Source organism: Silene latifolia, chromosome X (genome assembly GCF_048544455.1).
Source record: "Silene latifolia isolate original U9 population chromosome X, ASM4854445v1, whole genome shotgun sequence".
Classification (NCBI taxonomy): Eukaryota; Viridiplantae; Streptophyta; class Magnoliopsida; order Caryophyllales; family Caryophyllaceae; genus Silene; species Silene latifolia.
Window position 1 is genome coordinate 113,839,580 of NC_133537.1, and position 72,089 is coordinate 113,911,668.

At 38.2% G+C, this 72,089-nt stretch overlaps 1 protein-coding gene and 1 non-coding gene across 2 annotated transcripts; one reads left to right on the plus strand and one right to left on the minus strand.

Moving 5' to 3' along the window:
• Window positions 1-21,359: 21,359 nt before the first annotated feature.
• LOC141624163 (small nucleolar RNA R71) lies at window positions 21,360-21,466 on the minus strand. Its single transcript, XR_012533973.1, has one exon. It is a non-coding gene; the product is annotated as a small nucleolar RNA R71 (small nucleolar RNA).
• Window positions 21,467-42,588: 21,122 nt separating this feature from the next.
• On the plus strand, window positions 42,589-57,993 carry LOC141618137 (uncharacterized). The gene is made up of 5 exons (XM_074435246.1): window positions 42,589-43,106; window positions 55,497-55,671; window positions 55,792-55,869; window positions 55,963-57,511; window positions 57,560-57,993. Exons 1-5 carry the CDS (start codon window positions 42,589-42,591, stop codon window positions 57,991-57,993), a joined length of 2,754 nt encoding a protein of 917 aa, XP_074291347.1.
• The last annotated feature ends 14,096 nt before the right edge of the window (window positions 57,994-72,089 follow it).

Here is a 72,089-nt window from a genome sequence, read left to right on the forward strand (position 1 = left end):
AGGATTTGAACTGAACTGGACTTATAAGATCTGAACTGAACTTAAATTAAATAACTTTAAATCCAAAAAAACAGGGCCTAAATGCATCAATACGAACCGCATCGTAAAACTCACCATCATGTTCAAGCCATCACAATCATTATTACACGTAAAACTCCTCTAACCTTTCATCATTACCAAAGAGTCAACATGTACTCATCTCTGATATCACAAATTGTCATTATAGACGGACACTATCCGTCTATACGTATAGACGGATACCATTTCCCCTCACAAAATACCCATTTACCATAAAGTGGAAAGCACATGGGGGTGCCCCCACCTTGTCTCCCCTACCCATTTTATTAGAGGTCTTTACCCGTTTATACGCCCCACCCGTCTATACCAAGACCTATTGCTCTGATATATGACAACCCATCCTTCGACTGTGTACTAACCAAATCCATAATTGATTATTAAATCCCCTAATCCCATCTCACACATAAAATTAGATAACATTAAATTACAGTATACTAGTTTGAATGCCCGTGCGTTGCAACGGGGTAATTAACTTATTTATAATGCAAAAAAAACATAAAGGTTTAATGTTTACATTCTATGTCTAATGATTTGTTTACATATTATTAAAATATCTCTTTAAAAAAAAATAAAAGATTAATATATACGTGTGTTAACTCTTATTTATAATCATATAATCATCCCACCTTATACTAATCTTTCGATGTGGTACAATTCTACTATTTATAAGTAATATATTCACCAGACTTGGATTATTTTTCTGATGTGGGACAATTCTACTATTTATACGTAGTATATTAACAAACCTGCATTGTTTTTTTAATGTGGGATAAATAACATACTCAGAATTACACCATCTTTTTTGCACTTAGTTCGACATTAAACCAGATCCCGAATACCGAATACGGTTAATTGTTACTCATTATATTTAATAGTTATATTTAAATTTAATAATATGATCAAGTACTCTCCATTAATATTTGTTGTTGTTTTCTTCTTTTTTTATCATAATTGAGATACGGAAATTTCTCGTGGTACCCCTTAATTTTGTCAGATTTTTCATGTTACCCCTACTTTTAAGAATCTGCCTATGGTATCCTTGAAGTTCCATTTTTTTGCCGATGGTACCCCCTAATGTAAAGGCTGTTAAATAGACGTTAAGTTTAATGGCGTGGCAATAAAATAACAATTAAAAAAATAATACCCCCTTTATTGTTTTATTGGTACGGATATCTCTCTCTTTTAAATGAAAATTTAATTAAGTATATCATTATAATATTGGAAATTTCTCATGGTAACCTTGAACTTTGATAGATTATACATGGTACCCCTAATTTTAAGTTTCTACAAATGGTACCCCTGTGTTCACCTTTTTCTTTCCCAGAATACCATTTGACAACTTCCGTCATAACGTCATTGCTCCTATGACTTTTGACCCCTTTTTCTTTTGTTATCTAGTACACAAACACTTCATCATCTAATTCTTAAATCCAAATTTTATTTAATAAACTAACATTTAATACCTAAATAACAAAACACAAATAGCATGGCATGCTCAATTACTCAAGTTACTCATAGGAGTAACGACGTTATGAAAAAAGTAAACACGAGGGTATTATATGTACAAACTTAAAATTAGGGGTATTATGTGTAATCTAACAAAATTCGAGGGTACCATGAAAAATTTTCGTTATAATATTGACCATTTTATCGATCTTTCTCCCACCTAAAAAATGTTACAACTTTAAAAATTTAACATTTAATTCAAGATTATGTTTAAAGTCTCTTATATAATAAGTATACTTTGAGAGATTCAATATATTTGGGATGATACCTAAGTTCCAAGGATAAGTCCTATTTATAATCATGGGATCACCCCACCTTATGATAATTTTATGATGTGGGACAATTCAACTATTTATACGTAGTATATATTTATCACACCTACATTATTTTTCAATGTAAGACGAATAATATATTTAAAAGTACACCATATTTTTTGAACATAATTCGAAATCCAACCCGATTTAATAATAAGCAAATACTACATTATCTATTAATATTCATATGTTTGTTTTTTATTTATTTTTATCATAATTAAAATATGTGCAAATGATATGAACCTATACTCTAATGATAGAATTTTTTTTAACACAATTCTAATTATATTATTTAAACGTAGTACATTTACCACACCTATATTATTTTTCAATGTGGGACATATAAAATCTATAGGTAGAAAATATAATGATATAAACTTTTAAGAGCTCTCCAAGACAATACTTAAGAGACTCAAAAGATTTTGGGTTGATGCCTAAGTTCCAAGTATGCCTCCTATTTATAATTATAGAATCAGCCACCTTATACTAATCTTTCGATATGGGACAATTCTACTATTTATATGTAGTATGTTCACCACACCTACTTATTTTTCAATATGGGACAAAACATACTAAAAAGTACACAATTTTTCATATTAAAAAGTACACCATCTTTAATATGTGCAAATAATATGAAATTTATACTCTAATGATAGCATTTTTTTTACCACAAAGCTAATTATATTATTTTCATAATTTTTTTAGCGATATTTTTTTTGACAGATGAAATGTAAAAGTTTAATATTGACCGTTTTATCGATCTTTCTCCCACCTAAAAAAATGTTACAACTTTAAAAATTTAACATTTAATTCAAGATTATGTTTTAAAGTCTCTTATATAATAAGTATACTTTGAGAGATTCAATATATTTGGGGTGATACCTAAGTTCCAAGGATAAATCCTATTTATAATCATGGGATCACCTCACCTTATGATATTCTTATGATGTGGGACAATTCAACTATTTATACGTAGTATATATTTATCACACCTACATTATTTTTCAATGTGAGACGAATAACATATTTAAAAGTACACCATATTTTTTGAACCTAATTCGAAATCCAACCCGATTTAATAATGAGAAAATACTATATTATCTATTAATATTCATATGTTTGTTTTTTATTTATTTTTATCATAATTAAAATATGTGCAAATGATATGAACCTATACTTTAATAATAGAATATTTTTTAACACAATTCTAATTATATTATTTAAACGTAGTACATTTACCAGACCTATATTATTTTTCAATGTGAGACATATAAAATCTATAGGTAGAAAATATAATGATATAAACTTTTAAGAGCTCTCCAAGACAATACTTAAGAGACTCAAAAGATTTTGGGTTGATCTTTTAAGTTAAAGTATCTCCTATTTATAATTATAAAATCACCACCTTATACTAATCTTTCGATGCGACAATTTTCTATTTATATGTAGTATGTTCACTACACCTACTTATTTTTCAACGCGACAAAACATACTAAAAAGACACAATTTTTCATATTAAGACATCGCCTTTAACATGTGTAAATAATATGAAATTTATACTCTAATGATAGCATTTTTTACCACAAAGCTAATTATATTATTTTCATAATTTTTTTAACGATATTTTTTTTGACAAATGAAATGTAAAAGTTTGATATAAAAATTGGAAATATCACTTGAGTATAATTTAGGAAATATGCATATTATAATAATTAAAAGATTCTCTACTTTATTTTTTACATCAAAAATTATACTTTCCTAAATTAATTTTTGATGATGTGGACACTCTCAGATCGCTCGAAAAAACTCTCTTTTATATATATATATATATAGATTATAATAGTAATATAAATAATCGCATCGGTTGAGTAATCAAATACAATACAGAAAATAATCACATAACACTCAATCAAACAACCCCGGACAATAGTAAAAATATTAAGATCGGTAAAATCGTGTTACCTTTTATTAAGAATTTGCCCCAAGTAATAACTCCCGTCCAAGAAATACCAACTCGAAAATCTGAATTTAAAATAGAAGACAGTGGTGGGCTCACATGCCAAACTAAGGTATGTAAGATGGAAATCAAATTTTTGAAGCTTCGAAGATTGATTTGACGGGATATGATAGGATTAGAGGAGGAACAATGAAGTGCGCAAAACAGAGTGAAGCTAAAGGATAGAAAAGACGGAGGATTTGTGATTGAGATGTGCATATTTATGGGTAGACAAACAAGAAGATGCAAAGATGAAAGTGACGATTGCTTTTTAACAAAATAAGGCTAGTTTATAGATTAGGTGTATATCTATGTTGGACTAGGAGAATTAAGAGCATCCGTAAAGGTGAGGCTCCTCATATCTTCTCTTTCCTTTTCTTATTCGTCCACCTCATTTTTCACTAAACTTTTCCATTTACCCTCCCCATTTCATAATTACATTTATGCAACAATGGGGTTCCCCAATTCACACACAAAAATTTGGGAACCTTCCCAAAAGAATAATAAATCGCTTTTTTTTTTTTGGGGAGCTCCTCTAAAAACAGTGGAACCCCAAATGTTGGGGAGCTGTGTGCAACAATGAAGAGCCCCATATGAGGAGAGAGAGGACATATGGGGAGGCACCTCCCCACCTTTGCGGATGCTCTAATGGCCCAAGTATACTAGAGTGAAAGAATAAAAATATGTGACATAAAATCTCTTCGACCAAATAATAAAATAGAATAATTTCCTTTTTCTTTTTTTTTTCAATTAGACCATGAGAAATAATAATATATTCTTAAAAAAATATTTGGGTTATTACATAGATGCTCACACTTGAAGTTGGTGATAAAACAATCACCTTTAATCTTGATAAGCCTATGAGAGCTTCCAACTTGTTTGAGCCATGCTTTATGGTTGATCACTATAGCTGGAAAGCTGATAAAAAGAAAGTTGAATCCTCATTCAAAAGTCAAGCCAAAGATGGAAATCCTAACAAGGAGGGCAAAGAAACACCGGCCAATTGGAAGAAAGATGTGAATGATATTAAAGTTGCTCTATTCGGAAAGCATGGAATTTTTCATAACAAGAATGAGAGCTTGCAAAGCTCACCCATCATGACAAGAATTAATGAAGGCCTCATTGGCCATGACAAAGAAGAGTTGCTCTTGTCAACTCATGATCCTCCCTACATAGGGGAAGAAGCAAAGGAAGCATATGGTCTATGGTATGACGAGTTTGAAGGAATTGTTAACCCTTACATTGGGAATGCTATGACCCTAGACCAAGGCTTTGTAGATCTTGTCACCACAACATTGACTCGGACTACTATATGAATGAAGACAACAATGTGCCGAGGTATACACAAGACCTCTATCATGAGAATGAACAAGCCTTTGATTACTTCTACAAGGCGTTGAGCAACATCAACAACGCGTCAACGCCCTTGCTTTACCATCTGGCATCTCTCAAATGGAAGAGAGTTTGGTGGAGTCCTCCCTAAACCACCCTTTGTAAATATTCTAACCTCTTAACTTGTATTTAATTTGTACATTACTCAATTTTTTTGCATTGCATCTTATATGCTTTGTTTTAAGAATTTGTGTGACATGAGAGCAAGTGAGGGAGGGATTTTAATGTGTTTGAAATGTGTAGCGTTTGATGATCAAGTGTAGGGAAGCAATTGCCTAGACTAACCAAGCCTTTTTAGTGTAACCCCATGACGAAAGAATAGGAATGGAGAAGCAAAGTCGCGGGAATGGGATCCCACGAGCAGACCTGGGCTCGTGGGGGCTGGAGCAAAGCAAAGAAAAAAAAGGGAGATGAAAGGGAATCCGCCTGAGCTGATATCGAGACGAGCGTCCCAGAAGTCAGCCCGAGCGCCCTCTTCCCAGGACGGGCGTCCCCAAGAAGTAAACAAAAAATCTGAAGCAAAATCCGGGCGTCCCCAGAACAGCTCGAGCGTCGCCTCCCTGCTATTAGACATAAACACCGGATTTTCACCTTCAAATCCTCATTTCTATTCTTCCTCAAACACAAACACAACACATTTCCTCACTAGAACAATCAAACCCATCATCCAAAATCACAAAATACTCAACCAAATTCATCAAAAATCGTTGCAAACTTGATCAATTTCAATTTAAATCACTCCTTTCTCAACTTTTAGACCATTAAACTTCAAAGTCTTCCCAAAATCAATCAAAAATTTCTAGGGTTGAGGCAAAATCGAAAAACCCCAAATTGATTGAGAAATTGATTGAAGTTGGAAGAAGAGAAGAACATTCAAGCATATTCCAGGTTTGTTGACATCAAATTATGGCAAGAACGAAAGGTAACACCAAAGCATCAAAATCCCAATCTCTATCAAAAAGGCAAAAGGTTCTAGCATCAAATGCTTTAGTGGTAGTGCAACAAGCTAGGGAGCAAGAAAGGGAATTCATTGAGGCCATTGAGGAAGTTACTACTACTTTACCGGGGATTGAGCAACTTAAGGATTATCCGGAGGTAACTTTTATTTCTAATGAGCATAGAATTTCATTTGAATCCCTTGCTAAGAAGAAAATCATTGCCACTAAGATTGTATGCCAAGATACTTTGGATAAATTGGGAGTGCTTGACCAAACCAAGGTATTTTTCGGGTCCATGGGGTTATCTACCCTATTTGAGATGAATGAATTGACTTATCCCTCCTTAACCTTGGAATTCATTAGTTCTTTGAGGGAGTTTAAGATTGAGACTAGAAAATATGTTGAATTTCGGCTTGAAAACCAAAGTGGGAGAATGATTAAGGACGATTTCGGAAAGGTTTTTGGAATTGGTGACCTTTGGGATTTCAACAAGAAACCCCACAACTTTGATGCCAAGCCCCTTTGGAAGGCAATTGCAGGAAGGGAGTTGACTACATTTAGAGAATGCAATGCCTTGTATATCCACCATTCGGGTATACGGTATTTGCATAGGTCCGTTTCCAACACCTTGATTGCTAGAAAAGAAGCTACCCACGTGACTGAACTCGACCTCACCTACTTGGATTCCAAAATGAATGCCCATAGGAAATCAAAGAATGAATATAATATCCTCCAATTGTTAATTGAGAGGTTGGATATCAAAGTGTGTAAAGAAAAGGCGGCTTTCATTGGGAATGGAGGCTTGATAACAAGATTGGCCAAGCACTTTAACCCAACATTCAATGAAAACAACACCTCCGAACCGGTTAAAGGTGGAAACCTCCTTGACATGAGTACTTTGATCCACAAATACCATTGGGTGAGGCACAACAACTCCGCCCAAGGATATGAGTGGATGATCAAGGATGCCAATTTGATTATCTTGTCGGGAAAATATGTCGAATTTCAAATTGCCGATACAACTATCTTATCCCCGTCTCCAAATGTACCAAGAACATCATCAACCAACAACAAAAACCGATTGAAGTGCCCTCCTCCATTGTTGTACCGACCTATCCCTTTGCCTTTCAAGAGTTTAGAACAAATGACCCAAATGTTGTGGAAGGCAATGATTATTTGACCAAGTTAATGAAGCATATCCATAGAGAAGCTTACAAGGATCGGGTGAACGCCTATTACGCCCAATATCCACCACTTTATCATCTTGCAAGGCAAGGACTGTTGGAAATCTATATCTCATTCTTAACATATTCTTATATGTTTCAAATTTATTTAGTCATAAAATAAATTACAAATCTTATGCATGCAAACTAAAATAATTAAATGAAGAAATCATATTCTCACCATATAAATTTCGGTCATCATATGGGCACCAACAAGATCTCCTTCTTGTTAGTTCTTGAGCTTTCCAATAATGGATGAACATACAAAATCCTAAAGTAGAGATTCTCCAATTAGTAGCACCCAAGACAATCCCTTAATCCCACAAACTAACATGTACTAGATGTTTATATTGTAGTTTACCTTATATTTGATTACTAATACTCATATATTACTTTGATAATTTTAGTAATCTTACATGAACAATTTCAATTAAAATCTCATCTTTTTTATGAAGATAAAAGAGAGAGAAGAGAGGAAAATACATGAACAACTTGCATGTGATTTATTAGAATGAATGATGAGTGAATTAATTCCATTTCCCCATCTCATTTTCACGGTTGGAATAAAGACAAATAGGGCATCTATTTTCACTTTTTGTCTTTACAAGAAATAGATGTGTAAGAGTAGGTGTAAGGCTAGTTGTAGGTAGGCATCATCATGCCATTTTATTAAATAAAATAAAACAACCTAAACCCACTAACTCTTTCCATATTTCGGTCCATATATGCATAAAATGGACTACCATTTTATTTTGTCAATTTGTCATTTGTCACACAAAATGTCACATGTAGTATGATACATGTTACTAATTAATTAAATGCATAGTTATCACATAAATATCATTTTATAAATTAATTAAATTACATTCAACAAATTGACTAGTGATACTTGATCACATAAATAAAATGGGTCATATAATTATAATTCACAATATCTTGTAATTATAATCAACCATTCATTCTTATCTTTATTGTTTCTCAAACAATAAACAATTTTAGCAATAAAGCATTTTATTTACTAAAATAAATCTTATTTAATCCCATTACAATAAGATATCAATATTCTCTCTCACAAAATGAATTGTTCAATTTTAAGGAATTAATTAATCTGTATCGGTATACAATTAATTAACCTTTTCAATTAAGGGAATCGTCCTTTAGGTGTGACCTCAAGGGATCAACTGATCACCACCGTCGCACGACAGTAATGTCAAACTCTAGCCAGCCAATCATTACCGATATGTGTGGACCAGTTGACTATATATATTATGTATCATCCCTTCCGTATTCTTGTAATGAGATTTAATAATGATATTTAAATCATGTGATCGCACTATTGTTGAGGACACATTTCCCAACAAGGACTCCTTGATCCTAAGAGTCCTTTGCCGGATTGGGTGGAAAAGAAGGTGTTCTTTTCTCAAGCTTCTCAAGATGAAGAAAGGGATGTCCGGGGAGCTAGGAGAGAGGACGATATTGATGATGTGGATGGGGAAGGTATGAATCAAGCCATGATGATGATGAGCAAAGTTCAAGTGGAGAAGATGATGATGAAGCCTCCGGGTCCATGGTGGAAGATGATGATGATGATGAAGAAATGAGTGAAAGTTGATTGTTGACAAAGCATGAAGGAGGACGACCAACTAGGCGGTTGATGGCTTATATTAGCATCTCAACCAACCATTGTGAGTCTCCTACCCCTCCTTTTGCTTTGTTTTTATCTCATGTTTACATAAATTCCATAACTTCTATAACATTTAGTTTATAGCATTTAGAGAGTCATTTTGGACTCTTTGATGGCTAAGAGTTTTTGAGTCCTAGCACCATCAAAGGACTCACGCCTCGGAAACATTGAGGTGACTATCTTTTTTAGCTCCCACCATAAAGAATCAAATGCGATTAAGTGACTTTTCATGCATTGCATTGCATGCCTTGTGAATAAACTTCCCTATTTTTGCACTAGAAATAGTGTTTTGTTTGGTTTGGGGAAGTTCATTCATAGGCAACCCGAGTTAATTAAAATTAGCTCTCCGACCAATCAAAAGCATGCATCATACAGCTTAGTTTAGTTTGCATCATATGTAAATATATTGGTCGGACTCACTTGGAGCTTAATTTTCGGTTACTTGTCGTTAGGAGCACCTAGACCAAAACAATATTTATAACTTCACAAACAACTCTACTATTAGTAAAGAGGCAAGTAAAGGTCGGATCCCAAGGGACGGGTATTGATGTATGATTTTCGATTGCAAGTAGCGGTGTCTAGGGGTGTCACGATTTGTGTTTGAATGAGAAGATCACAAAACTAAATGGCAATAAAAGTAAAAAAGCAAGATGATTAAAATGGGATGTAAACAATTGATAAAACGCACTAGGGTGTCATGGGGTCATAGGGGATTCATGGGAACTGATCATACAAACATATTCTCAAATTATAAGCATGCAATTATTGTTGTGATGGATCGAGTTGGTTTATATCTTACAATCCTAGGAAGGTTTGGGTCCCGGAGCCGAATCGATTAGATTGTACAACATCTACAAGTCGACTTAATCCTCCCTACTCAACTATATGCATGGTCTAATGAGACTCGAGTTGGTTTATGTCTTACAAGTCTCATTGAAAAGGTAAGTGATGGGTAAAAAATGCAAGGATTCATAGGCTCGCATTTCATCAAACATAACATGTGCATAAGTTGAGATCACAACAAGCAAGCAAATAAGTTATGAAAACATATTAATTTATGCATGAATCATCCCCCATGTTGGTTTCCCCTAATTACCCATTAACCCTAGTTAAGGAAACTACTCACTCATTATCAAGTTTAACATGTTAACAAGGTTGTCAATCATATTAACAAAGCAAAACATGATGAACAAATGAAGCTGATTAACAATAATTAAAAAGGGATTAAGAGAATTATACCTACTAATGATTCCAAAATAAAGCTAAGAATAATAGAAGTACTTGATGAATGATTGGAAGGTTGTCAATCTCCCAATAATAACCCAAATAATCTTCAATTTCCCAAAATAAAAGATGAACAAAAGAGAAATTAAGGAAATGAGATTTGTATTAATATTTGATTAGAAGTTGATTACAAGATTAAGAAGAGATTAGAATGATATAAACTACATTAAAGATTGATAAGAAGAACATGGTTAATCTAATTAGACTAATGGGGTATTTATAGTGGGGATTAGGTACACAAATCAGGGTTTACTAAGGGCTTAAATGACGATTACGTCCTTGAGGAATCGCTCCTCTCAGAAAAGATCCGAGTCTCCATTTTGCCGGTCTTTCGTAAATATGCACATCTTTCATGGAGGGAAGAAGAGGACGTGTGGGCCTGTAAGAGAATCCGGGCGTCCAAGGGGTCGGGACTGGCGGATTTCGTGGTGGCTGGACGGGCGGATTGGTACGCTGGACGAGCGGATTGGGGCGTGGTTGGACGGGCGTCTCTATGGCAAAGACGCTCGGATTTCTGAAGTGATGGACGGGCGTCTTTCCTGGTTGGACGGGCGGATTGTGTTCCAGCCTTCTTTTCTTCTTTTCTTCCAGCCTTCTTTTCTTCCTCTCTTCTTCCAATAATACTCCGGGATTTAGTCGGAGCTGCAAGGATTTCTTCATCATTGCTCATCTACTATAATATGTATAAAGGCCTTCTAGTCTTGTCTTCTCTTTGATGCTTGGTCATTAGATTCGATCAATTTAGCTCTATTTTGCCATGAAAATGCAAGGTTTGCACTCCTCTCCTACCAAGGAAACAAAACCTCAAAGAATATGCAAAACAAAGGACTAAAGATAGTAAATGACCCAAATATGCACTAAAAAGCATAGGAACGAGGCTAATTCAGGGACTAAATGAGCTCAAATAATGGTCACATCAAATATCCCCAAACCGAACCTTTGCTCGTCCCGGGTAAAGAGGTGACAAAACTAGGACCCTTATTTAAACTATCCTACTAATATAGACGACATGAGACAATTAGCGGGTCTCACTCCGCCCCTTCAACTCACAACAAGACAACCATGAGGTAGGATATCTTCTTGCAAGGCAAGGTGGGTCTTGCCAAAATGGCGACACATCCAATCATTAAAGCACACAAAATCAAGTAATGGATGCATCTACAAAAGAATAGCCACTTTCCCCATCTAAGTGACGGAAATTATCTAAAGGGGAAGCAATTCAAGGGTACACACTCCTTCATAGATGCAATTTCTTCAAACTACTAAGCCTAGAAGGATACCAATAAATCACCTCCAAGTTGTGTCAAGGTAGGTTACCTTTGTCCTCAATCGTTAAATGCTTTTGTCAAGAATAGACTCCCTATTGTGTTAGAAACACTGGAGGATCGCGGAATTCCCCCTCTTGCCTAGACAAGAAGAAGGGTCGTCCACTCTCTACCATGCATAAAAATGGATACGATGGATAAAGGGATCGATAGTATTTGAGTTTAATTTGGGAGTTTGATTTTCTTGTTGTTTTTCCCCCCAATTGCTTGTGGCATATAACATTTGAGAACACTTTATTTTTGCCATTTCTTTTGATGTTTGGCATTTCAATACTTGACAACTTTCAACTTTTGCATTTTCTTTTGAACATTTTCAAAGTCACCCCAATTAGTAACGAGGGTGCCTTATTTTGAAGCATAGAAGTTTTCATTTTTGTTACTCCTCTTTTCTTTTGAACATTTTGCAAACTTTTTCTTTTCTTTTCTTTTCATTTCTTGAACTCAAATTTTGAACAATTTCTTTTTGTGCCCATTCCATTTGATGACAAAAATGTGGTAGAACATGGATGAATGATGGTTGCATGGTTTCAAGGGTCACCTTGGAATAAACGGTAGCCAAGGAGTTATCACACCACAAGGTACTCTTGACTAGGCCTTAATCCATGGGTCAAAGGATACTATCATGACACATCCTAGGGTGTTTTACAAGCATTCTAACAAGCAAAGTCTTAAGAAGAAAAAGCATCTACTAGGGCCTATATACACTTTCCAAGCTTCCCAAGTAGACGGTTTCACAAAAATTTTCTAACATGCAAACTACATGCCATGATGCAACTAACATTTATACATCCTAATGCATATGATTCTACCAACTAGTATGCCAAATAATCTAAATGCAATCCTAGATTCACATTGTTTTTATCGCATCAATAAAAATAAAGCCACATAGTCATTAACATAAAGAGGAAAAAGGAGATTGGAAAGATCATACCATGCGGTCTTCAATATCCTCATGTCTCGGATGTGGCGTAGTCAATCAATGTGAAAAAGGATAAACAAACACAATATATACAAAACAATATATACAAGACTACACTACAAAGGAAATGAACATGTTTTTGAAATTTTTTCAATTTTTTAATTTTTTTGGGTTTTTTGAATAAAAGTTAAGTTAGAATTTCCCATCCCCGCACTAGTATGGGCATTGTCCTCAATGACCAATACGATAAGAAATTATGCAAGCATGATGCATGATTTCTAAACTAAATGCAAACTATACTAAGCTACACTACATGATGCATGGGTTTTTGTTATGGCGGAGAGCGTAATTTAAATTACCTCCCGATGCATATGCATGGACTTCCCCAAACCAAAATAGACATTATTTCTAATGTCTTGAATTTCGGGGTAGTTCATGCACATGGAATGCAATTTATGAAACTACAAATTGTCATTTTGGATTTTACAAGTGGGAACAATAAAAAGAACACCTCAATGGAGCCAAGGTGTTAGTCCTCCATGTTGCTAGGACTCCACAAACAAATGATCAAAATACAATAAAGAAAATTAAAGAAGTAGACAAACCATAAGAGGGGTGAAAGAATGTAGGAGCCTCCAAGGTTTGCTAATCCTCCATCATATCATCATTATCATCATCTTCCTCCATAGATGTGGAATCATCTTCACTCCCACTTTCACTTCCTTTCTCTTCCTCACTTTCTTCTTCCTCTTCTTGAGCTTCTTCTTCTTGAACATTCTCTTGAACCTCTTGATCTTCACCTTCTTAATCAACACCCCCATCAACATTCTCCTCTCCACCCGGTCTTCCACCACTAGAGGTGCTAGGAAAGAAAACTTCCCTATCCGCCCAACTAGGTAAAGGACATGATAGATCAAGAAGTCCTTGCCTAGCTAGATGTACAAGGGGCGGATATTGGGCCTTGTAAGCATCCACTCTATCATTGTAAGCTTGCTTGTGCATTTCCCTCATGAGTAGAGTCATGTAATCATTTCCTACCTCGACATCCTTGGGTTTGAACTCGTGATACTCAAATGGGTAGGGTGGTGTGACAATGGAGGAGGAGGGCTCGTCAATCTCATCTCTTTGTTGTCGAATAATATACTCGGTCTCCTTGGAGAGTGGAAGAAGGTAGTTTGGTCGGTGAACACTCAATCGGCAAATCTTTGAAGGCAAAGTGAAGGATCTAGCTTCATTGGTTAACCACCCATATTTGGTGTCAAGAGGATCATGCTTGTCCCACTTAAACTTGTGAATCATGGTGTCCATATCCATGAGATGACCTCCTTTAACCGCCACATAAGTGTTGTCTTTGTTGAAATTTGGGTTAAAGTGCTTGGCCAAAAAGGTAACTAGTCCTCCATTCACAATGAAAGCGGTGCCTTCTTTACCACAATCGACATTAAGCCATCGTTCAACCAAAAGCCTTAGAGCATTATATGGCTTAGTATATTCCCTTCCTATGTTCAAGGCCGACTCAAGAAGAACAAAATTGAGCTTGGTAAGATGATTAGTGTCATTTCTTGCTATCAAAGTATTCCCAATGACCTTATGCCACACTCTAATGCCCGGGTGGTGGACTAATAAAGCACGACAATCATGAAAGCGCACAAATTCTTTCCGGAAATTGCCTCCCAAAGAGGAGCGGGGTCATACTTGTCGGGGATCTTTTCATAGTACGAGGTATCACTAAGGCCTAAAATCTTACTCAATTCACCAAAAGTGATGCGTCTATTAACATTTGCAAGACGAAACTCGATGTGGGTTCTAGTTTTCACCCTTGTGACTTTCAAGGAACTCAAAAATTCCAAGGTGAGGGAGGGGTATGTCAATTCTTTCATGGTAAACAATTTACCCAATCCCATAGCCTCAAAGAAGGTTTTGGTTTGTTCAAGAACACCCAACTTTGTCAAAGCATCTTCACAAATAAATTTTGTAGGCATAATGGTCTTCTTAGCAAAGAGAACAAATTTATCCCTATGAGAGTCGGAAGTGAAAATTACCTCCGGATAATTGGATAATTGCTCAATGACCGGAGTTGTGGATGTTGTAGCTTCCATAGGGGGGCCTTGTTGAATCTCCAACCTTGCCTCATGGACTACCAATGCCTTTGACAATTGTTTTGCTTGAAGAGTTTGTTGCCTTTTCGAAAGTGTCTTCTTTGGGGGTGCTTTGTTACCTCATTTAGTTCTTGCCATTGTTGATTACACCAAAGAAAGATTGTAATCTTCAATTTTTAGTTATGCCCAAATCGATTTAAGATGAAAGAATGTTGCTTTGTATCTTAAAAATCGACTCAAAGGTTGAAGATTTTGGTGTTTGAATCAATTATTGTTGCAAAAGGAGTGATTAATTTTTGTTGTGAGGAAGTTTGGATTTGATTTTGTTGAATTTGGTTGAGGAAATTTGGTTTTGTTGATGTAGAGGATGAAGGTTTTTGGGTTTTGGGTAGTGTTTGAATGTAGAAGAAATGAAAATGAATGAGAGAAAGGGGTTTTAAAAGACCCGTTAATTTTAAAATAGCAGCAGGGGACGAGCGGATTGCATTCTAGGATGCTCGGATTCTTTGTTTTTACCTCAGGAAATGACGCCACAGGACGAGCGTCTTTCTGGAAAGACGAGCGGATTCCTCAATGTGAGACGAGCAGATTCTTTGGAAGACGCTCAGATTCTGTTACAGGGTGATTCTTTAAAATTCAAGAGCAGAAAGACGAGCGTCTTCTCTGTAAGACGACCGTCTTGTATCAGATGAGCGGATTCTCAATTGGGACGCTCGGATTCTGTGACAGACCATTTTTTGAATTTTACAGCTCTGCCAGACGGGTGTCTGGTGACATTGGACGCTCGGATTCCTCAGGACAAGCGGATTCTCTTCTTGGCCGCTCGGATTCCTCCTTGTCCACACGGATTCATGTCCATCCGCGGGTACTGCATAACCCGTAACATTTTCATTCTTCAATTCTCGTGTTCTTCATTGTGGGGGCACTACAAAGGCATGAATAGCCTAGGCAATTGCTATCCCCACACTAAGCCAAAGCACTACACATCAATAAAATCATAAGTCCCTCCCTCACTTCTCTAAAAAATGATAAATATCTTGATCAAGGCACAAAAATATAAATTCAAAAATGACAAAAATGCAATGTAAAAATTGAAATTCAAGTTAGGGAGTTAGAATATTTACAAATGGTGGTTTAGGGAGGACTTCACCAAACTCTCATCCAATGTCAGATGTCAAGGGGGCATTTTCAAGGTTTTGTTGATGTTACTCAACACCTTGAAGAAGTAGTCGAAAGCCTGTTCATTGTCATGATAAAGATCCTCAATATATCTTTGCACTTGTTGTTCTCCGTGATGGTCTTGGTTCATAGCATTACCAATGTAGGGATTGAATATCCCTTCGAACTCATCATCTCAAAGACCGCAAACTTTGTCTACTTGATCATTAAAAATTTCTTGAGTTGATAGAGACAACTCTCCTTCTTTCTTGTTTTGGCCAATGAGGCCATCTTCTTCACTTGTCATGGGTGAGCTTTTCAAGCTCTCTTTGTTGCTATTCTCTTGCTCTTTTGATGGACCATTATCAACTTTATTTTTCCATTGGAATTCCGACTTCTTCCTATCATCCTTCCGGCTATAGTGATCAACCATGAAGCATGGTTCATGCAAACGGGGAGCTCTCATGGTCATGTCAAGATTGAAAGTTATGGTCTCGTCTCCCACTTCTAGAGTAAGCTCTCCGTGCTTCACATCTATCACCGCACCCGCGGTGTGCAAGAAAGGTCTACCGGGGATGATCGGAATATTGGAGTCTTCTTCCATGTCAACAATGACAAAGTCCACCGGGATGAAGAATTTGCCGATTCTCACCGGAACATATTCCCATATCCCTAATGGTGTCTTTGTCGATCTATCGGCCATTTGGAGTGTGATGTTGTTACATTTGAGCTCTCCCATCCCTAGCCTTTTACTAACCGAATACGGCATAACACTCACGCTTGCTCCTAGATCACACAAAGCCTTGTTGATCATGATATCGCCAATGGTACACGGTATTGAGAAGCTTCCCGGATCTTTTAGTTTCGGAGGTGAACTCCCTTGAAGGATTGCACTACTCACCTTAGTGAAGGCGATAGTTTCAAGCTTCCGGATCGACTTCTTTTTCGTAAAGATGTCCTTCATGTACTTTGCATAGGCCGGCACGTGATTGATTAATTCCGTGAAAGGAATCGAGACTTTCAAATTCTTCACAATTTCCATAAATTTTTCAAGTTGGTCATCTAACTTAGGTTTAGCTTGACGACTTGGGAATGGAAGTCTAATCACAATGGGCTCTTTCTCCTTGGCCTTCTCTTCACTTTTCTTTGAAACTTCTTCTTTTGTTGGTTCTCCTTCCTTAGAGTTTTGCACAACTTCTTCTTTGTCACTAGCTTCCACAACTTCATCCTCAACTTGCTTCTCTGGTCCTTTATACCTCGTACCACTCCTCAAGTGAATGGCACTAACCTTTTCATATATTGTGGGATACCTTGAGGTGGTAATTGCCCCTTTTGTCTTTGAGAGTTTGAAGATGCTAGTTGAGTCAATTGGGTTTCCAACATTTTTGTGTGGGCTAGGATGTTGTTGATGGTGATGTCCTTTGCTTGGCTATCCTTTTGCATTTGAGTGAAAAACTCTTGTTGATTCTTTTGCATTTCGAGGACCGCTTTTTGAACATCAAAACCTTTGTCATTTTGTTGATTGTATGGAGTTTGATTTTGGTAACCTTGGTTTTGGTTGAAAGCGGGTTGGCTCCTCAATGATCTTCACAGATCATGAGGCAGCCAAATAAAGAAGAAGCCAAAATGATCTTTGAGACGAGCGTCCCAAGCACGGCCCTTGAGCGTCCCAAGACTCAGCCCGAGCGTCCCTTAATCCTAGTGTAGATCTTTACTTAATAAGTTCATATGAATGCTTGCTTGTTGTAGTTTCAACTTATGCACATGTTATGCTTGATGAAATGCTTGATTGACAACCTAGCATGATTCTCTTATCCTTTCAACAAGACTTGTAAGACATAAACTAACTCAAGGTTTGTTACACCATGCATATAGTTGAATGGGAATAATTAAGTCGACTTGTAGGTGTTGTAAAGTCTTGACCGACTCGGCTCCGAGACCCAAAACTTCCTAGGAATTGTAAGATATAAACTAACTCGATTCCACTACAACAGTAAATTGCTTGCATCTATGAAACTTGTTTATGTGATCTCACCATGATTCCCCTATGAACCCATGACACCCTAGTGCTTTAATCAATTGTTTACAAACCCCATTTGCTTGCTTTGCTTTACTTTTATTTGTTTACATTTCCTTTGTTAAGTAGTTTATATTGCAAACCTCAAACTCAACCCAAATTGTGACACAAAAGACATAGCTTTCTACAACCGATAAATCAATACAATTGTAACAACCCGGATTATAAAACAAAGGTAAAACTTATATAAAATGAATTATCAGATTATAACAATGATAAAAGGGGTCAAGGTAGCGGAAGCACCTGACCAATCCGGTTCGCTATTAAATCCAAAACCAAACTATTACATTATTTTAGGTTCTTAAAACATGAAAACAAACTCCTAATTTATTATTCGTCTCGCCCTCGATGCATCCCAAACAACATCAACCAGTCAGCAATAATCTGAACAACCTAACCTGAGAATGGGGGGTCAACAATCAGTCGGGAGTAACTAGATGCTCTCCCAGTCATGTTTACAATAATTGAATATAACCAACAATCAATAACAATTGAAATGCAAAACCAGTAAACATGTGAGACCATCTATACTCATGGAAACTTAACACAACTTATCATAACCTTACCAACCTTAACCTTACCAACCTTAGGCGGAAGCCATAATGCAAACCTAGACCATATGCAACCAGTAGACCATGTACACTTACAACAAAAGTAGCACACAACACATAATAACTTAAGGCAAAATGCTAGCAACAAAGCATAACGAACATGGTGATCCACAATAACAGAAGGCACAAAGCTAGCAACAAAGCATAACGAATAGAGCGAATGCCGGTTAGAGCGTATAACCACTGCCTCTAACTTGCTAGAGCGTATAATCACTACCTCTAGCTAATGGAGCGTATAACCATTGCCTCCATCGTTATGGAGCGTATAACCACTACCTCCATGGTACTATTGATGTGACCATAATTAGCGCATATTTAGCCCCCGAATTAGCCTTGTTCCCATGCTTTTTAGTGCATATTTGGGTCATTTCTTATCTTTAGTTCTTTGTTTTGCATATTCTTTGAGATTTTGATCCCTTGGTAGGAAAGGAGTAAGAATCTTGCATTTTCATGGCAAAACGAGACTAAATTGATCGAATCCAATGACCAAGCATCAAGGAGAGACAAGATTAGAAGGCCTTTGTATATATGATAGTAGATGAGCAATGTTGAGAAAGGATCCTTGAGTCCCCAAGTAAATCCCCAAGGAATTTATGAAGAAAAGGGAAGAAAAGAAGAAGAAGTCTTGCTGAGACACAATCCGTGCGGATTGTCTACAATCCGGCCGTCCTCCACCTGCACAATCCGTGCGGTTTTCCACCAAGACGCTCGGGTTTAGCCACCACAATCCGCCCTGATTCTCTTGAATCCGCTCGAGTTCCATCGCCAGAATCCGCCCGTCCCGACCCTAATCCGCTCGGATTCCTCTACAGCGCGATTTCCTCTTCTCCAAGCTACAAAGAAAGAAGCCCTTCCTTCGGAAAATACCGGCTCCTCCCTGCTCAATCTAAAAAGTTTAATTACTAGTTTAGCCCTTAGTTAACCCTAATGCATCCCCCTAATTTCCACTATAAATACCCCATTAGTCTAATTAGAAGAGTATGTTCTTCTTATCAATAATTAGAGTAGTTAATATCAATCAAATCTCTCTTTAGTTTTGTAATCAACAATTAATCAAGGTCTAATACAAGTTTTATTTTCTTAATCTCTCTTTTGTTCATCCTTTATTTTGGGTAATTGAAGATTATTTGGGTTATTATTGGGAGATTGACAACCTCTCAATCAAGCATCAAGTACTTCTTTTATCTTTGCTTTATTATTGGAATCATTAGTAGGTATAATTCTCTTAATCCCTTTTTAATTATTGTTAATTACTTTCATTTATTCATCATGTTTCATTTTGTTGGTATGATTGACAACCTTGCTAGCATGATCAACATGATAATGAGTGAGTAGTCTCTTAGCTAGGTTTAATGGGTGATTAGGGGAAACTAACATGGGGAATGATTCATGCTTAAATTAATATGCTTTCATGTTTTATTTGCTTGCTTGTTTTGATCTCAACTCATGCACATGTTATATTTGATGAAATGCCAAGCCTATGAATCCTTGCATTTACCACCATCTCCTATCTTTTCAATGAGACTTGTAAGACATAACCCAACTCGAGTCTCATTAGACCATGCATGTTGTTGAGTAGGGAAGATTAAGTCGACTTGTAGGTGTTGTACAATCTAATCGATTCGGCTCCGGGACCCAAACTTTCCTAGGATTGTAAGATATAACCCAACTCAATCCATCACAACAATAATTGCTTGCTTATAATTTGAGAACATGTTTGTATGATCAATTCCCATGATTCCCCTATGATCCCATGACACCCTTGTGCTTTTTAATCAATTGTTTACACCCCTTTTAATTCATCTTGCTTGTTTATTTTCATTGCTATTTTAGTTAGTGACCTTCTACATCAACCCAAATTGTGACACCCCTAAGACACCACTAGTTGCAATAGAAATCTCATTTCAATACCCGTCCCTTGGGATCCGACCTTTACTTGCCTCTTTACTAATTGTAGAGTTGTTTGTGAAGCTATAAATTGTGTTTTGATTCGGACGTGACCCAACGACCACACCTTTAATTGTGAACACGAAACGGACCGATCAAAAATGGCGCCGTTGCCGGGGACGGTGTTTACTTGATTTAGATTTCCTTTTATTGTTATTAGTTGTGTCTTTCTTCGCCTTGGGGAAGTAAAACTCCTCAAGGTTTGTTCTAATTGTTTTCGAGTTGTTTGATATTTTGCATGTCTAGAAGGTCAAAAGGTGATTTGTTACCTTTTGACCGTGAAATCGAAAGAACCTTGACGAACAATAGGAGATTTGCTAGGAGGAATTTGAGAGGTATTAGTGAGATTGTTCAACCCACTATTGAGTTCATCAACCCTTTCGCAATAGAAGGAGAGGAGAACCCATTACACAATACCCCACAAAATCAACCTACAATGCCTAAATTCTCGTCACACTCCGTACCCACCGAGGAGAACCTACCCAATGGTACTCCTACACCACAACATCTAACCGGAAATTTTATTGCCAAATCCGCCTTTATCCAATTAGTCGAAAGGAGCCAATTTGGGGGGATGCCTAGTGAAGACCCTCATTCTCATATGGAAACCTTTTGCGACTATTGTGATGCAATCTCTCAAACCAGTGTAACTCAAGACCAAATTAGATGGGTCTTATTTCCTTTTTCTCTAATCGGCACCGCAAAACAATGGTTGAAGGGCCTTGACAAGGCCATTCTCGGAATAGATTCTTGGAAGAAGTTGGCTCTAGCTTTCTACAAAAAATTCTACCCACCGGAAAAGACTAACATGCTAAGAGCTCAAATTACGGGTTTTAAGCAAAGGGATGAAGAATCTTTGTATGAAGCTTGGGAGAGGTTCAAGGAAATTTGTCGCTCATGTCCTCACCATGGACTTAGCGAATGGTTCTTGGTACAACAATTTTGGAACGGTTTATATGAGGATTCAAGGAACATTCTCAACATGGGATCAAATGGAATGTTCACCGAAGTTGATGACAATCAAACATGGAACAAGATTGAGGAAATGGCGGTCCATAACTCACAATATAGTAGACCTCGCAAGGCTACTAGAGGAGGAAAGCATGAAGTGGACTCCGTTACTCAATTGGGTGCTCAACTTAGTGCTCATATTGACACAATCAATTTGAAGTTTGAAAAAGCTATGGCTAGACTTGAAGAAGTCTCAAAATAACCAAAGCATCATGTTAATGCCATGACGGCATCTTCATCAATCCCAAGTGGGATATGTGAGAATTGTGGAACTTTGGGACATGACCAAAGTGAATGTAGGGGAACAAATGAACAAGTGAATGCTTTCCAAGCATACAAGAGTGATACCCCTTATTCCAACTATTACAATGAAAACACCAAATTCCATCCAAATCTCTCATACAAAAGCCAAAATGTTCAAAACACTCAAACAACATACACTCCACCACCCATGAGAAACCAAAATCAAAGACCCTTTTACAATCAAAACCAAGGTTACCAAAATCAAAATCCATACAATCACCAAAATGACCAAGGTTTTGATGTCCAAAAAGCGGTCCTCCAAATGCAAAAGAATCAACAAGAATTTTTCACTCAAATGCAAAAAGATAGTCAAGCAAAGGAAACCACCATCAACAACATTCTAGCTCACACCAAGATGCTGGAAACACAATTGACTCAACTAGCATCTTCAAGCTCACAAAGACAAAAGGGGCAATTACCACCTCAAAGTAATCCCCCTAGACATGAAACGGTTAGTGCCATTCACTTGAGAAGTGGTACAAGGTATGAAGCACCGAAGAAGCAAGTTGAGGATGAAGTTGTGGAAGCTAGTGATAAGGAAGAAATTGTGCAAAACTCCAAAGATGGAGAATCATCAAAAGAAGAAAGTTCAAAGAAAAATGAAGACAAGGTCAAGGAGAAGGAGCCCATTGTGATTAGACTCCCTTTTCTAAGTCGTCAAGCCAAGCCCAAATTTGATGATCAACTTGGAAAGTTCATGGAAATTGTGAAGAATTTGGAAGTCTCAATTCCTTTCACGGAATTAATAAATTACGTGCCGGCCTATGCGAAATACATGAAAGATATACTCACAAAGAAGAAGTCGATCCGGAAACTTGAGATTATCGCCTTCACTAAGGTGAGTAGTGCAATACTTCAAGGGAGTTCACCTCCAAAACTAAAGGCTCCGGGAAGCTTCTCAATACCGTGTACCATTGGCGACACAACGATCAACAAAGCCTTATGTGATCTAGGGGCTAGTGTGAGTGTCATGCCGTACTCGGTAAGTAAAAGGTTGGGGATGGGAGAGCTTAAATGCACCAACATCACACTCCAAATGGCCGATAGATCTACGAAGACACCATTAGGGATATGGGAAGATGTCCCCGTGCGAATTGGGAAGTTTTTCATCCCGGTGGACTTTGTCATTGTTGATATGGAGGAAGATTCCAACATTCCAATCATTCTAGGAAGACCTTTCCTACACACCGCGGGTGCGGTGATTGATGTAAAACATGGTGAGCTCACTCTAGAAGTGGGAGATGAAAGCATAACCTTTAATCTTGACAAGACTATGAGAGCTCCTCGTTTGCATGAACCATGTTTCATGATTGATCATTATAGCCGAAAGGATGAGAGGAAGAAATCAGAACTCCAATGGAAGAAGAAAATTGAAGATGCTCTATTCAAAGAGCAAGTGAATTATGACAAGGAGAGCTTGCAAAGCTCATCAAAATCAATCAAAGAAGAAGAGAATGGCCTCATTGGCCAAGAGAAGAAATTGGGAGAGTTGTCTCCATTAAATCAAGAGATTTTCAATGATCAACTTAATGAAGTTTGTGGTCTTTGGGACGACGAATTTGAAGGGATTTTTAATCCCTACATTGGTAATGCCATCGATCAAGACCGACAACAAGGGCCAAGGTCTATTGAAGACCTCTATAACAATAATGAACAAGCTTTTGATTACTTTTTCAAGGTGTTGTGCAACATCAACAACACCTTGAACATGCCCCCTTGACATCTCATCAAGAATGAGAGTTTGGTGGAGTCCTCCCTAAACCAGCATTTGTAAATATTTCTAACTCCCTAACTCGCATTTCAATTCTTGTATTGCAATTTTTGTCATCTTTGGATTTTTATTTACTTTGATCAAGATAATTGTCATGTTTGAGAGAGAAGTGAGTGAGGGACTAATAATTTCAATTGATGTGTAGTGCTCTAACTTAGTGTGGGGATGGCAATTGCCTAGGCTATCCATGCCTTAGTAGTGCCCCCACAATGAAGAACACAAGATTTAAAGAAGAATGGAAGAATGATAAGGGATATGCATTGTGCACGGATGGAACTGAATCCGGGTACAAAGGGGTAGAATCCGAGCGGATTCAGGAGAATCCGCCCGTCTTCATGCAATCCGAGCGTACTGGTTTGAAGACGCACATCTCTATAAGCTGAAATTTTGAAAGATTTTTGACTGTAAGAGAATCCGGGCGTCCTGAACAGCAATCCACCCGTCTATGAAAATCCGTCCGTCTTGGAAAGAAGACGCCCGTCTTCTCTGCTGAGGAAAACAAGAAAAATTCCTGGACTGAAATCCGTCCGTCTTCTGAAGAATCCGCCCGTCCCGTATCAAGCAAATCCGAGCGTCTTCTCTAAAGACGCCCGTCTTTAGGCGAGTTTTATCAAACCCAGAAAGTGCAGAATCCGCCCGTATTGGGCAGAAACCGCACGGATTGCCCCTGCAGTTCGAATTTTTCGGTCTTTATAAAATCCCTCCCACCTTCATTCATTCATTCATTCATTCATAACACTACTTCAAAACATCAAAACCCTCATCCTCTCCATCACAAAAACAAAATTCTTCAACTACATTCACCAAAATCAAATCAAATCATCCTTTCAACAACAAATCAATCACTCCTTTTTCAATAAAAATCAAAACCAAGCACAAAATCTTCAACCTTTGAGTCGATTTTTGAATTCATAAAGGCAAAGCCTTTCACCTTTAAATCGATTTGGGTACACTACAAATTGAAGATTTTTCATTCTTTTCTTGGTTAGTTCATCAATGGCAAGGACTAAGGGAGCAACAAATGCAACAAAGGCACCAAAGACACTTTCACAAAGGCAAAAGGCTCTTCAAGCAAAGAAAGCATTGGCTATGGTGGTAGCAACCCCAAACTTGGAAGTGCAATAACAACAACAACCTTCTATGGGAGCAACAACATCTTCTAATCCGGAAATCGATCAACTTTTGCATTATCCGGAGGTAACTTTAATTCCAAAACCCATAGAGATACTTTTGCCAAGTTTGCTAGAAAATCACTTCAATCCACCAAATTTATTTGTGAAGACACCTTGGGTAAGTTGGGTGTCCTTGAGCAAACTAGAGCCTTTTTCAAAGCCATGGGGTTAGAGAAATTGTTTGAATCAAAAGAATTGACATACCCCTCCCTTACCTTGGAATTTTTGAGTTCTTTGAAAGTCACCAAAGTTGAGAGTAGGGAGAACCTCGAGTTTCGTCTAGCTAATGTTAGTAGATGCATTTCCTTTAGGGAATTGGATGAAATCTTGGGTCTTAGTGATGAACCGAGTTATTTTAAGGATTATGGAAAGTATGACCCTGACCCTCTTTGGGAGGCAATTTCCGGAAGGAAATTTGAGGATTTTCATGCGAGTCGTGCTCTTTTAGTCCACCATCCGGGCATAAGAGTATGGCACAAGGTCATAGGAAACACCATTATTGCAAGGAAAGATACCAACCATTTCACTAAACTTGATTTTATTCTTCTTGAATCGGCTTTGAACATTGGAAGAGTACACACCAAGCCTTTCAACTCTTTGAGGCTTTTGGTAGATAGATGGCTCAACATTGATTGTGGGAAGAAGGGCACTACCGTTATTGTCAATGGCGGCCTAGTCACTATCCTAGCTAAGTACTTTGATCCTAACTTCAACAAGGATAACAAGTATAAAGCAAAGGAGGGTGGTCATCTTGTTGATTTGCATACTATGATACACAAGTACAAGTGGGTTGCCCATAACCCTCTTGACACCAAGTATGGATGGCTCACTAGTGAAGCTAGATCGTTCACCTTGCCTTCAAAGATTTGTCGTCTAAGCGTCCACCGGACCAATTATCTACTTCCCCTTTCTAAAGAGGCCGAGTATATTATCCAACAACAAAAGGGTGAACTTGAAATGCCCTCCTCTTCCATTGTCATACCACCTTACCCCTTTGAGTATCAAGAGTTCAAGCCGGAAGGAGTTGAAGCTAGAAATGATTATTTGACTCTTCTCATTCAAGCAATGCACAAGCAAGCCTTTGAGGATCGGAAAAATGCTTACTTGGCTCAATATCCACCCCTCCTACACTTAGCTAGGCAAGGACTACTTGATCCATCATGTCCTTTGCCTAGTTGGGCGGATAGAGAAGTCCTATTTCCGGGTGCATCTAGGGTCGTTTCGGGTGACAATGAGGTCGTTGGTAATGAAGAAGTAGATGATAACATTGATGAGGAAGCAAGTGAAGAAGGAGAAAAGGATGGTGAGTAAGATGATGAGCAAGGTGAAGAAGCAAATGAAGAGGGAAGTGGCAATGAGACCACTTCTAATGAGGAAAGTGATGATGGTGATGATATGATGGAAGATTAGCAAGCCTTGGAGGCTCCTACCCTCTCATGGTTTCTCTATTTCTCTCTTTGTTTTAATTATTTTCTTGATCATTTTTGGAGTAGTCCTAGCACCATAGAGGACTCACACCTCGGTACCATTGAGGTGTTCTCATTTTATTGTTCCCATTTTCAAAATCCAAAATGACAAATTCGTTTCATGCATTGCATAGTGTGTGCATGAACTACACCCATCCTTGGACATTAGTAATAGTGTCTAACTCGATTTGGGGAAGTTAATGCATACACAACGGGAGGTAATCTAAATTATCCTCTCCGTCATAACAAAAAAACCATGCATCATGTAGTGTAGCTTAGTGTAGATTGCATTTAGTGTAGAAATCATGCATCATCTTTGCATAATTTCCATCATTTTGGCCATTGAGGACAATGCCCATATTAGTGTGGGGATGGGAATTCTAACATTTAACTCTTATTCAAAAAATCCAAAAAAATTGAAAAAGTTCGAAAATCATAAAAATTTGAAAATTAAAAACCCAAAAACATGTTTATTTCCTTTTGTAGTCTTGTGTATATATTGTTTTGTATATATTGTGTTTGTTCTATCCTTGTTCACATTTGATTGACTACGCCACATCCGAGACATGAGGATAATGAAGACCGCATGGTATGATCTTGTGGACAAGGCCCTCGGGAACTGCGTCCGCGGGATCCACACCAGGCATAATCGACTCGAGGTTCTTTCGAATCGAATTAAGACATATTAGAGTCGCCACCAAGTTTTTTGGGAACTTGGAACCGTTCAAGTCAACTTTACACCTTTCATCGAAAAGCATAAAGCCAATCGACTACGAGTGATTAAAGATAAAGACTTGTACCCTATATCACTCGATTTGAATGACTCTCGTAATCCAATGGTATTTAGACGGATCCACAAACCATAGATCTTGAGTAAGGGGTGAGGGTACGTGTTAGGAAGCCCATAAGGACACCCAACCCCGCCCGTCAATAACGGCCTCTACTAAGTCAAGTATCGGATTTCAAACAAGGTCATAGCTACTACGATGTATGATATGCAAACGTTGTTTTAACCCTATCATGTGACAACAATTTCTATGTCGTTTTAGATGCAACTAAACTAACTTTGTCAAAATTGTAATTTAGCATGTGGGTTGATTAATCTAACAACATACAAAACAAAGCAAACAAGGCTTAAGGGGGAATGGGGGAGCCGTTGGGATCTACCTATTACAAACCAGGCATTTCATGCCGACGCAACGATAAATTAAAGATACAACTCGATCTAAATACAACGCTATACACACGACGCAATACACGGCCATTCGGCCTAGAAAACCGTGCACAAAGGGGTGACTCACGGCCTACATGACACACGGCCTTGGGTCACTCCTCGTAATGCGTGCTTTCACTTAATCTTATCGAATTAGACATTGGGCTACGCATCAAAGCATGCATTAGCATAAATCGGGCCATGTTGCTTTAAACAACATGCGATTTACTACGCTCTCACATGCATTGGGACACAACCGTCTAACCAAACAAGACTAAGGTTTTTTGAAGAGGCTTTGACTCAATAAAAGTAAAACAAGCTCGAAAATTACAACTCGATAAACAAATTACAAATTACAAGCAACAAAACAACGAAGAACAAAAGGTATAAAAAACGAAGCAAGAGAGACAAAGAAAACGGCCAAGCTCACGGCCCAAAACCACGACCACCCTCACGGCCAAGACAAGGCCACCCTAGTTCCTAGGTTAGGTTCATTGGTTAGATCGAATGATTGCGAAACGGATTAGAAAAAGAGTTAGAAAACAAGTTATAAACGACGTTGATCGATTGAAAAGAGGTCTTGCAAATGGGTATTCTACACGGCTCAAAAGGGGTCAAATTAGGTCAAGTTCGCTAATTAATTTAACTCATCGAGTGTTAATAAGAAGGTGCTAATCACGCACTCTTATACTAGCGAGAAATTAGGTGAGAAGAAAGATGTATTCAATTAGGTTATAGAATTGTTAATCGATTTTTAAAGCTATGTCGATGCCACCTAACATGTCTAATTAGGTTATTAAATTAATCTAATGTCGTCTAAATATGTCATATGTTAACAATCAGAGGTTAAACTAACATACAACGGATCCTAGGGTGTGTCGAATTGGCCGAAATAACAAAGGGGTCAAAAGTGAAAAGCGAAGTTAGAAATTCGTTTTATTTATGCCCTACCTTGAACACGAGGATATGTAAATGAGACGGGGGTGTACGACCGACTGATGTAGCGGTTTCTTTTCCCATCTCAAGTCAACGCGGGTGTTCATGGTGGTACTTTAACTCATACTCGGACTAAACTAGTTTCATAGTTAATTAAACAATCGATAAACAAACGATAAACGAATAAAAACAAACTATAAAAAAACAAACATAAAAAAACGAAATAAAAGAGAGAAAGAAGAGGATTTGATGCACCCTCAACCTACATGTATCGTTGACACCGTCTTGGGTCGTAATCGATGGTAGATTTTATCTCGAGAGGCCGTCGTCGACGAAGAATAAAGCAAACACGCGTTTTGGAAACTTTCTGGACAACGATTTTAAAACAGTGATATCTCCCTCGTTTCACGACGAAAATTCGATTTAAAAGATGTTTTGGAAACTAGAAAGAGAGGAGAACAAGGATATTAAAGCAACCCCTGCTCGTTTTGGGTTATTGGGCACGAAAAACGAGCACAAACAGAACTGGACAGACAAGAAGAAACCGCGAAAACAGAGTGTTATTTCACTCTGTTTTTCGAGGGATTTCGTGTACTCTCAAGGGCAATTTGGCTCGTAATTCTTTGTCTAATGTGTAGATGGATGTTATGTGGTTAATTAGGAACAAGAAACTCGAATTTTTACGGAGGTTTGATGGAGGAACGAAAGGGTTTTCGAAGAGGACACACAAACAGTTTCAGTTTGGATGTCGGTTTTGTGGAGGGTTTTTGAGAGGCAATTAGGGTTTGTTTCTGAGGTTTAAAGCTTGTGAGTGAAGGTAGGATGTATATAGCACTTAGAGGAATGAATGTATGGTGAAGGGTGGGTATTTATAAGGAGTTAAAGTAGGGTAAAAGGGAGGAGAGGCAGACGGGCTCGGCTGAGCATAGCTGCTGTCCAGCAGCTTTTGGGGGGTTTTCTAGGGTTCGTATGGGGGTTTTCTTGGTGATTAAGGTAAGGTAATATGGGTAGGATATTAGGGTATGGGTTAGGGTTAATGGGCACGGGTTTTGGTGGTATTTGGAGCGGGTTTTGGGCTCGGGATTGAGCTGCAAAACAGGGGGCTGTTCGGTGTATTTGCGGGCTGTTTGGGGGGTGTTTGGGACGAGAATTTGGGCCGTGGATAGGGGGTTCGAACTGGGGTGGATGGGTAGAGGCTTAGGTTGGTTAGTGTACTCGAGATTCGTGCCAATTCGTAAAGAAAACGGGCTCAAAAACCGAGCTAAAATCGAGCTCAAAAACACATGTTCAAAACGAGTTCTTTTCAATTTTCAAATCGATTTTTCAAATCAATTAACACATTAAAATAAATGATTTTTCAAACCAAATATACTCATAAAATGATTTTTCAAATCAAATATTTATTTTATTTTCAATAAAATAAACTTGGGAAAATAAATTCAAAATAAAATAAAATAAATTGAAATCACCTTAAAAAAGGCTTTAATTTAAATATCATTTAAATTAAAATACTCCGTCGACAATGCTCATTCTACATCGTAAAACGAACCCAAATAATGACAATGACAACTAAATAAATACATGTGTCCTATCATCATCGGGTGTTTGTCGGGTTCTCTATAAATTCCAATATCGACGGATACGGGTATCTACAGAGCCCCCACTTTGACTGAGGCTTGGACAAGGCGAAAGTCAAAGTATACCCCAAGTCCCTCTCGACCTTAGGATTCTTCGGGTCGTTTATAGTCCATTAGACTTGCGTATATAAGCTCGCCAGCCATAAGAAGAGATCATACCTGAAACTTCGTTGGGGATTGACTCTTGCTTCTGTTGTGTCATAAATTGCATATATGGTGGATTGAGCCTTATCCTTAGGCGCCTACGTATCCGTTTCTGACGGAATCAAACCCGCGTCGTAGTTCGGCCACTGCTGACACTTGCCCAAACTTTATCATCTGCTGGCGTTGGTCCAAAATTCATCATCTGTTGACACTTGCCCAAAGCTTATCATCTGCTGGCAGGTGCTCAAATGGGACGGGCCTTTCCAAGAAGGTTGCCGCCGCTTTCATCATTTGCTTTCAGCTACGGAATTCTTCCATTTCATACTCTTGTATTGAATTGAATTCTGAGTGGATGTCATCCTTTTCATCTTGATAATGGTCCCTGAAGCCAACGGCCGTAACCCCTGATTTGTGATGGCTCTAAAGTCGAAGACTTTAGAGCCCCCAGTTGAAGCATATCCTGCTACATTTGAAACACAAAAACGTACTAGCAATAATCATCACATAAGCACATTTGGATCATCGATCCTAAAATTAGATCATTTGAAAGATTGGGTCATCGACCCGAAAATTGAATTTGAAAATTTTGAATAATTGGGTTATCGACCCGAATTTTGAATTTGACATCACTTGGAATGTTGGGTCATTGACCCGAAATTTGAGTTTGAAAGACTGGGTCATCGACCCGAAATTTGAACATGTTGAAAATTTTGAATAATTAGGCTATCGACCCAAATTTTGAATTTGAAATGAATCACTTGGATGTTGGGTCGCCGACCCAAAATTTGATTTTGAACTTTGAGATTTGAACCTTGACTTGAAATGTACCACTACTTGGATCATCTATCCATAATTCGCAAAAAGTTTTTGGAATTTTGAAATTTTGAATTTTTTTTTGAAATCGAACCTTGATGGGCGAGCATGAAATACGACTCAGACACTCCGTATGACCCGTAAACAACGTGGGCGTAGCCCGCTACCGTAAAACAAAAAAAGAAAATAAAACCGTAAGTGTGCACGGGTTTTAATTCAATTATTGACTTATTGGGGGTAGAAATGTAAATTGGCCGTTCCGGCGCCAAAGATGGCAAATGGGAATCACAAGGCCATCGGACTTGGGACGAAGATTTCGTATGGTAAGGGCGTGCTCCCGAGGGCACATGGGAATCAAGATCACTGGGCATTGACAAGGTGGATTAAACTCACGGAGCAACAACGTTGGCTTCGCCCAGACACTAAACACGGACTGATTTTATGAGAACACTTAGACATCACACATGACTTTTGAGGGGAACATTCTGCCACTCTTCTCCTCGCCTCCTTTCTTTTCAGCGAGTTTCATCATTTTTTGCCACCGCCTTCTTTCTTTTCAGCGGGCTTTTACTATTATTTCTTCCACGCCTTCTTTCTTTTCAGCGGGTTTTTCATATTTTCTGTTCCCAACAAAAACCCACATCTATCTGACTGAGCATCTTTGCCTAAACCGTTAGATAAAGCTCATTCCGAGACTTGACACTACTCATCTGAACCCACATCCTTATCCTAGCCTACATCGAGTGCTAAGACCGACTCAAACAAAGGTGGCTTCATTTGGACTTGGTAAAGACCCGTAAGAAACCGACAAGACGACAACTTGGATGATGGGTGGATTGAATCCCTTATTCTGAAGGACTGCCTACGTATTCGCGTGGAGCGAAATCAAATCCGACGTAGTTCGATCAAGGTGCATAAACTTGGCATTTTAATTGTGTGTACACACTCGAAGGTTTCACCTAAGATATCATGTCGTATCCCATTCTAGTCTGTAAGGTACCGTTAAATCCCGTGTTTGGGGTTAGGTGTAAAAGGCTTGGATCTTTTGGGATGTGGAGCTTGGTAATAACAAGTTGGAATGGTTAACCATCATTCCGAAGGTTTGTTTTGTGGTGCTAAGGCCAAGGGCTATGGCTGCTGATGTGGTTGGAATGGGTGTCTCGGGTTTGATGAACCACGAGTGCAAATGGGTTGAAAAATGATGTGGGTTCAAATTTCCATGTCTGGACCCTAAAGGTTGGGTGTAACAACACAAGCGGAATGATTCTCAAAATTCCTGACTATCCCCTTGTAACTGTCTCAGGAAGGACTTAGGGGTAAAGAAGTTACTACTTAATCTTTTGGGCTTCGCCCATTGAACTTCAACTATGGGTACTTGACTTGAATTCTGGCTTCCGTAACTTCGACCTTCAACCAAAAAGCATTCCGCAATAACTTCAACATCTTTTTTTCTTTTTTCTTTTTCTTTCATCTTTTCTTTCATTTTTCTTTTTTTTTTCATTTTTTCCATTTTTTTTTTCATTTTCCTCTTTTTCTCATTTTTTCAATTCTTTTTCATCTTTTTTTCTCTCTTTGAAAATGATCTTCTATTCATTCTCTTAGTCATAAATGGATACAGCTTGAAAACTGGGCTTCGCCAACTAATTTGGGTAAGAACTAACAATTCCTTGTTAGAACGGGTTGATATCTTCTCTCTTCGAGATGGGATGATTTTATGAGGAAAAGGCTTGCCTTCCATCATCGATAGGGGAAACAAGGAGCTAGTCCGGGTTTGTCATAGAATCATCTAAAAACTTGTCACAAACACTGGTTTTGATGGAGGTTTTCTACCGCCAGACATGGAATAGGTAAAGGAATCAAACACGAGATCCTAGTGTACCTTACATTATGAAACGGGACATATTTCTACCCCAGGAATTCCTTTGAGTGTGTTGTGCGTTTTATCATGTTTTGGAATGATTGAGGATTGAAAACAAGAGATATTTGGAATTGAAACTGCAACTTTTTATTGGAATGAGAAATGCTTAACAGACTCGAAGAAACGATTCCTAGGACACATCCTAGGTCATCGCGGAACAAACGACTCAACTTCAGGAAAAGAAAGTCCTAGACTCGACTTGACTAAGATAAGAAAATAGATCCCGACTCATAATTTCAAATCTGGTCATGAGCTTTCCCTTGTTCAGCTATCAACTTAGATGCTCGGCTCTTGTCCTTGATCCCTGTGATGGCTTGCCTCCATCCCGAGGTAGTCTTCTGAGGATCTACGCTAGTGATGGAGGTTGGTGAATCGAATTGTCTTTTATTAACTTCGTTAATGAGAGGAGTACATTCTAGATCAAGACTCCCGACTTGAATTTCATTCTTCGGGTTTGGCAAGAATTCAAAGCAATCCACAAATATTTTCCCGATAAATACCCCTTTCAAGTGACATGGGCAGATAAGATGGGAATAATCGACATTGTCTTCGACAGAAACAAAGTTAGCGTGATCGGCAAATGGATTGGTGATATTATTGGGTTTAACAGCTGGGATTGGGAGCGTTCCGTTCTCAATCATGTCTTGGATTTCGTGCTTCAGTCGATAGCACCTTTCAGTATCATGGCCTTTCCCTTGATGAAAGGCACAGTAGGCATTTGGTTTATACCATTTACCTTGTTGATCAGCGGGAGGGTCCGGAGTTGGACCAATAGGCTTCAGCTTTCCTTGGGCTATGAGTCTTTGGAGAGCGTAGGCGTAAGTGCACCCGATATCGGTGAATACCCTCGGAGCTTGGCGCGGAGGCCTTTTTGACTGTCCATCTAAGAGATTGACAGTTTCAACGAAGTGGGCCGCTGCTGGTGCTTTTGCTTTAGATGACGAAGCCCCTTGGTATCCCTTTGGCTTCTCAGCTTCGGCAATTCGGACATCGTCCTCTACCTTTATCCCGATCCTTATCAATTCTTTGAAAGAACCAAAATTTTGGTATTTCAGAGCATTACGGTAAACAGGTCGTAAATTCTTCACGAACTTATCTACCATTTCGACTTCATCAGGCTTCTTAGCTAGTTTTACGCTTTCAGCGCGCCATCTTGCGAGGAATTCAGTAAATCCCTCTTTTTCCTTCTGTGTCATCACTTCCAAAGTCCTTATGTTGGTTTGAATCTCAACATTGTCAGCATAGTGCTTGCAGAACTCCACCGTAATATCTTCGAAAGTGGGGAAGTTCTTGAGGTCAAGATTATAGAATCATGCCTTTGGGTGTTCACCCAGAGATTGGGCGAAAATTTTAGAGAGCATATCAGCAGGTACTCCCTTCAGTGCTAAGTACCCTTTATAGGCCTTAACATGGTGGACTGGATCTTCGGTGCCCTTGAACTTTGGGATGTCAGTGAGTACCATGTTCGTGGGCAACTTATCCTGAACCGGGGCATAGGCCCTAGCATTCTCATAGTGAATGTTCTTCCCCTGGGAGAGTTTCAAACGGTCTTCGATGAACTTGAACCGTTTCTCCAGATCAGTCAGAGGTGGGGTAGATGGAGGGGAATCTTCACTCAGCTTAGATTCGATTGCATCCATTCGGGTCATCATGAGGTTCACGGCCTCAGTGAGCTTGTTAACAGCATCTTCCATTGCTTGACGTCGGGTTTTTGGCGGCCTTTCTACAAGAAAACCCCGTACTGAGTCAATATTTAAAGTAAGAGCCCCTGCATACTTAAGGACACGACCCCTACTTGACTCAAACAAAGACTCGACTTGGGACTGACTAACCAAAGGTTCGACTCACGGTTGGATTTAGACCTCGATTTTAGACTCGACAAGACGACATGACTCAAGTTGTCATAGCTCGATTCTAAACTGGACTCGGTGTGACTAAACCCGTGATTGGACTAACATAGCCCATAGGTTCGAGTGAAACGCCCTAAAAGGCCTAGCTTGGGCGTTTCTGTGGACTATCCTAGACCAATTGGTCGACCAACATGACTCAAAGCCCAAGAGGTGAGCTTGGGTGACCCAACAAGGTCGTGTTCTAGACTCTTAGAACGAAACAGGCCTAGCCAAACACGGCCAGGACCCGGACACGACTCGACGCATTTCATGCTTGGTTGAGGTTCGAGAGGCATTTTGGATTGATTTTGAAAAACGAATGATCGATTTGAAAAATGAGATTTGAAATGGGCAGCATGCCGGCTATAAAAGCTTGTTTTGGGCCGAAAATCCTAGTCCTATTTGGGCAGCATTCCGCGTTTTTGAAAGTAAGTTGTTCAAAAGTTCGGTTTTGAAAGGGACATGGGAATTTTCGAAAAACAAGACTCGGGAAAACACATTGCACATTGTCATTCTCATGTTATAAGGATGTATGCTCCTAGACATCTCTAGGTCTCGGCAAGTCTTCTATAAGAAGGTCTATGCCCTCCATCCTTTTGCGGTCTAATAGAGCGAGGTGTCTTAAGGTAAAGTACCTAGAAGATCGTCCCCACCCTCAAGAACCACGCGAGGCGAAGTGGAAGCGAGCAATGTGCAGCTTCCCGGCATAGTGGGACGTCGCCCCCCACGCATCACGAAGAAACGCTGGGACGGCCCGGGCAAGTCCTTAAGGGTTTATGCATGAATCGTAGCACTATGAGTAATGTTTTACTTTCCAACACTTTCTTTTCAAGTTTCACCTCGGAGGAAAAGACCCTAGAAACACAGTGTAACTAGTCCTCTTTTCCCCAGCGGAGTCGCCAAACTGTGGACAAGGCCCTCGGGAACTGCGTCCGCGGGATCCTTACCAGGCATAATCGACTCGAGGTTCTTTCGAATCGAATTAAGACATATTAGAGTCGCCACCAAGTTTTTTGGGAACTTGGAACCGTTCAAGTCAACTTTACACCTTTCATCGAAAAGCATAAAGCCAATCGACTACGAGTGATTAAAGATAAAGACTTGTACCCTATATCACTCGATTTGAATGACTCTCGTAATCCAATGGTATTTAGACGGATCCACAAACCATAGATCTTGAGTAAGGGGTGAGGGTACGTGTTAGGAAGCCCATAAGGACACCCAACCCCGCCCGTCAATAACGGCCTCTACTAAGTCAAGTATCGGATTTCAAACAAGGTCATAGCTACTACGATGTATGATATGCAAACGTTGTTTTAACCCTATCATGTGACAACAATTTCTATGTCGTTTTAGATGCAACTAAACTAACTTTGTCAAAATTGTAATTTAGCATGTGGGTTGATTAATCTAACAACATACAAAACAAAGCAAACAAGGCTTAAGGGGGAATGGGGAGCCGTTGGGATCTACCTATTACAAACCAGGCATTTCATGCCGACGCAACGATAAATTAAAGATACAACTCGATCTAAATACAACGCTATACACACGACGCAATACACGGCCATTCGGCCTAGAAAACCGTGCACAAAGGGGTGACTCACGGCCTACATGACACACGGCCTTGGGTCACTCCTCGTAATGCGTGCTTTCACTTAATCTTATCGAATTAGACATTGGGCTACGCATCAAAGCATGCATTAGCATAAATCGGGCCATGTTGCTTTAAACAACATGCGATTTACTACGCTCTCACATGCATTGGGACACAACCGTCTAACCAAACAAGACTAAGGTTTTTTGAAGAGGCTTTGACTCAATAAAAGTAAAACAAGCTCGAAAATTACAACTCGATAAACAAATTACAAATTACAAGCAACAAAACAACGAAGAACAAAAAGGTATAAAAACGAAGCAAGAGAGACAAAGAAAACGGCCAAGCTCACGGCCCAAAACCACGACCACCCTCACGGCCAAGACAAGGCCACCCTAGTTCCTAGGTTAGGTTCATTGGTTAGATCGAATGATTGCGAAACGGATTAGAAAAAGAGTTAGAAAACAAGTTATAAACGACGTTGATCGATTGAAAAGAGGTCTTGCAATTGGGTATTCTACACGGCTCAAAAGGGGTCAAATTAGGTCAAGTTCGCTAATTAATTTAACTCATCGAGTGTTAATAAGAAGGTGCTAATCACGCACTCTTATACTAGCGAGAAATTAGGTGAGAAGAAAGATGTATTCAATTAGGTTATAGAATTGTTAATCGATTTTTAAAGCTATGTCGATGCCACCTAACATGTCTAATTAGGTTATTAAATTAATCTAATGTCGTCTAAATATGTCATATGTTAACAATCAGAGGTTAAACTAACATACAACGGATCCTAGGGTGTGTCGAATTGGCCGAAATAACAAAGGGGTCAAAAGTGAAAAGCGAAGTTAGAAATTCGTTTTATTTATGCCCTACCTTGAACACGAGGATATGTAAATGAGACGGGGTGTACGACCGACTGATGTAGCGGTTTCTTTTCCCATCTCAAGTCAACGCGGGTGTTCATGGTGGTACTTTAACTCATACTCGGACTAAACTAGTTTCATAGTTAATTAAACAATCGATAAACAAACGATAAACGAATAAAAACAAACTATAAAAAAACAAACATAAAAAAACGAAATAAAAGGGAGAAAGAAGAGGATTTGATGCACCCTCAACCTACATGTATCGTTGACACCGTCTTGGGTCGTAATCGATGGTAGATTTTATCTCGAGAGGCCGTCGTCGACGAAGAATAAAGCAAACACGCGTTTTGGAAACTTTCTGGACAACGATTTTAAAACAGTGATATCTCCCTCGTTTCACGACGAAAATTCGATTTAAAAGATGTTTTGGAAACTAGAAAGAGAGGAGAACAAGGATATTAAAGCAACCCCTGCTCGTTTTGGGTTATTGGGCACGAAAAACGAGCACAAACAGAACTGGACAGACAAGAAGAAACCGCGAAAACAGAGTGTTATTTCACTCTGTTTTTCGAGGGATTTCGTGTACTCTCAAGGGCAATTTGGCTCGTAATTCTTTGTCTAATGTGTAGATGGATGTTATGTGGTTAATTAGGAACAAGAAACTCGAATTTTTACGGAGGTTTGATGGAGGAACGAAAGGGTTTTCGAAGAGGACACACAAACAGTTTCAGTTTGGATGTCGGTTTTGTGGAGGGTTTTTGAGAGGCAATTAGGGTTTGTTTCTGAGGTTTAAAGCTTGTGAGTGAAGGTAGGATGTATATAGCACTTAGAGGAATGAATGTATGGTGAAGGGTGGGTATTTATAAGGAGTTAAAGTAGGGTAAAAGGGAGGAGAGGCAGACGGGCTCGGCTGAGCATAGCTGCTGTCCAGCAGCTTTTGGGGGGTTTTCTAGGGTTCGTATGGGGGGTTTTCTTGGTGATTAAGGTAAGGTAATATGGGTAGGATATTAGGGTATGGGTTAGGGTTAATGGGCACGGGTTTTGGTGGTATTTGGAGCGGGTTTTGGGCTCGGGATTGAGCTGCAAAACAGGGGGCTGTTCGGTGTATTTGCGGGCTGTTTGGGGGGTGTTTGGGACGAGAATTTGGGCCGTGGATAGGGGGTTCGAACTGGGGTGGATGGGTAGAGGCTTAGGTTGGTTAGTGTACTCGAGATTCGTGCCAATTCGTAAAGAAAACGGGCTCAAAAACCGAGCTAAAATCGAGCTCAAAAACACATGTTCAAAACGAGTTCTTTTCAATTTTCAAATCGATTTTTCAAATCAATTAACACATTAAAATAAATGATTTTTCAAACCAAATATACTCATAAAATGATTTTTCAAATCAAATATTTATTTTATTTTCAATAAAATAAACTTGGGAAAATAAATTCAAAATAAAATAAAATAAATTGAAATCACCTTAAAAAAGGCTTTAATTTAAATATCATTTAAATTAAAATACTCCGTCGACAATGCTCATTCTACATCGTAAAACGAACCCAAATAATGACAATGACAACTAAATAAATACATGTGTCCTATCATCATCGGGTGTTTGTCGGGTTCTCTATAAATTCCAATATCGACGGATACGGGTATCTACAGATCTTTCCAATCTCCTTTCTCCTCGATATGTTAATGACTATGTGGCTTTATTTTGATTGATGCGGTATAACAATGTGAACTTAGGACTTGCATTTAGTTTATATGTCATATTAGTTGATAGAATCACTTGCATTAGGATGTTTATATTAGTTGCATCATGGCATGTAGTTGCATGTTAGAAAAGTTTTGAAAAATGCCTAATTAGGAACTTTGACAAGAGCAACTAAGCCATTACAAATACTTGTTCAACTTAAGACTTTGCCTACTAGAATGGTTGTAAAACACCCTAGATAGTGTCATACTAGTATCTTTTGACCCATTACCCAAGGCCTAGTCAAGGGTTTGCATGTGAGTCACCTATCCAACCCCGTGATGCGATGTGGACTTGGTTAACTTGTCTAGGTGACCTTGATTGACCTTGTGGTAAGGCAACCCAAAAATATTTTCTATCAATAAGCTTGAAGTGCTCATTTCAAGGAATTTTGTCATGTGGAAGTAATTTAATGCCAAGGAAACCTCAAAAGTTATGAATTGTTGAATGTTGAGAAATTAAATTGTTTTGATGGAGGCGTACCACTTCGATGTGCGTTGGTGCGGGATCCATTGAATTGGGCCCCCACACGGTTGTGAATTCGGCCACCCAGAGACAGAGTGACTATCACCCCGAAAAGCTATTGTCTAGAGGTTAACCGGTTGCCTAATAAGCGATTGGCGAAAGCAAAGGACACTAGCCCGGAAGGGACAAACCCCATCTTAAATTTTTGAAATGTGAAAGTGAAATGAGGACAATTTTGAATACTAGTCATATCCACCCGTTGTGTATAAAGATTTGAGCATTTCATTCCTAAAAAAACCTTTTTGTCAAGCCACTTTGTCGAGCTTGGGACGATCCATGACCTTTACTTTTGTAGAGAATTCGAGACTTGTCATGTCATATGCTACTAGCATCATAGGGATCATCATTCCACCACCATCCGATCGCTCTTGACGAAAGCATTTGGAAATTGAGGACGAAAGTAGTCTAGTTTAACACCATTTGGAGGTGATTTAATGCCATCCTCTTAGCCTTAGTCATTTGTTGAACTAGTATTTGTGAAGGATTACATGCTCTTAAATTTGTTCCTCTTTAGTGCCTCCGCCACTTGATGAGGAAGTGGCTATTCTTTTGTAGATGCATCCATTATGTGATTTTGTGTGCTTAATGTTTGGATGTGTCGCCATTTTGGCAAGACCCACCTTGCCCTGCAAGAAGGCATCCTACCTCATGGTTGTCTTGTTGTGAGTTGAAGGGGGCGGAGTGAGACCCGCTAATTGTCTCATATCGGCTATGTTATTAGGTTAGTTTAAATAATGGTCCTAGTCTTTGTCACCTCTTTACTCGGGACGAGAAAAGGTTCGGTTTGGGGATATTTGATGTGACCATAATTAGCGCATATTTAGCCCCCGAATTAGCCTTGTTCCCATGCTTTTTAGTGCATATTTGGGTCATTTCTTATCTTTAGTTCTTTGTTTTGCATATTCTTTGAGATTTTGATCCCTTGGTAGTAAAGGAGTAAGAATCTTGCATTTTCATGGCAAAACGAGACTAAATTGATCGAATCTAATGACCAAGCATCAGGGAGAGACAAGATTAGAAGGCCTTTGTATATATGATAGTAGATGAGCAATGTTGAGAAAGGATCCTTGAGTCCCCATGGAAATCCCCAAGGAATTTATGAAGAAAAGGGAAGAAAAGAAGAAGAAGTCTTGCTGAGAAACAATCCGTGCGGATTGTCTACAATCCGGCCGTCCTCCACCTGCACAATCCGTGCGGTTTTCCACCAAGACGCTCGGGTTTAGCCACCACAATCCGCCCGGATTCTCTTGAATCCGCTCGAGTTCCATCGCCAGAATCCGCCCGTCCCGACCCTAATCCGCTCGGATTCCTCTACAGCTCGATTTCCTCTTCTCCAAGCTACAAAGAAAGAAGCCTTTCCTTCGGAAAATACCGACTCCTCCCTGCTCAATCTAAAAAGTGTAATTACTAGTTTAGCCCTTAGTTAACCCTAATGCATCCCCCTAATTTCCACTATAAATACCCCATTAGTCTAATTAGAAGAGTATGTTCTTCTTATCAATAATTAGAGTAGTTAATATCAATCAAATCTCTCTTTAGTTTTGTAATCAACAATTAATCAAGGTCTAATACAAGTTTTATTTCCTTAATCTCTCTTTTGTTCATCCTTTATTTTGAGTAATTGAAGATTATTTGGGTTATTATTGGGAGATTGACAACCTCTCAATCAAGCATCAAGTACTTCTTTTATCTTTGCTTTATTATTGGAATCATTAGTAGGTATAATTCTCTTAATCCCTTTTTAATTATTGTTAATTACTTTCATTTATTCATCATGTTTCATTTTGTTGGTATGATTGACAACCTTGCTAGCATGATCAACATGATAATGAGTGAGTAGTCTCTTAGCTAGGGTTAATGGGTGATTAGGGGAAACCAACATGGGGAATAATTCATGCTTAAATTAATATGCTTTCATGTTTTATTTGCTTGCTTGTTTTGATCTCAACTCATGCACATGTTATATTTGATGAAATGCCAAGCCTATGAATCCTTGCATTTACCACCATCTCCTATCTTTTTAATGAGACTTGTAAGACATAACCTAACTCGAGTCTCATTAGACCATGCATGTTGTTGAGTAGGGAAGATTAAGTCGACTTGTAGGTGTTGTACAATCTAATCGATTCGGTTCCGGGACCCAAACTTTCCTAGGATTGTAAGATATAACCCAACTCAATCCATCACAACAATAATTGCTTGCTTATAATTTGAGAACATGTTTGTATGATCAATTCCCATGATTCCCCTATGATCCCATGACACCCTAGTGCTTTTTAATCAATTGTTTACACCCCTTTTAATTCATCTTGCTTGTTTATTTTCATTTCTATTTTAGTTAGTGACCTTCTACATCAACCCAAATTGTGACACCCCTAAGACACCACTAGTTGCAATAGAAATCTCATTTCAATACCCGTCCCTTGGGATCCGACCTTTACTTGCCTAGCTCTTTACTAATTGTAGAGTTTTTTGTGAAGCTATAAATTGTGTTTTGATTCGGACGTGACCCAACGACCACACCTTTAATTGTGAACACGAAACGGACCGATCAACTATGTATAGCGTATAACCACTGCCTATATGTTTAAGCCCTGGCCAGACTCTCGGTGCAATAACTGTACACCGAACGACACTCGGGAACAAGAGTGTATAACCACTGCCTCTGGCTAGTTCCGAACACAGACCAAAATAAATCTCTCATCAACGGGTGGCGTTGGTTCATTCCAATAGTATATAACTGATACTGCCGTCATCTATTCAAACTAGCAAACAAACCAATGCACAGTTTATTGGAATATGTGTCCTCAACAATAGTGCGATCACATGATTTGATTATAAATCTCATAACAAGAATACACAAGGGATGATCCTTCATTTAAAATCAACTGATCAACATTTATCGGTAAATGTTGATCAACAAATGTTGATCACAAGGGAGGATTTGGACAATCTGGCTTCCTCAGTTTTTTCATGTCATTTTCTTGGATAGCTCTGATCAACAAATCACTGTAGAGGTCACTGATATTCACTATGGTATGAAGTTTTGGTTTACTGTGGTTTATGGTTCAAATTCTGATACCGATAGACTATATTTATGGCAGCAACTTACTAGTATCAAGGACATATGTATTGGTGCTTGGTGTGTTGGAGGGGATTTCAACAATATTTTACACTTCAATGAACGTTTGGGGAGTACTGTTCTTTGGAGGGAATTGGTGGATTTTAGGAACTGTGTTGACTATTGTGAGCTACTGGATATAAAAGCTCAAGGTTCCTTCTATACTTGGAACAATAAGCAAGGACCCCATACTAGAGTTTTTTCCAGAATAGATCGTTTTCTTCTCAATCAAGATTGGATGGATCTTCATCCTGATAGTTATGCTTATTTCTTGAATGAGGGGTGTTTTGATCATAATCCCTGTATTTTTTACAGGAGGCCTGGTAATGCTATCAGAAAATCTCATTTTAGATATTTTAATATGTGGGGACAAGCTCCTAACTTCCTTAATATTATTCAATCTGAGTGGCAAAAGGAAGTCAAGGGTGTTAAAATGTATCAGGTTGTGTGCAAGCTAAAATATCTCAAGAACCCTTTGAAATTACTTAATAGTGTGGACAAGGCCCTCGGGAACTGCGTCCGCGGGATCCACACTAGGCATAATCGACTCGAGGTTCTTTCGAATCGAATTAAGACAAATTAGAGTCGCCACCAAGTTTTTTGGGAACTTGGAACCGTTCAAGTCAACTTTACACCTTTCATCGAAAAGCATAAAGCCAATCGACTATGAGTGATTAAAGATAAAGACTTATACCCTATATCACTCGATTTGAATGACTCTCGTAATCCAATGGTATTTAGACGGATCCACAAACCATAGATCTTGAGTAAGGGGTGAGGGTACGTGTTAGGAAGCCCGTAAGGACACCTAACCCCGCCCGTCAATAACGGCCTCTACTAAGTCAAGTGTCGGATTTCAAACAAGGTCATAGCTACTACGATATATGATATGCAAACATCGTTTTCAAAACCCTAACATGTGAAGTTTCTATGTCGATTTAGATGCAACTAAACTAACTTTGTCAAAGTTGTAATTTAGCATGTGGGTTGATTGATCTAACAACATATAAACGAAACAAACAAGGCTTGATGGGAGTGGGGGAGCCGTGGGGATCTACCCTATTACAACCCAGGCAATTCATGCCGACACAACGAGAAATTAAAGATACAACTCGATCTAAATACAATGCTATACGCAAAACCATACACGACACACTACACGGCCAATTCGGCCTAGGGAAACGTGCACAAGGGGGGTGGCCCACGGCTTACATGACTCACGGCCTTGGGTCACTCCTCGTAATGCGTGCTTTCACTTAATCTTATCGAATTAGACATAGGGCCACACACCAAAGCATGCATTAGCATAAATCGGGCCATGTCGCTTTAGACAACATGCGATTTACTACGCTCTTACATGAATTGGAGCACAACCATCTAACCAAACAAGACTAAGGGTTTTTGAAGAAGTTTTGACTCGATAAAAGTAAAACAAACTTGAAAGTTACAACTCGATGGACAAATTATAAATTACAAGCAATGAAACAACAAAGAACAATTGGTACAAAAAAACGAAGCAAGAAGGACAAAGAAATCGTCCACCCTCACGGCCAAACCACGGCCACCCTAGTTCCTAGGTCAAGTTCATTAGTTAGATCAAATGATTGCGAAACGAGTTAGGAAACAAGTTAGAAAACAAGTTAAAAACTACGTTGATTGATCAAGAAAATATCGTGCGAGCGTGCATTCTACATGGCCTAAAGGGGTCGAATTAGGTCACGAAGCTACAAGATTAACTCTACTCATCGAGTGTTAATAGTAAGGTGCTAATCACGCACTCCTATGCTAGCGAGAAATCAAGTGAAAAGAGAGATGCGTTCAATTAGGTTATAGATTTGTTAATCGATTTTTAAAGCTATGTCGATGCACCCTAACATGTCTAATTAGGTTATTTAATCGATCTAAAGTCGTCTAAGTGAATCATATGTTAACAAACAGGGGTCAAACTAACATGCGACGGGTCCTAGGGTAGGTCGAATTGGTCGGAAAAAACGAGGGATCAAAAGCGAGGAACGAAGTTAGAAATCGTTTTATTAATGCCCTACCTTGAACACGAGGATATGTAAATGAGACGGGGTGTACGACCGACCGATGTGGCGGATTTCTTTCCCATCTCAAGTCAACGCGGGTGTTCGTGGTGGTACTTTAACTCATACTCGGACTAAACTAGTTTCATAGTTAACGATATTAAACGATAAAAAAAGATAAACAAAATAAAACGAAACGATAAAAACAAACATAAAAAGAACGAAATAAAAGAGAGAAGAGGAGGATTTGATGCACCCTCAACCTACATGTATCGTTGACACCGTCTTGGGTCGTAATCGATCGTAGATTTTATCTCGAGAGGCCGTCGTCGACGAAGGAACAAAGCAATAACACGTTTTTTTGCAAATCTGGACAGCAACTTTCAAACTGCAATTTCTCACTCATTTCACGGTGAAAATTAGATTTAAAAGATGTTTTAAAAACTAGAAAGAGAGGAGAACAAAGCTCTTAAAACAATCCCTGCTCGTTTTGAATTATTGGGCACGAAAAACGAGCAGAAACAGAACTGGACAGACAGGAAAAGCCGCGAAAACAGAGCGTATGTCACTCTGTTTTTCGAGGGGATTCGTGTACTCTCAAGGGCAATTTGGCTCGTGAATCTTTGTCTAAGATGTAGATGGATGTTGTGTGGTTAATTAGGAACAAGAAACTCGAATTTTGATGGAGGTTTGAGGGTTGAACGAAGGGTTCCAAAGAGGACACACAAACTGATTCTCAGTTTTGTATGTCAGTTTTGTCGACGGTTTTTGAGAGGCAATTAGGGTTTTTTTCTGGAGTTTAAAGCTTGTAAGTGACGGTAGTATGTATGGAGAACTTAGAGGAATGAATGTATGGTGAAGGGTGGGTATTTATAGGGAGTTAAAGTAGGGTTTGATAGGGCAACAAATAGTCGGGCTCGGTTTGCATAGCTGCTGCCCATCAGCTATTTGTGAGGTTTTTAGGGTTTGTATGGGGGGGGGGGTTTCTTAGTGGTTAAGCTAAGGTAATATGGGTAGGATACTAGGGTATGGGTTAGGGTTAATGGGCACGGGTTTTGGTGGTATTTGGAGCGGGTTTTGGGCTCGGGATTTAGCACGCAAAACAGGGGGGGCTGCTTGTTATGCGGGCTGTTTGGGGAGTATTTGGGACGGGATTTGGATGGGTTTTGTGGTGGTCTAGGTGCTGGGTTATTGTGGGTAATGTGGAGCACGGATTGGTGGTGAAGGGTTGCGGGTTCGGACCAAGTTTGAGTCGATTTAGAAAGGCTTTCGACGGGCTATGCAAACACGGGTAGAGGAAAGAAATTGGGCTGTGTTGGGGGGATGTTTGGGACGAGATTTGGGTGTGGATATGGGGGTTCGAACTGGGGTTGGATGGGTAGAGGCCTAGGTTGGTTAATGTACTCGAGATTCGTGCCAACTCGTATAGAAAACGGGCTCAAAAACCGAGCTATAATCGAGCTCCAAAACGTGTGGTTAAAACGAGTTTTCGATTTTCAAATTCGATTTTTCAAATCAAATTAACACATTAAAATCAATGATTTTTCAAATCAAATACACTCATAAAATGATTTTTCAAATCAAATATTTATTTTATTTTCAATAAAATAACTTGAGCCTCAAAATAAAGTAAAATGAATTCACCTTAAAAAAAGCTTTAATTTAAATATCATTTAAATTAAAATACTCCGTCGCCAACGCTCACTCTACATCGTAAAACGAACCCAAATAATGACAATGACAACTAAAGAATACATGTGTCCTATCATCATCGGGTGTTTGTCGGGTTCTCTATAAATTCCAATATCGACGGATACGGGTATCTACAGAGCCCCCACTTTGACTGAGGCTTGGACAAGGCGAAAGTCAAAGTATACCCCAGGTCCCTTTCGACCTGAGGATTCTGCGGGTCGTTTATAGTCCATTAGACTTGCGTATATAAGCTCTTGACCATAAGAAGAGATCATACCCGAAACTTCGTTGGGATTGACTCTTGCTTCGTTGTGTCAAGTTGTCATCGTTGGTCATCGACCCATAAAATTGCATATATGGTGGATTGAGCCTTATCCTTAGGCGCCTACGTATCCGTTTCTGACGGAATCAAACCGCGTCGTAGTTCGGCAATCCGACACATGCCCAAAGTTTATCATCTGCTGGCGTATGTCCAAAATTCATCATCTGCTGACATTTGCCCAAAATTTATCATCTGCTGGCGCTTGTCCGAATGGGACGGGACTTTCCAAGGAGGTTGCCGCCGCTTTCATCATTTGCTTTCAGCTACGGAATTCTTCCATTTCATACTCTTGTATTGAATTGAATTATTGGTGGATGTCATCCTTTACATCCTGATAATGGTCTCGAAGCCAACGGCCGAGCCCCTGCTTTGTAATGGCTGGCTCTAAAGTCGAAGACTTTAGAGCCCCGATTGAAGCATATCCTGCTATATTTGAAACACAAAAACGCACTAGCAATAATCATCACATAAGCACATTTGGATCATCGATCTTAAAATTAGATTATTTGAAAGATTGGGTCATCGACCCGAAAATTGAATTTGAAAATTTTGAATAATTGGGGCATCGACCCGAAGTTTAAATTTGACATCACTTGGTATGTTGGGCCATCGACCCTTCAAGAATTGAGTTTGAAATTTTGAATTTCGAAAGATTGGGGTCATCGACCCGAAAAGATTCCACTACTTGGATCATCTATCCATAATTCGCAAAAAGTTTTTTGGAATTTTGAAATTTTGAAATTGAAATTATGAATTTTTTTTTTGAAATCGAACCTTGATGGGTGAGCATGAAATACGACATCAGACACCCCGTATGACCCGTAAACAACGTAGGCGTAGCCCGCTACCGTAAAACAAAAAAGGAAAATAAAACCGTAAGTGTGCATGGGTTTTAATTCAAATATTGACTTGCTGGGGGTAGAAATGTGAATTGGCCAATCCGGCGCACCCAAAAGATGACAAATGGGAATCACAAGGTTGTCGGACTTGGGACGGAGATATCGTATGGCATAGGCGTGCTCCCGAGGGCACATGAGAATCAAGATCACTTGACATTGACAAGGTGGATTAAAATCACAGAGCAACAACGTTAGCCTCGCCTAGACACTAAACACAGACTGATTTTATGAGAACAGTTGGACATCACACATCACTCTTGTTGGGAACATTCTGCCACTCTTTTCCTCAACTCCTTTCTTTTCAGCGAGTATTCATCATTTCTTGCCACCGCCTTCTGTCTTTTCAGCGGGCTTTTACTATTTTTTGTTCCACGCCTTCTTTCTTTTCAGCGGGTTTTACTATTTTTTCTTCCATGCCTTCTTTCTTTTCAGCGGGTTTTTCATATTTTCTGTTCCCAATACAAACCCACATCTATGTGACTCAGCATCTTTGCCTAAACCATTAGATAAAGCTCATTCTGAGACTCGATACTATTCATCCGAACCTATATCCTCATCCTAGCCTACATCGAGTGCTAAGACTGACTCAAACAAAAGGTGGCTTCATTTGGACTTGGTTAAGACCCGTAAGAAACCGCCAAGATGACAACTTGGATGGTGGGTGGATTGAATCCCTTATTCTGAAGGACTTCCTACGTATTCGCGTGGAGCGAAATCAAATCCGACGTAGTTCGATCTTGGTGCATAAACATGGCATTTTGATTGTGTGTACACACTCAAAGGTTTCGCCTAAGGTATCATGTCGTATCCCATTCTAGCCTGTAAGGTACCGTTGTATCCCGTGTCTAGGGTTGGTACAAAAGGCTTTGATTCTTTGGGATGTGGAGCTTGGTAAAAACAAGTTGGAATGGTTAACCATCATTCTGAAGGTTTGTTTTGTGGTGCTAAGGCCAAGGGCTATGGCTGCTGATGTGGTTGGAATGGGTGTCTCGGGTTTGATGAACCACGAGTGCAAATGGGTTGAAAAATGATGTGGGTTCAAATTTCCATGTCTGGACCCTAAAGGTTGGGTGTAACAGCACAAGTGGAATAATTCTCAAAATTCCCGACTATCCCTTTGTTACTGTCTCTAGAAGGACTTAGAGGGTAAAGAGGTTACTACTTAAGCTTTTGGGCTTCGCCCATTGAACTTCAACTATGGGTACTTGACTTGACTTCTGGCTTCCGTAACTTCGACATTCAACCAAAAAGCATTCCGCAATAACTTCAACATCTTTTTTCTTTTTTTTTCTTTTTCTTTCATCTTTTTTTCATTTTTCATTTTTCATTTCTTTTCATTTTTTCATTCTTTTTCATCTTTTTTTCTTTGAAAATGATCTTCTATTCATTCTCTTAGTCATAAATGGATACACCTTGAAAACTGGGCTTCGCCAACTAATTTGGGTCAGAACGAACAATTCCTTGTTAGAACGGGTTGATATCTTCTCTCTTCGAGATGGGATGATTTTGTTGGAAAAAGGCTTGCCTTTCGTCATCGATATGGAAAACAAGGAGCTAGTCCGGATTCGTCCTAGAATCATCTAAAAGCTTGTCAAAAGCACTGGTTCTGATGGAGGTTTTCTACCGCCAGACATGGAATAGGTAAAGGAATCAAACACGGAATCCTATTGTACCTTACATTTTGAAACGGGACATATTTCTACCCCAGGGATGCCTTTGAGTGTGTTGTGCGTTTTATCATGTTTCGGAATGATTGAGGATTGGAAACAAGACATATTTGGAAACGAAACTGGAACTTTTTATTGGAAAGACAAATCCTTAACAGACTCGATGGAACGATTCCTAGGACACACCCTAGGTCATCGCGGAACAAACGACTCAACTTCAGGAAAAGAAAGTCCTAGACTCGACTCGACTAAAATAAGAAAACAGATCCTGACTCATAATTTCAAATTTGGTCATGAGCTTTCTCTTGTTCAGCTGTCAGCTTAGATGCTCGGCTCTGCTCCTTGATCCCTTTGATGGTCTGCCTCCATCCCGAGGTAGTCCTCTGAGGATCTACGCCAGTGATGAAGGTTGGTGAATCGAATTGTCTTTTATTAACTTCGTTAATGAGAGGAGTACATTCTGGAGCAAGACTCCCGACTTGAATTTCATTCTTCGGGTTTGGCAAGAATTCAAAGCAATCCACAAATATTTTCCCGATAAACACCCCTTTTAAGTGACATGGGCGGATAAGATGGGAATAATCGACATTGTCTTCGACAGAAACAAAGTTGGCGTGATCGCCAAATGGATTGGTGATGTTATTGGGTTTAACAGTTGGGATCGGGAGTGTTCCACTCTCAATCATGTCTTGAAGTTCGTGCTTCAGTCGATAGCACATTTCAGTATCATGGCCTTTCCCTTGATGAAAGGCATAATAGGCATTTGGTTTATACCATTTACCTTGTTGTTCAGTGGGAGGGTCCGGAGTTGGACCAATAGGCTTCAGCTTTCCTGGGGCTATGAGCCTTTGGAGAGCGTATGTATAAGTGCATCCGATATCGGTGAATGCCCTAGGTGTTTGGCGCTGCGACTTCTTCGATTGCCCTTCTAAGAGATTGATGGCTTCATCAATATGGGGTCTTTCGAGGCCTTGTCCTTAGACGATGAGGCCCCTTGGTACCCTTTCGGCTTTTCAGCCTCTGCCCTTATGACATCATCTTCTACCTTTATCCCGATTCTTATCAATTCTTTGAAAGAGCCAAAATTTTGGTATTTCAGAGCATTGCGGTAAATAGGTCGTAGATTCTTTACGAACTTATCTACCATTTCAACTTCGTCAGGCTTCTTGGCTAATTTCACGCTTTCAGCGCGCCATCTTGCAAGGAATTCAGTAAAGCCTTCTTTTTCTTTCTGTGTCATCACCTCCAATGTTCTTATGTTGGTTTGGATCTCGACATTGTCAGCATAGTGCTTACAGAACTCCACCGTAATATCTTCGAAAGTGGGGAAGTTCTTAAGGTCCAGATTGTAGAACCACGCCTTCAGGTGTTCATCCAGAGACTGAGCGAAAATTTCAGAGAGCATGTCAGCAGGTACTCCCTTCAGTGCTAAGTACCCCTTATAGGCCTTAACATGGTGGACTGGATCTTCTGTGCCCTTAAACTTTGGGATATCAGTGAGTACCATGTTTCTAGGCAACTTATTCTGAACTGGGGCATAGGCCCTAGCATTTTCGTAGTGGATGTTCTTCCCCTGGGAGAGTTTCAGACGGTCTTCAATGAATTTGAACCGTTTCTCCAGATCAGTCAGAGGTGGGGTAGATGGAGGGAATCTTCACCCAGCTTAGATTCGATTGCATCCATTCGGGTCATCATGAGGTTCACGGCCTCAGTGAGTTTGTTAACAGCATCTTCCATTGCTTGAAGTCGGGTTTTTGGCAGCCTTTCTACAAGAAAACCCCGAACTGAGTCAATATTCAAATGTAAGAGCCCCTGCACACTTAAGGACACGACACCAACTTGACTCAAGCAAAGACTCGACTTAAGACTGACTAACCAAAAGGTTCGACTCACGGTTGGATTTAGACCTCGATTCATTTTAGACTCGACAAAACGACATGACTCAAGCTGTCATAGCTCGATTCTAAACTGGACTCGGTGTGACTAAACCCGTGATTGGACCAACATAGCCCATAGATTTAAGTGAAACGCCCTAAATGGCCTAGCTTGGACGTTTGTGTGGACTATCCTAGACCAAAAGGTAGACCAACACGACTCGAATCCCAAGAAGTGGGCTTGGGCGACCCAACAAGGTCGTGTTCTAGACACTTGAGACGAGACACGCCTAGCCAAACACGGCCAGGACCCGGACACGACTCGACGCATTTCATGCCTGGTTAAGGTTCGAGAAATATTTTGGATTGAATTTAAAAAACGAATGATCGATTTGAAAATGAGATTTAAAATGGACAGCATGCCGGCTATAAAAGCTCATTTTTGGCCGAAAATTCTGGTCCTACTTGGGCAGCATTCCGCATTTTGAAAATCATGCTATTTTGACAGTAAGTTGTTCAAAAGTTCGGTTTTTAAATCGATACGGAAAGTTTTGAAAAGACTCGGGAAATTCATTTCGCACATTGTCATTCTCATGTTATAAGGATGTATGCTCCTAGACATGTCTAAGTCTCGGCAAGTCTTCTACAAGAAGGTCTATGCCCTCCATCCTTTTTGGGTCTTATAGAGCAAAGACCTTTAGGTAGAGTACCTAGAAGAGCATCCCCACCATCAAGAACCACGACGAGGCGGAGCGGAAGCAAGCAATGTGCGAGTTCCTGGCATAGTGGGACGTCGCCCCCCACGCATCACAAAGAAACGCTGGGACGGCCCGGGAAAGTCCTTAAGGGTTTATGCATGAATCGTAGCACTATGAGTAATGTTTTACTTTCCAATACTTTCTTTTCAAGTTTCACCTCGGAGGAAAAGACCCTAGAAACAAAGTGTAACTACTCCTCTTTTCCCCAGCGGAGTCGCCAAACTGTGGACAACGCCCGCGGGAACTGCGTCCGCGGGATCCACACTAGGCATAATCGACTCGAGGTTCTTTCGAATCGAATTAAGACAAATTAGAGTCGCCACCAAGTTTTTTGGGAACTTGGAACCGTTCAAGTCAACTTTACACCTTTCATCGAAAAGCATAAAGCCAATCGACTACGAGTGATTAAAGATAAAGACTTGTACCCTATATCACTCGATTTGAATGACTCTCGTAATCCAATGGTATTTAGATGGATCCACAAACCATAGATCTTGAGTAAGGGGTGAGGGTACGTGTTAGGAAGCCCGTAAGGACACCTAACCCCGCCCGTCAATAACGGCCTCTACTAAGTCAAGTGTCGGATTTCAAACAAGGTCATAGCTACTACGATATATGATATGCAAACATCGTTTTCAAAACCCTAACATGTGAAGTTTCTATGTCGATTTAGATGCAACTAAACTAACTTTGTCAAAGTTGTAATTTAGCATGTGGGTTGATTGATCTAACAACATATAAACGAAACAAACAAGGCTTGATGGGAGTGGGGGAGCCGTGGGGATCTACCCTATTACAACCCAAGCAATTCATGCCGATACAACGAGAAATTAAAGATACAACTCGATCTAAATACAATGCTATACGCAAAACCATACACGACACACTACACGGCCAATTCGGCCTAGGGAAACGTGCACAAGGGGGGTGGCCCACGGCTTACATGACTCACGGCCTTGGGTCACTCCTCGTAATGCGTGCTTTCACTTAATCTTATCGAATTAGACATAGGGCCACACACCAAAGCATGCATTAGCATAAATCGGGCCATGTCGCTTTAGACAACATGCGATTTACTACGCTCTTACATGAATTGGAGCACAACCATCTAACCAAACAAGACTAAGGTTTTTTGAAGAAGTTTTGACTCGATAAAAGTAAAACAAACTTGAAAGTTACAACTCGATGGACAAATTATAAATTACAAGCAATGAAACAACAAAGAACAATTGGTACAAAAAAACGAAGCAAGAAGGACAAAGAAATCGTCCACCCTCACGGCCAAACCATGGCCACCCTAGTTCCGAGGTCAAGTTCATTAGTTAGATCAAATGATTGCGAAACGAGTTAGGAAACGAGTTAGAAAACAAGTTAAAAACGACGTTGATCGATCAAGAAAATATCGTGCGAGCGTGCATTCTACATGGCCTAAAGGGGTCGAATTAGGTCACGAAGCTACAAGATTAACGCTACTCATCGAGTGTTAATAGGAAGGTGCTAATCACGCACTCCTATGCTAGCGAGAAATCAAGTGAAAAGAGAGATGCGTTCAATTAGGTTATAGATTTGTTAATTTTAAAGCTATGTCGATGCACCCTAACATGTCTAATTAGGTTATTTAATCGATCTAAAGTCGTCTAAGTGAATCATATGTTAACAAACAGGGGTCAAACTAACATGCGACGGGTCCTAGGGTAGGTGGAATTGGTCGGAACAAACAAGGGATCAAAAGCGAGGAACGAAGTTAGAAATCGTTTTATTAATGCCCTACCTTGAACACGAGGATATGTAAATGAGACGGGGTGTACGACCGACCGATGTGGTAGATTTCTTTCCCATCTCAAGTCAACGCGGGTGTTCATGGTGGTACTTTAACTCATACTCGGACTAAACTAGTTTCATAGTTAACGATATCAAACGATAAAAAAAGATAAACAAAATAAAACGAAACGATAAAAACAAACATAAAAAGAACGAAATAAAAGAGAGAAGAGGAGGATTTGATGCACCCTCAACCTACATGTATCGTTGACACCGTCTTGGGTCGTAATCGATCATAGATTTTATCTCGAGAGGCCGTCGTCGACGAAGGAACAAAGCAATAACACGTTTTTTTGCAAATCTGGACAGCAACTTTCAAACTGCAATTTCTCACTCGTTTCACGGTAAAAATTAGATTTAAAAGATGTTTTGAAAACTAGAAAGAGAGGAGAACAAAGCTCTTAAAACAATCCCTGCTCGTTTTGAATTATTGGGCACGAAAAACGAGCACAAACAGAACTGGACAGACAGACGGAAGCCGCAAAACAGAGTGTATGTCACTCTGTTTTTCGAGGGGATTCGTGTACTCTCAAGGGCAATTTGGCTCGTGAATCTTTGTCTAAGATGTATATGGATATTGTGTGGTTAATTAGGAACAAGAAACTCGAATTTTGATGGAGGTTTGAGGGTTGAACGAAGGGTTCAAAAGAGGACACACAAACTGATTCTCAGTTTTGTATGTTTGTTTTGTCGACGGTTTTTGAGAGGCAATTAGGGTTTTTTTCTGGAGTTTAAAGCTTGTAAGTGACGGTAGTATGTATGGAGAATTTAGAGGAATGAATGTATGGTGAAGGGTGGGTATTTATAGGGAGTTAAAGTAGGGTTTGATAGGGCAACAAGTAGTCGGGCTCGGTTTGCATAGCTGCTGCCCATCAGCTATTTGTGAGGTTTTTAGGGTTTGTATGGGGGGGTTTTCTTGGTGGTTAAGCTAAGGTAATATGGGTAGGATACTAGGGTATGGGTTAGGGTTAATGGGCACGGGTTTTGGTGGTATTTGAAGCGGGTTTTAGGCTCGGGATTTAGCACGCAAAACAGGGGGGGGGGCTGCTTGTTATGCGGGCTGTTTGGGGAGTATTTGGGATGGGATTTGGATGGGTTTTGTGGTGGTCTAGGTGCTGGGTTATTGTGGGTAATGTGGAGCACGTATTGGTGGTGATGGGTTGCGGGTTTGGACCAAGTTTGAGTCGGTTTAGAAAGGCTTTCGACGGGCTATGCAAACACGGGTAGAGGAAAGAAATTGGGCTGTGTTGGGGGGATGTTTGGGACGAGATTTGGGTGTGGATATGGGGGTTCGAACTGGGGTTGGATGGGTAGAGGCCTAGGTTGGTTAATGTACTCGAGATTCGTGCCAACTCGTAAAGAAAACGGGCTGAAAAACCGAGCTATAATCGAGCTCCAAAACGTGTGGTTAAAACGAGTTTTCGATTTTCAAATTCGATTTTTCAAATCAAATTAACACATTAAAATCAATGATTTTTCAAATCAAATACACTCATAAAATGATTTTTCAAATCAAATATTTATTTTATTTTCAATAAAATAACTTGAGCCTCAAAATAAAGTAAAATGAATTCACCTTAAAAAAAGCTTTAATTTAAATATCATTTAAATTAAAATACTCTGTCGCCAACGCTCACTCTACATCGTAAAACGAACCCAAATAATGACAATGACAACTAAAGAATACATGTGTCCTATCATCATCGGGTGTTTGTCGGGTTCTCTATAAATTCCAATATCGACGGATACGGGTATCTACAAATAGGCAGAAATTTTCTGATATTGAGAAAGCTGCTGAGTTGGCTAAATTCCTCCTAGACAAGATTCAGACTGAAATGCATCTCCATCCTCATGATACTTCCATCAGAGAACAGGAACAAGCTGCTTCCCAGAATTATTTCCATCTTCATAAAGCTCAGTTGAGCTATTTGAAGCAGAAGGTGAAAGTGGAGTGACTCAAAGAGGGTGATGAGAATACAGCCTTTTTCCATAGACATATTAAAGCTAGGCACGTTCACAATAAAGTTCTCAGTATTAAGGATATCCATGGATCCCTTCAGACTGAACCTTATCAGATTGAAGCTGCCTTTCTTGAGTATTACAATGACTTACTGGGGACTAGTAAAGAGACTGTTTCTGTACATTACCCTACTGTCAGAACAGGAAGTCTTATTTCTAGTCATCATTTACCTCTTTTGCCGAAACCTGTCACTCATGATGAAATTAATTAGTGCATTTTCTCTATTCCTTCCTCTAAAGCACCAGGACCTGATGGTTTTTCCAGACAATTTTTTAAAGACTCTTGGTCTATTATAAGAACTGAGGTTTATGAGGCTATAGTGGACTTCTTTCATACTGGTAAGCTTCTCAAACAACTGAATGCTACTCTGGTTACCCTCATACCTAAGGTGGACAACCCAACTAGTGTACTTGAGTTTAGGCCCATAGCATGTTGTAACCTTATCTACAAATGCATTTCTAAACTTTTGTGTACTAGGTTGGGTGAGGTGCTTCCTGACATAGTGAATCCTAATCAAGGTGGGTTTATCAAAGGGAGAAATATTGTGGAAAATGTGTTAATTTGTCAAGATCTGATTAGGCTTTATAATAGAAAATCTGCCTCTCCCAGGTGTTTGATCAAAATTGACCTCAGAAAAGCGTATGACACTATTGAATGGAATTTTTTGCATCACATGTTAACTGCCCTGCAATTCCCTAAGGTGTTCATTGATAAAATTATGGTGTATGTTATTTCCACTACTTATTCTTTGGCTTTAAATGGTAATTCCTTTTGTTTTTTTCATGGTAAAAGAGGACTTGGACAAGGAGACCCTCTGTCCCCTCTTCTTTTCACTTTATGTATGGAATATCTATCAAGAATCCTGAATGTGGTGGGTGGTCAAGATGATTTTAGGTTTCACCCTCTTTGTGGCCCCATGAAACTGAACCATCTCCTTTTTGCTGATGACTTGTTGCTCTTCTCCAAGGGGAATACTGCCTCAATTATGTGGATGCTAAGTGCCTTCTCTACTTTCTCTGATGCTAGTGGTCTTTGCCTTAATAGAGATAAATCAGATATTTACTTTAATGGAGTTTCAGGGGATGTGATAGCTGAGATTATGCAGGTATCTGGTTTTAGGAAAGGAACTTTGCCTTTCGGATACTTAGGAGTTCCTATTTCATCCAAAAAGCTGTCCAAAAATGATTGTATGCAGCTGGTGGATATGATTACTATGAGAATCAGAGCTTGGGGTGCCAGGCAGCTATCTTATTCTGGTAGGCTTGCTCTTATCAACTCTATGCTCACTAGTCTTCATTCTTACTGGGCTAGCATTTTCCTTATCCCCAATGGTATTATGAAGAAAATAGATAATATATGTAGGAATTTCCTTTGGTGTGGAAAACATTCTTACCTAAGATCTCCTAATGTTCACTGGGATAAATGTTGCAGTCCTAAAGCTGAGGGAGGACTGGGCATTAGAGCCTCTAAACTTTGGAACAAAGCTTTATTGGGTAAGTATATTTGGTGGCTTGCTAACAAAAAAGACCACTTATGGGTTCGATGGATCAATCATATTTATATGAAGGGTATTCACTGGTCCAACTACAATCCTCCAAATGATTGCAGCTGGGCCTGGAAGAAGATTGCACACACTATGTCCACTTTCAAGCAAGCCTATACAAATGACTGTTGGTTAGCATCAGACAAAGCATACACTGTTGCTGATGGCTCCCAATGGCTGTGTCTTGTGAATCCTCAGGTTCCTTGGCACCATGTTTGTTAGAGCTCCCTTAATGTCCCTAAATGGTGCTTCATCGTTTGGGCAGTCCAACTCCAGAGACTTCTTACCAAAGATCGTATGCATCGTATGGGTTTTGGCCATGATTCTATTTGTTACCTTTGTGATGGAGCTGATGAGAATCATAATCATCTGTTCTATCAGTGTCCTTTCAGTATACGCTGTGTTGATCTGCTACAACACCAGCTTGGAGTGCAGTTCCCAGTTTTTGATCTCTGTAACTGGAATGCTCGTGAGGGGAGATGGAGTCAGCTACAAAGAAGGATTATCAGGGCTTGTCATGTGGGTCTTATTTACGCTATTTGGAGAGCAAGGAACAAAGCACGTCTGGATCATTTTGTCAGCCGGCCTAAGTGGGTTGTTTATCAAGTTATTAAGGAAGTGACTGCCAGCTTTTGGGCAAGGAATACTAGTGTACTCACTACTCGAGATGTTGATTGGCTCAAGAAGATTAGTACCTAGGTTTTCTTTGCTCTTTGCTTTTAAATTGTACATTGGAATGCCTCATATTATAAGAACACTCATGATGTAATTATGTTTTGATATCAATATACTTACCTTTTACCAAAAAAAAAACATTTATCGGTAACGGTTGGTTGACTGGAGTTTGACGTTACTGTCATTTGATGGTGGTGTTCAGTTGATCCCTTTAAGTCACACCTATATGATGAAGCCCAAACATAAATATTAATTAATTGTATATTGATACAGATTAATTAATCCCCATAATATATTATGTGAGTTAATTATATCTTATTTTAATTGGATTAAATAAGATTTGATTTAGTAGTTAAAAGGTTAATTCACTATATTAATTGAGTTGTTGCATTAGTTTTGAGGTAGAGGTAATTGGTTATTTAAAGTTACAAAGAGTTGTAATTTTAACTAACTAGCAATTGTAGGACCCATTATATATTGATATAATAGTAATATACTACTCAAAAGTGGAGTGTGAATTATATTATTAATTGTAATATTTAATTGTTAAATGATTACATTAATAAATAATTATGTAAGATAGTTGAACATATGACTTATAAGCATTTGTGGGACCAATAACAAAATGCAAAAATGGACCTAAAAAGCTCCATATAGCCGGCCAAAGAAGAGCAAAAGATGCTCATTTTTGTCTTGTTCATTTGTGTTGGAATAGAGTGTGATTGTGACACTTCTATGACACATCTTACATAATTATTTCCTACACTCTACCTTATCAAACAAGAGAATAAAACAAGAACAAAAGATTCTCTTTTGTTTCTCTTGTTGGCCGGCCATAATGGTCTTTAAATAGACCATTGTGTGTCTTTTTTTTGAGTTAGTTGATCTTTTGGCTCAATTACTAGCTTATTTCTCCATCTCTTCACACATGCAAACTCAGAAATACAACTCACATAATTCATCATAATTTACTAGTAGTAGTAATTGATTTTAATAAGGTAGTAATTTATATTAAGGGTTTACTACTATTATTATCTAGTTAATAATCTTAGTAGTATTTGGGTTTACATCTTGGGTGCAACTTATTGGAGTGTCTTCTATACTTGGAGTCTTAGGAGGATCATCCAACATATTAAGCTCAAGAACAAATAAGGAAGGTGACCTTATTTGTGCCCATTATTTCGAACCAACCTGCAATGTAAGGGACATTGTTTTTCTTATAAATCTCTTATTTTGTTATGCATGCACTAGATGTAAAGAACAAATAATTAAGAAGTTAATTAGTTCACTAATAGAAGAGTCTAATAATAGGTATATGAACCTAACAAGTGGTACTATAGCATAGGATGTTGCATGCATAATCGGTTATTATTTTTCCGAGTTAAAATGTTAACATATAAAACTAAACATTTGTGATTTATAAGAGCGAGTCACGAAATTATGATGCATGTTATATATTCTGATTCTAAAATGTTTTTAGGTCATTTTTATGATTTATGGAAATTTATTGCTCATTTTAATGATTTTTAGTGATTTTATTACATTTTTATGAGTAAAATGAACTTTTATTCACTAAAATAAGTTAACTTTCACTACCGGCTGTGATATTTTAGTATGACCTCACATGAATATTTTATGTATCTCATGTAAAATATCATATTAATGTGACTAATATTTCATGATTTATGAATTTTTAGTGCAAAAATGGCATAAATGGAGGCTAAATGACTAAAAATGGTTAAACTTACTCTCTGACCTTAAAGATTTTATATGACCTCACATGCATATTTTACAAGTTCTGTGTAAAATCTCGTATTAATTTGATTAATATTGCATGATTTATGATTTTTATGAGATAAAAATGGATTAAAAAAAGTAAAATGGTTAAAAACAGTTAAACTTCGAACCAGGTCATGAAACTTTATTACATTGTCACATGCATGATTTACAGAGTATATGTAGTTTTTGAGATAAAATAATCTCATTTAGCATGATTTATGAATTTTTAGAGTAAAAATGGCATAAATAGTGACTATTTTAGCATAAATAGCTAAAACGAATTGCATGGCATAAAAAAAATATTTTAGGTTGTATAAATATCCCACTAACCAGATATAAAGTTTTAAAATTGATTAGATTAATTTTTGTATACTTTAGATGTTTTATGAGATAAAACCGATAAATTGCAACTATATTTTTTCGAAATTTATTCGAAAATTTTAACCATGATTTTTGATATTATGAGTGTCATGAAATTATTCCAGAATGTTCAAAAATTTAAAATTATTGTAATTTAATTTGGATTTATTTCAAAAATATTATGATTTTAAGGTAAAAAATGAGCATAAAAATTAAATCAAGTTGAATTATTGTCAAAAATTGAGTGATGACTAATTTTTGAGTCCTAAGAGTGCTAGGGTAATTAACTTGAGCTTAGATGTGATTTAAGGGTTAATTTGTGATTTTAAGAAGTTATTATCACGCATTTCCATAAAATCGGGAAATATATACGATATAAATTAAATAGGGCGATTTGGCACATAATTTGGCATGATAGATACATATTATAATGCTGCATATTTCAATTGTTGAATGTCTTTTATTTATATAATTTTGAATTATGTAATTTTATCTTAGTATGGGCTTAGTTTTAATCGATATTACCCGTAATGAAAGGGAATATTGATTCGGTTGTAACTTAATGTGATCTCGTATCACTTTTATTTTACTAGTTTTTTTCCATATTACAAATGTATAATAGGAATAGCTTTGTATTTTTATTATTATTTGTAATTATGGAATTGCTTCAAGACGGTGCCATTCGGAGAGGATGCCACGACAAAGACGGTGTTCTTGGGAGGCGTGCCACTTGAAGATTCAAGGGACCAATGGAGTTGGTTTCCGAATATGTAATAGATTATTTGATTTTCTATTTTAGGAAGGCCATACTAGGAATTTTTTATTATTGATTTGCATTTCTTTTAATATGTTGCATGCATTGCCAAATCGCCATAACAACACATGCATATCATATAGAGTCATAAACCGTGTCAATTATAATTATCGTAGTTCACCGCTTTAGTTCACTTAAAACGTGATAGATAATAAATTGACAAGACCTCTCACTAAATAATAATTGAGAATTAGCCTTACCAAATAGCAGAAACCATGAGTCCCAATTGCATGAGGAAGTAGGCTCGGCTCACCGGGGTACTAAACTTGTTACGTTGGGTAAGTGGGTAATAAAATGTTGTTACATCGAAATTTGGATTGAGCTCAACGGAAGGATTCGTGACCGTAGTCGCATGTGTTCCGGGCTAAAGATAAATATTAAAGTAATTTTATCGACCGAGAGTTCTAAAAGTAGAATCGATTAAGAGGTTAATCCACCGAGTTATATTAATAAGGGATGAATCGGCTCACCGTGCCCGAGTTAATATGAATTTGGATCTCGGGATCATTTATAATAGTTGGGTAGAGGTCACTATATAAATGCTAAAACTTGTTCAAAAATTTTACAAGTATTGTCAAAACGATAGATGTTCATTAATTCCTTCACTTCCTATTTTGTAGTCAAAATCGTTTTCACAATTGCAATGGCAACTCCAATTTCATCAGCGACCACTAGCTCCAACAAGCTCACCAATGTTTCATGGCTCTGATCCTTCATGGATCGTTGTAAGTTAGAAAATAATGGGTCCAATTTCGCCGATTGAGACGCGCAACTTGGCTTGGCCGCGGAGGATGACGACAAGCTTCGTTACCTTACCGAGGCCTCTTTTGCCGAACCTAATGCTAGGTCTACCACCGCCGCTAGGCAATCCTATGAGGTTTACCAAAAGGAGTCGGCCGCGATAAAAAATGTGTTGATCTTTGCAATGGAGGCCGAACTCCAAATAACTGCTATAAAGATTAGCACCGCTCATGAGGTCTACATGAAACTTGTGAACATATTTTCACGAGTTCCACGAGTCATACAATATGAACCGGCTTCCGCATTCTTTGATCTCAACATTAAGGAGGGCTAAAAAGTTAGCCCTCATGTGCTCAAGTTGATGGAGCATGTTGAGACCTTAAAGATGCATAAGGTGGAGATTCCCGAAGAACTCGTGATTGATCGGATTCTTCATTCCCTCAACAAAGTCAAAGCATATGTTCAATTCCGGGTGAATTTTAATATGCAAGACAAGAAAGTTTCCCTTGATGAGTTGCACAAAATGCTTGTGCAAGCCGAAAGGGATATGGAGCTAAATGTTAGCTCTACCAAAGATGTGCTCAATGTCAATCATAAGAGCAAGGGGACTTTCAAGAAAAGTGGGAACAAGGGAAAGAAGCGAACTCCTAACAGGAACAAAGATAAAGCTTGTGAAGCTAGTTCCTCCAAGCCCAAGTACAGTGCCTCCTCCGGGGACAAGTGCCACTATTGCTGTGGTGTTGGGCATTGGAAAAGAAACTGTTCAAAGTACCTTGGCGACATCAAAGCTGGAAAGGTTATTCCAGTAGGTATATAACTATCCCTATCTTTTATGTTTCGATCTCAACTTTGGTATGTTGATACAAGTTGTGATGATTACCCTTTTTATTGTAATTAGGGCATCCTAGCAAGGACAAAGGCAAAGAAAAGCAAGCTTAGAGGATCATGAGGGAAGCTAGAGGTAGCCGACCGTGGTGATGGATCTATGGAAGCTTGGCTTCAATTTGCTTTGTCTTTAATTTTATGATGTATTTGAGATTTTTAGAACTTTTTTGATTTCCTTGTGTGACTTAGAAATTTGTTTGTATCCTTTAAACAATTGTTGTGCTTTGGATATTTGTGATTTGGTTTTCAACCCAAGTCACTTATTAATTTTATCATATCATTTGTTCTAAGATCATCATCATATACTACTTGCATAGTGAAACATTAGATTATTAACTTAAAATTGATCAAATAAGACAATTATGATGATTAGATCATTATATGTCCATAAGCTATGAATTTGATTCTCCTTATGCCATTGTTACTAAAAGTAACAACTTACTTATGAAAGATCAATTATAAAGTTTTTTTGAGCTATTGAACTAATACATTAGGGAATTTGCGATACAAAACGGACACATTATTCTAAAACGGATGGTCAACCAGTAGATACCTAAAATAGAGAGTCTATTTAACAAATGACATGGATCAGACTCGCATATTACATGAATCAAACTGCCATGATAGGGATGGCCTTTTGAAAGCTAATGCATAGTCTTGAAAAACTCCTAATACTCCACCATATATATATATATTTGTAACTCACAAAGCTATCTCTCCAGAAGATAGATGTATTTCTGAGAGATAGAGTGGGAGTAGATTAAATTGTCACAAACATGTCTTATAGTGTTACTTTGAGAAAGTAGTGGAACTATAATCTATAAAGATAGAATGGGAGTATAGTTTAGTGGGAGTTTAGCGCACATGTCTTATTGGTTAAAATATTGCTTTGTGAAAGTGATAGTATTATGACCTACATACGAGCCATTGCATTACAATCCGAAAATTGTTACTCAAGAGTAGATTTACTTTAAAGCGAGGGTCTCTTTAACGGTAAATAGAGCTTTAGAGTACTCAAATGCATAAGATTGACATGAAGATGTTGATCAAGATAAATTATGTTAGGAATTGTCGCATTTCATTTTGATAAAGAATGGCAAATGATATTAAAAATTCGCTTTTCTAAAATGGGAATTTAGATAAGGATGTGTTTGGAACACAAAACCTTAGATGAAGATCTAAGAATCCTAACATCTTATGCGTAGCTTTCTTAACTGATCCTAGAATGGTCTTAAGTAAACAATAAAGGATTATACTTTTCGTTCATGTGATAATAGTGAATGGTTTCATTCACATGATTGAAGAATCATGATTATACATGAAGTTAAGTGGGAGCTAGAATTATTTCTCCATGTCTTATATGTTGATGACATGTTACTTATTGAGAATAATGTACCAATGCTCTTTTCTGTCACGAGTGATTGGGAGACATGGAAAAGGGTACAAAGTATTCTAGATTTTGAATCTATGTGAGAGAATATTGGCATAGAGTTGAGAGTCTTGTGATGATAAGATCTTTCGTATCTGTTTAACATCAACAAGGTTGAATGGGTTATTCATGTTGATGGAAGTGGAATTACTATGATGGAGTCATAAGTCGTTCACTGAACCTATTAAGTTGTTGATTACATGAAGTCAATTTCTAATGTTTCCGCTATTAGAATAATCATGTATGCCAACAGACGTACATGCCATGATGTATCATATGCTAAAAGTATAATAAGTCAATAACAAGATAATTCCCATGATATGGCTTGTGAAAGCCTTAAAGAACATTCTTGAGATTCTTGAGAAGAATTAGGGATTCGTTCATATGTTTGGATGATAAACTAAGTTATGTGTTGAAGGGTTGCATAAACTTTAGTTTCCAAACCAAAAGGGATTTTTTTTGAAATCCTAGGATGTCTTATTGACTTAGGAGTAAGAAACTAGAAAAGTGTTTTAGTTTCGCACATTGCAAATTCTACAAAAGGAATCTAAGTAAATTGTGATAAAATGGTCAACGTATGGAATGAGAAGTGGATTCCTCTACCAAAGTCTTTATCACAAGTTATGTGATAACAGTGGGAGCATCTTTCAAGTTAAACAGCCCAAGTCTAGTAAGAAGACTAGACATCTACTTAGATAAATTCATGTTATTAGATATAACATTGAAAAGAAGGAAATAGCAATTGATAAAGTTGGAATATATGGATATAGGGTATATCCACTTGCCAAGCTTTCATTGCATTTCGACTAGTGTAAAAGGTGCACTAAAGATTATAAGATATGGAGTACTAATAGTGTATTGACTATTCATATGTGATAATCGCATTTATCATTTTGAGTTTTATTAAACTCACCCATTACCTTGTTATATCCAAATGGGTTGTAGAGACAAATTGAACAACATTAAAATGAACTGGATTGACATGGTATTCGCCCCTAGTTAATTATATGAGGTGACGTCTCGAAGTGACTAGAGTGTGATGTGATTGATGGCAAGTTCAAGTGCCATAGAGTCATACGGGATGACTAGTCGATCACATAGGCAGACTCTGTGAAACACTCTGTCGGGCAGTGACCGCTTATAGAGTTCTGGTAACTCATAAAGCCTGGTCGTGGCAAGAGCTGCTGTAGTATTCTTATGAGTCAATTCTTTTGACTAGAGACTATTCGCCCAAGTTGGCACAAATTTCTGATTGCCTTGATTTTTGCTCTACGACTGTCGTAAATGAGGTCAAATGGGTATATTTTGGGTTATGATGAAATGTGGGTAAACAAAGGGAATAGTGCAATAGGAATTGTCCACCCCTTGTCAGGGTTGTTTGAAATCTCAAGGCCACTCAAGGAGTAGTGAACTGGAAATGCGTGGCCACGCTCGGAAGGTATCTACGGTAGATAATTCCGGTCAGACAGTTACTCTCCAGATCGAGGAAACCACTCAAGATATGATCAAGTGCAAGTACGACCTGCGAGACACCTTGCATTGAGTGGGAGATTGTAATAGGACAAGAGAATTGGTGACGCACACTTGTCTCGGACAAGTGGGAGATTGTTGGAATATGTGTCCTCAACAATAGTGCGATCACATGATTTGATTATACATCTCATAACAAGAATACATAAGGGATGATCCTTCATTTAAAATCAACTGATCAACATTTATCGGTAACGGTTGGCTGACTAGAGTTTGACGTTACTGTCATATGATGGTGGTGTTCAGTTGATCCCTTTAGGTCACACCTATAGGATGAAGCCCAAACATAAATATTAATTAATTGTATATTGATACAGATTAATTAATCCCCTTAATATATTATATAAGTTAATTATATCTTATTGTAATTGGATTAAATAAGATTTGCTTTAGTAATTAAAAGTTTAATTCACTATATTAATTGAGTTGTTGCATTAGTTTTGAGGTAGAAGTAATTGGTTATTTAAAGTTACAAAGAGTTGTAATTTTAACTAACTAGCAATTGTAGGACCCATTATATATTGATATAATGGTAATATACTACTCAAAAGTGGAGTGTAATACTATATTATTAATTGTAATATTTAATTGTTTAATGATTACATTAATAATTAATTATGTAAGATAGTTGAACATATGACTTATAAGCATTTGTGGGACAAATAACAAAAGGCAAAAATGGACCTAAAATGCTCCATATAGCCGGCCAAAGAAGAGCAAAAGATGCTCATTTTTGTCTTGTTCATTTGTGTTCGAATAGAGTGTGATTGTGACACTTCTATGACATATCTTACATAATTGTTTCCTACACTCTACCTTATCAAACAAGAGAATAAAACAAGAACAAAAGATTCTCTTTTGTAGCTCTTGTTGGCCGGCCATAATGGTCTTTAAATAGACCATTGTGTGTCTTTTTGTTTTGAGTTAGTTGATCTTTTGGCTCAATTACTAGCCTATTTCTCTATCTCTTCACACATGCAAACTCAAAAATACAACTCACATAATTTATCATAATTTACTACTAGTAGTAATTGATTTTATTAAGGTAGTAATTTATATTAAGAGTTTACTACTATTATTATCTAGTTAATAATCTTAGTAGTATTTGGGTTTACATCTTGAGTGCAACTTATTGGAGTGTCTTCTATACTTGGAGTCTTAGGAGGATCATCCAACATATTAAGCTCAAAAACAAATAAGGAAGGTGACCTTATTTGTGCCCATTATTTCGAACCAACCTACAATGTAAGGGACATTGTTTTTCTTATAAATCTCTTATTTTGTTGTGCATGCACTAGATCCAAAGAACAAATAATTAAGAAATTAATTAGTTCACTATTAGAAGAGTCTAATAATAGGTATATGAACCTAACACAGTTGACTGTACCAACATGAGTGAATAACATCACGACTCCACTCATAGGGTAGTATAACTAACTATCCTACTTATCACATGAACAAGAGTAACCAATGATATATGCAAACATAATGTCATATAATAACTGAACACAACACAACACGTGAACAAGTATTAATAGTCAATGTTATAGTAACCCTAACCATAACATCAACTCCGGATGCGAGGTTATAGTAACCTCAACTATACTTCGACATATACAACCTGAAGTTATACTTACCTCAACCATAACCTTGACACGAAACTCAAAGTTATACCAACTCCAACCATAACCTTGAGCCATAATCGCAGGGTTACGTTAGTCTCAGCTATAACCTTAACTCGTTCTTCAATGTTATAGTAGATTCAGCTATAACCTAGATTCATATTTCCAAGGTTATACCTGTTTTAGCCATAACTAGAGTAACAACCCAAAGTAGTACTAACTTCAGCTATAACACTCGAATCATCATCAACGTTATACTAGCTTTAGCTATAACTTTGGAGAGCACTCTTGGCTGCCTATCATGCCACCATTAGGGTTTGATTCATAAACCCTAATGGCGCTCATGACACCTATATTTAACGCATAAACAACATATGATATATAATTAATACATTAAAACATATACAAACATGCGAAAATATAATTAACATGATAATAAACAATCAAACATGTACCAGTCATACAAAACAATCATTAAATCATATTAATTACATCAATTGGCATAAAATAATTAAAAGAGAAACACCTAGTTACCTTTTTAACAATTAATGAAAATCTCCATAAAGAAAACGACCAACAAAGCCTTGTCTCCAACACGTGTCAACATCCCCCTAAATCGATATTAAGAATACCCGAATCCAAATCCATGAAAGCACCATAAAAATACTCGTCCTCTTCTTTAACCATTATAATAAGAGACCTTAAAGGTAGGTCAAAGGTCCATATAAATAATTCTCATAAAAATATTTGGAGAATAATATGTTATAAAGATAAGAGCAAGGATTGTGAAAAATATAATTTGTGTATGAGTTTGGAGGAAGAAAAAATATTCAACGATGGAGTCAATGGGAGAAAAGAAAACAAAAGAGAGGAACGAGCAAGAGAGACGACGCAAGTCTCACGTTAAAATAAGGAGAGCAACCTAGTTGCTAGCTTAGGGTTTTGTATTTATACAAGACTATATGAGGGTTAACAAGTGGGCTTTGGGTCCATAAGCTTGTACAAAGGATTATCTAATTAAAAGATGGATTGGACCATATTAAAATGTGAGGAGCGCTTATAATAGAAAAGTAGTTATTAAATTAAAACAGTCAAATCGTTCACGGAGATTTTAACCCAACCAAATATAGATCAAAACGAGAAATAATAAAATAGAGAACGAAGGCGAGAATATAAATACTTCCAAAATACATTGATACCCTTTGAAATAATTAATTAAATAAGGACTTTTATAATAAAATATTATTATAAAATATGGGGTGTTACAACAATACCCGTCCCTTGGGATCCGACCTTTACTTACCACTCTACTAAGAGTAGTTGGTTCAGATTATAAATAGTGTTTGATAGGAAGAATAGACGACGTTCTGACCCTCATCATATGTTAAGTTAATTGCTTTATAACTAGTTGAAGTTTATCATCATACTCGGATTAAACCGACCTGGTATGTAGAACCAAGGATGATTATTTGTGTATGACTAATATAATTTTTTCAAATGTAAACAAATGAATAAAAGGCTATAAAATACTCTTTAAAATGTAATTAACCAAATATTATTACCTGGTCACGGATTAAACCGTCATGGCATGAAGAGCCAAGGGTGAGTACAATTTATGGTTAAAAATGCTTGTTATAAAAAAAGATTTAAAATATTTGAAATGGTAAAAATCAATTACAAATAAAGAATAAAAATGAAGGAAAGATAAATTCAAACACATTTGAGCTCTGACCTGAGGTGCCATAAGAGGCGCGGGCCACCTAGTTATGACTAGGGGCTTCTGCTTGAGGTCAAAACTCGGTTTGACTCAATCAATCCGTATTTTGGACCATGTTATTCATGTTTTAGCATGTTAAGGTCATTCAAAAGATAAAAAGAACATGAAAGAAGAGGATTAATTGCACCCTCATACTTACATGCTAGGTTGCTTGACGAGAAATCGACAAAGTGTAAAAACTCGTGCGTCGGAAAGCTCGATTTAAAACTGTTTCGTAAAGTATGGAGTATTGTTGTGCTTTAGTGATTGTGTAGTTGGTCGAAGTGGTAAGTCAAGTGATTTAATGCACGATGACGGTACCAAACAATGTTTAAGGCTTGTATTTTCAATCGGTAGGTCAAAAATACGTGTCACTTGTTGACTCGAGAAGTCGAGGTCTAGAATTTTAAGAGAGAAAAGAGGGGGCGGACTCTCACATGCCTTCAAATGGTGGCATTTGAGGGGTATTTATAGAGGGTTGTGTGGTTGTGTGCGTTTTGAGCGACGTGGCCACCTTAACTGCCTGAAGAGGCGCGAGCATGTCCGCGGGTCTTCAAGTTATCTTGTCACTATCACGCATTTAAATTTGTGGTTTGTTCTATCCTAGGTTATGTAGGACATGATTGTTGTACTTGACCATCAAGTATATCGTGTATACTTAGCATGAAAGGTTTGTGATGTTTGTTTTTTGTGTTTGACTCGGTTTGACCTGTTGTTGGAGTCGAGATTTGAATTTTGAGTCGGTTTTGACTCTAGTTAGTGTCATTGCGACCCCGTCGCTGTGCATAAAACACTCCAGGTACTTTTGAAATGTTTTGAAAATGTTTTTTTTTTCGAAATCGTTTTTGAGTTTTCCGACGCGTAATTTATACAAACTGTCGATCAAACGTAGCGATTCCTAAACATGTTGTAGTCCGATAATCATCAGGTGTTTATTGGGGATTCAACAGATACTGGGTATCTACACCCGTCTAGATGATTTCATGAGACGGGGATACAAGCATCCATCTGGTCTTCACCCCTCCTACTACCTTGCCTCGGATGAAGGGCATTCTACCGACGGGTCCTTTGTCTATGGAGACATCAACCTCCGACCAAACTACTTTAGCAACCCGGTCTTCCCCACTCCGGCCACTACTCAAGGAGAGGGGCATGACACTCGATGGTATGGAGGAACCCCTTCCATCTTTGGTGAAGGGGGGAATGTTGGAACCTCGGGCTTGGGGGGGAGGATTTGACATGAGGAGGGAAGGATTTATCATGATGGGTGGAGGATATGACGCGGGTGCACCCTCTATGCTGAAGAATATGGATGACTTTATCCGTGAAGCCGAGTTTGGGGGCGGTAATGATGATGATGATGATGATGATGATGATGATGATGATGATGATGATGATGATGATGATGATGATGATGATGATGACGGTCTAGACTCCGACTCCGAGGCGACCGAGTAATGAGGGTTGGCCTCACTTCCGTTCCAATCCAAATGCTAAGTATGATCCCCTTAATCCAAATCTCCCATTCATATTTCCTTTCCGTATGTATTTAGTTAGTTATAATATATGTAGAATATGTGTGCCATCTAGTTGCATTTCATCTAGTTGCATTAGATTTAATTTTTTGTAAAATACGTCACATATAGGATTACATTCATATAGACTAGATTGCATCGTATTTCAATTTTGCATTTAGTTAAAAACATGCATTGCATTCTTATTTTAAAAAGATAAAAGAAAAATTGAAAAACCATACAAAAACATGTTATTTTCTTTCCAATAATTTGCCTCCTATCTACGCTTCATTCATCATTGAATGTTGTAAATAATAAGTAGGGGGAGGAGGTCTAAAAAAAATCAAAAACAAGTTATTTAATTTTAAGAAAATCTTCAAAACAACAAAAATATGTTATTTCATTTACAAAAATTGGAAAATCCAAAAATATGTTCTTTATTTTCCCTATTCTTTCCCTATACTTTACTCCATTGAGGACAATATAAATTTCAAGTGTGGGGAGGAAAATATTCACTTTTTGTATATTGTTAATAATTGTATATATATTTGAGAAAATTTTCAAAATTGCCTAAAAATTGAAAAGTTTCAAAAAATTTCAAAAAATATTGCATTATATATATATATATATATATATATATAAATAAATATAAGGAGAGAGAGAGAGAGAGAGAGAGAGAGAGAGAGAGAGAGAGAGGCGGATCCGGTGAGGTTGTTAATTATGGCGAGGCGGCCGACCTCACTAAATTCCTTCATTAGACTTGGGCGGACTGTTAGCTAGCGCGTAATTCAAGTTGGGCTGAAATTTTGGCCCAAATATTTGATATATCCAAAATAAACAAACAAACACATAAACTCAAATTTCTTCATCGACAAGCTACAACGATTGCAACCATCATACCCAAATCTTCTCCACAAACTAATCAATTGCAGCGATTGTTCGTAGATTCCAATTGCAGCGATTTGCCGATCAACAAGCTACACCAATAATATCGTGATTTGATCAATTCAGAAGATTTTTATTCGATTAATTTCAGAAGGTAATTTCTTAATTTTGATGAAAATTGAATATATTCATATAATTATGTCAATTCACTCATTAATTAATGATATAAGGTTTGAATTTGATCAAGTTGAGCGATTTCGTAAATATAACATTCGAATTTGATCAAGATTGCGTGATTTTCCTGTACCTAATGATTTCATACAACTTTTTGACGATTTTGCAGCTCGCTTTAGATCAAAAATTGCTATGGAGATTGTAGATATTACAATGCAAGCTGATAATAGTCTTGTTGAAGTACGTATTGTATAATCTCATGTTAAATAATTGTTTTGTACTGTTGTTTTAGTTTGTGAATCTTGAAGGTGAATTTGTGGATTCTAAAGTTTGTTTTGTGATTCCTAGAAGCTAATTTTATGTAACTTGGTGGTCGTAAGTGGTTAAAATCATCTTTTTAGCTCTATTCCATATTCTGTTAATCTCAAGCCTTATTCTGCAAATGTCAGACACTATTCTGTTAATCTTAGAGCTTGATTTGTGAACTTAGCTGCTAATATTCTGAATTTTGGTCACAAGTGACATAATTATTTTAGATAGAGAACAAACTAAATTAAAATAACAAGTTTATGAAACTAAATTAAAATAACATGCAGCTGATACGTGCTTTTTATATAGTCTTTTTAGCCTA

What these genes read in the sequence shown, in the direction of transcription:
- LOC141618137 (XM_074435246.1), top strand. Translation starts at nt 42,589, where the DNA reads ATGAAGTTTTGGTTTACTGTGGTTTATGGTTCAAATTCTGATACCGAT. An exon ending in GAAGTCAAGGGTGTTAAAAT is followed by an intron (nt 43,107 to 55,496) that starts GTATCAGGTTGT and finishes ATCTACAAATAG; the next exon opens with GCAGAAATTTTCTGATATTG. An exon ending in GGTTCCTTGGCACCATGTTT is followed by an intron (nt 57,512 to 57,559) that starts GTTAGAGCTCCC and finishes TCGTTTGGGCAG; the next exon opens with TCCAACTCCAGAGACTTCTT.